The sequence below is a fragment of the Microtus oregoni genome, unplaced genomic scaffold (assembly GCF_018167655.1).
Source record: "Microtus oregoni isolate MIOR12 unplaced genomic scaffold, Mior012 000003F_ref0000135, whole genome shotgun sequence".
Taxonomy (NCBI): Eukaryota; Metazoa; Chordata; class Mammalia; order Rodentia; family Cricetidae; genus Microtus; species Microtus oregoni.
Window position 1 is genome coordinate 14,739,474 of NW_024543062.1, and position 72,089 is coordinate 14,811,562.

At 50.2% G+C, this 72,089-nt stretch overlaps 1 pseudogene; it reads right to left on the bottom strand.

Annotated features, from left to right (window-relative positions):
• Window positions 1–37,905: 37,905 nt before the first annotated feature.
• On the bottom strand, window positions 37,906–38,000 carry LOC121446648 (annotated as a pseudogene).
• Window positions 38,001–72,089: the final 34,089 nt, after the last annotated feature.

A 72,089-nucleotide genomic window follows, 5' to 3' on the forward strand; every position in this document is an offset into this window, starting at 1 on the left:
CTTCACAGTGGTTCTATCTTGCTCTTTCCCCTTCTGCACAGCTTGGGCAGACAGAACTGACTGGAGGTGCACATTCTGCCACGCAGTTGTTCCAGAAGTTTCCTTCTGTGGGTCTCAGGTGTGGCTCAGAACAAGCTCCCTATGAGTGTGAGGAGAGGAACTGGAGCATCCGTGGCTTCTCTTTTCAGGGGGTGGAGCCCCAGGTGGCTGGCAGTGGTGAGCTGTGGCCCCACCCTTTCTTTATTAGTCTGGTAGAGAAGATGGGCCTTAAATCCCGAGACTAGCAGAAAAGGTCGTGGGGAGTGACACCCAGTCATGGCCACACATTATATTGGCCCCTGAGGGGTCAAGTCCATTGAGGCTTGGGGAACTTGGGGGAAAGAGGAGCCAGGTAAGGCCAGTGAGGGGATTACGGAGACACCCCATCCCTGGGGAGGTGAAGGATGAGGTCTTTGGTGTCCCTGCAGGACTGACTGCTGCACAGGGAGACCCTCCGGGTTCCCTCTAGGCCTCACGATGCACCTAAATCCGCCTTCTTCATATGGCGACAGCTGTACAGGCGTGATGAAGCTGTCTTCAGCTCAGGCTTCGACGGGGAGCTGCCGCAGGACCCAGTTCTGAGAGGGAGAAATTGGGGCTGACTTGCTGGAGAGAGTGATAGAAAAAGAATGGGCCCAGGTTTGGGGTCCAGTCTGACTGGGGAGGGAGACTTTGGGTTCGATAACTCTTGTACAGCTTGTCTTCCTTGATTCTATCTGTGCTCCTGGCAGTTTAAACAAACCTGAGTCAATTCATCCATTATATTCAATCTTCATTATAATTTGAATTTATTCCTTAAAGTTATGGTCACATTCACTCTCCAAGCTCTAGCCCCAGCTCTTTGATTTGCAAGGTGTGTGTGTGTGTGTGTGTGTGTGTGTGTGTGACACCTAACGACAAGACTAAGCCACTGAACAGATACTAACGTGTGGATTCGGCAGAGAATGGCTCTTCTTGGCGCCTGTGTGTGCGGGTCCTGTGAAGTGATTGCGTGACCTAGCACGGAGGCCTCCCATTCACACCCAGCGCTCAGCTTCTTAGCGTTTCCACCCTCTGGTCTGGTTTCAGGACCAGATGCACTGCCCTCCTGGTGGCAGAAAGGCTGCAGCAGTTCAGCCTGCAAGAGGACCCCTCCTCTCTTCTGCCCCCACAGAGTGTAGGATGCCGGCAGGACTCTCATGGCCCTTCCTGGCCTGAGGTACTGGCAGCACCTTCAACCACAGGGCTGGAGGGTAGGAGTGGCTCCTTATAGGGAACCGAAGGGCTTTTATAAACATTTAGGGCAGGAGAAGTAAACTGATGCCATATATGGAATGGGCCCTTTACTTTGTAAAAAATGAAGGGCAAGCCCACCCAGATACCAGTGGACAGAGTTCACAGCGACTTTCTCTCCTGGGGTCAGGATGTGATCTCCCAGGCCACTCACTGGCCCTTCTGTGCTAGAATTTTGCTGTGGATGGTCACTTCTGTTTTACGGCATTTAAAAAATATTTGAAGTGCTAACTTTTAAATTTCCCAGGCGCTAACATAATTAAAGTTACTTTAGCTTCTCTATATCTTTTCTGATCTGAGAGCAGAAACCATAAACACGCCAACAGCAAATCAATGAGATAATTATTCTGTAATGAATCCAAACACTATAAATTAACCTGACAAGTGCTGCAGCTCCCCTGGACTTCTGGAGTCCCTGGAGCCTTCTTGGCTGTTCCTGGGTGAGGAAGAGAGTTCATGGGGTCTAGATTCATTTCCTTTCCTCTTCCATCAGATTGGGGACAGGGCCCAAGAAGCCCTGAGTCTGGTCTGTCCCCTGAGCCACCATAGCCCCACCAGAAAGGCCCTATATGAGGTCTCCCCACAAGCCTGAGGCTCCCTTGGTGCTTAGGGTGCTTAGCTCTTCTGCTCAACCCAGGCTTTTGTTCTTGCCCAGATCGCACTCGCAAGACCACGGCCTTCACTGTGCCCAGCACACCATGCACATGCTACCCCCATTCTTTTGTTCCCCTTCCCAGAGCCCACACACTCCTGTGGGCACCTTCCATCTCCTCCCTCTCTCTACGGAAGTGCTATGGAGGGCTGCCTCTGTCTGGATTCCACAAGACTGTTTGTTGTAGGCAACATATCCTGCAGAGCCAGGGTAGATAGCTGGTACTACCCACATTCTCTTTGAATCTGTACAGGACAGCTTGGTGGTGGGGGTGGGGACGGAATGGGGGTATGACCTTCCTCAGAGACCAGCCATGCTGGTAGCTCTCTGGAGTAAGTCCAGTGCATCCTTGCTGATTGAAGTGCCTCTTCTCCAAGTGCCGTTGTCTGCTGTGGGATGTCTCACCGCCTCCCAGCATCTGTGGCTCTCAGTCACCTCTCACTTGCCTCCCAGGGACGGTGAGGGAGCAGTGGGCGGGAGGAGCATTGGCAGCATCCTTGGGGATCTTGGCTCCTGCTAGTGCCTGTAGTGGGTGCAAGCTGTTGACTTCCTGTGCCAAGCTGATCTCTTCAGCAAGTCACAAGGAGTACCCCCAAAGGGGCTGGGTTTCATTCTGCAGACATCTTTGTTACTGACTGCCTTGCCAAATTCCTGAGAGAGAAGGAGGCAGCATCGGGCTGTGCAAGTGAGACCTCAGGGGTGGAAACGTGATGAGCCAATGGAGAGCCAACAATCTGGGCCAGATGGACGTGAAGCTGAGACTCATCAGGGCCTGAGACACCACCTTCCGCCATGTCAGGCTGGCTTTGGGGTCTTGCAAGTTTCTGGTAGCACCAGGGAGGGAAACCCTACTATCCCTGGCCTCTGCTCTCTTGGGTTTGACAAGGATGCTGGTGGCCCTGGCTGTGCAGTGTCCCCTGAGAGCTCACTTGCTTGCTCACAAGCCTGCTGTTGTCTGTTGTCACCACGAAATACCTGCTAAGACTACCTCTCTTGGCTGTCCCTGTAAACAGGGTTCCCGGGACGTGAAGGTGGCAGCTAGGGAGGGTGTGACGCTTACGTTTCCAGGGAGGGGATTCGTTCTCAGCATTTCAGCATTCTGTGTGCAGGGCTGTGGTTTCTCTGGGCTCTGACACCCTGGGGCAGCCCTTCTTTTTACAGGGACTCACAGGCTGGAACTGGAACTGGATGCAGCTCTGTCTGGCACAGAGGAGATCTTTAGGGAGTGAAGTCCTGAGGGAGTGTGTTCTGTTGATAAGGCACGGCCATGTTGAGGACCCCAGAGCCTCAGACGGAAGGAGTGATGGTGGTGCCTCATCCTTGGGGTGAGCCTTAGGGGGAGATGGCAAAGACTTCCCTTCTGGTCCGTGTGTGGATGTTGATAGTATGTGCAGACAATGTCTACCCCAGCTTTCTTCCCCCGCCCAAGATATTCATGGCCGGAAGATTGCTCCTCTACAGAGACTGTTCCTGCCAAGACAAGATTAGCTAAACCTGTCTCCTTGATCCAGCTGTATACCATATACCCTGCCTCCTTGTATGTAGTAACTCGGTCTCCTTCTTTGTCCGTATGCAATAACCCCCACCTCTCTGTTCAACTCTATATAATAAACTCGTAGAGTTTCCAGGATGCTGTGGTCGTCTCAGTCCCAACTTTCTGTCTGTGTGTATGTCTGTGTTCATCTTTTCTTCATTCCCTCACTACCCCGGTCAAGTTTGTCCCTGGGATCAGAATGGACAAGAATAGCACAGGTACCCTACAAGATCAGCATGTGTTGGTAACTGCTGAGCCATCTCTTCAGTCCCATTCTCTGTACCCAGAGGTGGGCCTGTCCTGCCACGGTACGGAGCTGCTTGTGTTGACATGCGGGAATTCTGTCACATCACCAGGCACCTGGAGTTTACCATCTCTAGCAGCTGAGGTCAGCACCGCCCCGTGGGACTGCACATGATCTTCTTGCTCTGAACAAAGGAGCCCAGCCCGGGTCTCATGACACAGTGGAAAGTCGCCCCTGTCTCTCTAGTCCACTGTTTCTCACCATGATGTCCCTGGAACTGTTAGGGTCACCTGGAGCATATGGACAGACAGACAGTCAGCCTTGGCCCTGGATCTCTCCAGAAACTGGGGTAGATCCCAGCAACCTGGGTCTAATCTGACCGCCAGGTGATCTTAAATGCGGGTAAACACTTGCAATCATCTACTGTAATCTAGACAGTTCCCTTTTAAAGAAAACAATTTAAATTACTTTTTGTGTATGAATATTTTACTTTCATGGATGTTCAGGCATCACGTGCATGCCTGGTACCCACAGATGCCAGAAGAAGGTGTCAGCTCCCTTGTAACTGGAGTTACAGATGGTTACAGATGTCATGTGGGTACTGGGAATTGATCCCAGGTCTTCTAGGAAGAACAGCCAGTGCTCTAACCACTGGACAGTCTCTCCAGTCCCAATCCAGAAGGTTCTTCACTCTCAACAGTTGCAAGATGGATCCTGACAAGATCGTGACCCTCCTGGAGGAAGAAAAGCTGGTTCTGTCTTGATATCTTCTGCCATCTTTGGAACTTTAATCCTTGTTCTGGGCCCTTGAACACTGCTGCGGAGAGACAGGGAGCAGAGACAGCAGCACTGAAGATGTATGTATGTGTCTCCTCCCAATCATTTGGATCACGGCTCTCAACGACGATCGATCGGCCATCAAGATGAGGAAATAAGCATGCTGGAGGAAAACGAGTGTCTCTCTGTGGCTGTGATACATGCCCGCCAGCTAAGACCATCCTCGGCCAGAGGCTGTGACCATCAATACTGCCTTTGGGCACATCTGTCCCCCATCAGCCACTTACTGACTAAGGCCAGGGAACGAATGGCAGATTGAGGTCCGCTTGGGGCGGAGAGCTCTGCATCATGATTCCTGAGCTGCAGGACGTCTCTCCCTGACACTGACACCTCACAGTGCTGCTTACATTAACCCAGCCACCTGCCCATAACAGTCAAGTGACTAGCTGCCCTTCAAGGAGGTCACGTGCCTCCACGAAGCACCACACATTTCACCCTTAGGTGCCAGTGTGCTGGGAGTTGATAATTTGTGTTCATTAAGTGACCACCCAGCTGATGCACTGCTCTTACCTGGCATACGCCCTCAAGGGGAGGGGTAGTTTGATGTGGACTGGGTCCCCAGGGGGAACCTTCACCTTACAGCTCCCAAGGTTTCTCCTCACAATAGACCTGGGCCCCGTGACAGGAGGCAGCCCTGATCTTCAGTTCTGAGGATCCATGCTCTTGAAGCCATCACTGTCGGTGACACCTCAGCCATATGGGACAGACCCAGGGGCCATCAGCCTTGCCTGTAGAATGGAGGGTAGTCGAGGGGGCTTGGGGAGGAGTCAGGGAGAGCACTCAGGTCAGGGGAAGTGAGAATGGCGAGAGCTGTCACTGGGCGGCCAGGTGCACACGGTGGAGGTGGCACCTGACTGGTCAGAGGGGCAGAGTCTGGGGGAGAAGTCAGAACTGGTACTGCAGAAACAAGGGTTGCCCATATGGAGAGTGAGATTGAATTCCAGAGGGAGGGTGGCCAGTTGTTAGGGAATGTCTGCATTTGGTCACAGGGAGCAGAAAAACAGACACGGAGATAGATGAAGAGCCGCCGAGGAAGAAGGACCCTGAGAAAACTTGGTAAGTCTCCAAAGTGGAGGAACTGGCCGGTCAATGAAACTGTCGCTCAGAGGGTAAAAGTGGCACCAGGCGCAAACTGGGGTGGGGCTGGTCATAGGCAAAAGGCTATATCCTCCCTGAGTGAAGGCAACTCAGAGCCCTAGGGTACGGCAAGAGTCCAGGGGCCGGCACCAGCAAGCCGTCTGCAGGCGACAGCCCATTCCCTCCCCTGGGAAGCCAGCATTTACAGCAGATTTAATCAGGAGAGAAGGATGGGCTTAATGGAGTCTGACCAGGGAGTCGGACTCTCAGCGCCCCCTGCCGGCAGCTCAGCAGCTCTATGGTAATTGGCTGGGCGGGCACCTCCTGTGTTAGGAGCGGTGCACTCAACCTTGCCGCCCAAGCCTCTCGCATTGCCTGCTTTTGTGGATCTTTCCGTGCTTCCCCATGGTAATCCTAATAGAACTGCCACTCTCTTCTCTCCCTGTGTGCTATAGACAGATACTGGCCAGGCCCCTTCCTCATGGGCTGGAGCCTGCGGCACACTGTGCCCTTCCTTTCCTCGTCCTGCGGGGAGAATGTCTTTGCCTTTCCTAGGGTACAGGCCTAGACTACTGTGGTTGGTACCCAAGCTGGGAGGAGGCTGGGGTAGGCCAGAATAGAGCCAGGTGCGATGATGGCCTTCCTGTCTCACACTGGTGGGATGTTGATGTGAAGGCTGGAGCTTCAGCAGCCACAGTGGAAACTTAGGAGAAGTTAAACATAGAGGGCACACTGGAGACAGGGCAAGCAGACCCTCCCCCCACAGTGGTGGCAAGACCAGCTCTGGACTTTACTCTCTATCTTGATTTTTGATGGAAGATTGTTGTGGAATATTAGTTTAAGATGTGTTCCATTCGTTTATGGTGTGGAATATTATTTAATGATGCAAAGACGTGTTGCATTTGTTTAACTCTGTGAATCTGTGTTACTTTGTCTAAAACACCTGATAGGTCTAATAAAGAGCTAAAATGCCAATAGCTAGGTAGGAGTGGGGTAGGCAGGGCTGACAGGCACAGAGAAAAAGTAGGAGAAGAAATCTAGGGAGAGAAGAGAGGAACGACGAAAAGAGAAGAGGGAGGATATCAGGATCCAGCCACAGAGTAGGGAGGAAAATTATAATAAAAAAGAAAGGTAAAAAACCCAGAGGTAAAACTTAGGTTCCAAGAGGAATGTTTCCTGGACAGCTATAGAGGGCAACCCCCACAGCTGGAACCTTCAGCATAGAGCATTCCCAAAGCCCCCGTGGCCCTGGTTCTGCCTAGATGGAAGATGTTGATTTGGGTATCTGCAGCTCTGAAGACTGTGGACAGGGATGTCATGGTACAGATCTCTTATCCTTGGACAGCAGGGTTCAGAGTTCTGGACCAACCTCTGACACAGCCAGATGTTCCTAGCGAGACATCCAGCCAGCCCCAGTCATCAAGGCTTTGACGTGGAAGGGACTTGGGCAGATGGCACCCTGGGGGCTGCTTCACCAGTCTTTAACCTCTATGACAATTGTCATTGCTTTCCTCTGGCTGCCCGAGAGCTTCTTCCCAGGACACATCCTCCTAAGAGACAGTCGGACAGCAGCAGGAGATAGCAGAGGTGGCAGCGGTGGGACCAGCCACATGCTGGCTTGAGATGTCACCAGTTTCTCTCAAAGCTCAGCTAACAATCTAAGACTGGAGGCTGCGGGAGGAGACTTGGTCATCTGTGTGGATGCTCAGCTCCATTCTAGGAGGCATCTTCTGGATCATCCCAGGTTCGCGCACACTGTAATTACGGTGGGGAAGGTGAAAGTTGTGGGTGGGGAGAGAGTGACCTCTGCTAGGGCCCACGCTCCTCAGCGGCCTCTCCTAGTCACTAGACTACCCTGCAGGGACCTGGCCTTCAGGTGCACATCTTATCCTCTCTCTGTGAACCCTTGCGGACTTCCTGGTTGGCCTCAGTTACACTGCTCACGTTACACGGCCCCACATAGGTTTGTATTTATGCTCTCTTTTTAGTGCTTGCGGCGAAACCCAGGGCCTCCTGAGTACAAAATGCTCTATCACTGACCTCGAGAGAAGAAGCAGAGGAGGAGGAGGAGGAGGAAAAGGAGAAGAAGAAGGAGGAGGAGAAGGAGGAGGAGGAGGAGGAGGAGGAGGAGGAGGAGGAGGAGGAGGAGAAGGAGAAGGAGAAGAAGAAGAAGAAGAAGAAGAAGAAGAAGAAAGCTTTAGCTTTGCACCAGCAGCACATTTTGTCTTATTGTTTTGTTTTTGACACAGATTCTCTCTATGTAGCTCTGGCTGTCCCAGAACTTGCTTTGTATCTAACTCACAGAGATCCGCTTGTCGCTCCCTCCTGAGTGCTCCCTCCTTTCTTTCTTTTTGATTTTTCAAGGCAGAGTTTCTCTGTGTAGCTCTGGCTGTCCTTGAACTCCTGAAGTAGACCAGGCTGGCCTTGAACTCAGAGATCTGCCTGCCTCTTCCTCTGGAGTGCCGGGATTAAAGGCGTGACCACCACCACCCAATTTACACCTGGCAGTTTTTAAAATTAGAAAAGCAGATGCTTAGACAATATTCCAAGCTGCCTATGAGATCTACGAACCTTTGAGATCTGTTTCTTTAAATTTGTTTCCAGTGTTCAAGAGCCATGGCTCTACTCTGGCCTAATTGCTTTGATTTCTGGTTCTGACTTTTTTCTTTTCTGCTCTGTCTCTGTATTTCCCCAGGATGCAGCTGTCAGTCATTGCAAGGGTATCTGCCCTGCTGTTTTCTTTCTTTTTCTTCTTCTTTTTTTGAAAATAACTTATTGCAAAGTATATTTACTGTAGAAGAAATTTAGTATTTAAGAAAAGTTGAATCTCTATAACACACAAGGGAGGAAAAATCATCACAGTCCTGTCAACCAGCAAGAGCCCCTAAATGCAGCTGGTGACGTTAGGTGACAGGTATGGGTGTGCCTGGTGCGGGTCTCTAAATGGAGCGAGCTGTCTCCCTGACAATTCGCTGTGACTGATGCTTTTGTTCAGCGAGGAGCTGATTGACTGGGTTTTATCTGCATACAGGTCTGTGTTCCACAGACTGGCTTGGTGCTGGCAGAAGGTGTCAGATCCCCTGGAACATGAGTCACAGGCTGTTTTGAGATGTCACATGGGTGCTGGAAACCAAACCCGGATCCTCTGAAAGGGCAGCCAACACTCTTTAGCTCTGAGCCCCGAAGCCCTGTCTTTAAGGGCACATTTTCCTTCTTGGGATCTTTCTTCTAGGCTGTGAACTTGAGGCCAGGAGGTGATTCTGCTTCACTGGCTTGAGTTTGCAATGCTGAGATTAGAGCCCAGCCCTTGGGGGAAGGCACTCAAGGTGAAGTTCAGCTGACTTCACCCAGGAGCTCCTTTACCAGGAAAAAACGATGCCATTGGCTGTGGCTGACAATTCAGGGGATCTTGAACATGATGTGCAGAATGGCTGGCCCAATTGAGCTGGCCACTACCAACTGTCCCCCTGAGGACTCAGGTAATCTGTATACTGAGAGCTGATTAGTGTGAGATCCTGGAAGTTGGGTCCACTCAACACCCGGGAATGGTGACGAATAATTCCACAAAGACTTTTCTGGGCATGTGAACCACTTTGTACACACACCATGAAGCAGGAAATAAGCTGTAATGAACACATTACTACTCTCTAAGGGAAACTGGGTCTCCTTTCCTCCTAACTGTGTGTGTGTGTGTGTGTGTGTGGGTTTGCGCGTGTGTGTGTTATAAGCTTGTGATTAAAACGGTGGTGAGTACCACTGCACAGACCACATGTAGGAAGTGAGCGATGGAGTTGGCGCTGGAGAGGGCCGCTCTTAATGGGAGCTGGAACACAGCTCCGAGACATGCATTTTGTTCTTGAAAACCAAAATTGACTTTGATGTGTTCTGTGAGCCTTAATGCAATTTTAATTCACACGGAGCCCTCTTCTCAGCTCTCCACGCCCCTCAGAGTACATCAAGGACAGGTGGCATGCTGGGAGGAGGGCTGAGGGATAGCTTGGGCTGGCTGAGTGGTGTGCTATAAGAAATCATTTAGCTCCCAAACTTGTCCCACAGAGCACACTCTGTGGAATCCATCTTGTTGCGGGAATTTTCCCCTGGTGTGTGTGTCGGGGGGATGGACTAAGTAATATTTGCTTCCTCCTCCTAAGGTCTCAGTGACAAACCAAGGTTCAGTTCACCTCAGTTCACTAAGGGAACCACCTAGTTTATTAGGGTTTCTATGGAGAAAGGGTGAGGGGTTACGGGCAGGAATGTTGGTGACCTGGAAGATGCCATGCCTCACCTGGCATGGATGTTGGCCTCCCCGTAGCTGCAAAAGTGGGGGACCCTTCTATTAACCTCCCCCAGTCTATACACTCCAGCCCCTCCCTGAGACCCACTGCCACGTGATTAGGGCAGAACTGCATACACATAGCTAGGGATAGTGTTTAGATACTCAAGTGGAGGTCCAATGGACTCCTGCTCCCATGACAGACCATCAACAAGGGGCGTGGTCCTCTGGGGATTCTGCTGGATGACATTACTTCTCCCACTGTCCCTACTCTGGCTGGTCATTGACAACTTCACGCATGCTGTCCCACAGCACGAAGTCAGGTAGTACATTTGCAAAGAGGCGACACATTCCAGAATGTGGCCCAGGTGCATCCTCCACCTTCCACCTTCTTAACAGACACCTCCCAAGATCTCTGGCCTCATCTCTTTTCTGAGCTCTGGGATGGGCGTGACAAACAGGTGTTGGGGAATATGATTTTAAAGTGTGTTACTTTTGTTTATACTGTGGGACATTTGTTTAACAATGTAAACATGTGTTGCTTTAGTTTATGCTGCGTTTGTTTAACTCTGTGAAACTGTGATTCTTTGCCTGTCTAAAACGCCTGATGATCTGATAAAGAGCTGAACGGCCAATAGCAAGGCAGGAGCAAGGATAGGTGGGCCTGGCACAGGCAGAGAGTATAAGTAGAAGGAGAAATGAGGAAGAGGAGGAGCAATGAGAGAACAAGGGGAGGAGGTTGTCAGGGGCCAACCAGCCACCCACCCACCCAACCACCCAACCACCCAGCCACCCAGTCACCCAGCCACCCAACCACCCAGTCACCCAACCACCCAACCACCCAGCCACCCAACCACCCAACCACCCAGTCACCCAACCACCCAACCACCCAGTCACCCAGCCACCCAACCACCCAGTCACCCAACCACCCAACCACCCAACCACCCAGTCACCCAGCCACCCAACCACCCAACCACCCAACCACCCAACCACCCAACCACCCAACCACCCAGCCACCCAACCACCCAACCACCCAGTCACCCAGCCACCCAACCACCCAACCACCCAGTCACCCAACCACCCAACCACCCAGCCAGGCACGGAGTAAGAGTGAAAGTAAGATAGACAGGAGTAAGAAAAAGAAAAAGCCCAGAGGCTAAAGGTAGTCAGGATAATTTAAGTTAAAGAAAGCTGGTTAGAAACAAGCCAAGCTAAGGCTGGGCATTTAGAAGTAATACTAAGCCTCTGTGTGTGATTTATTTGGTGGCGACCTCCCCCCAAAACCCAAAGAGCCAAAACAACATTAAAAACAGGACTGTTTCCTCACCTGATATCAGCTCCATTCAGGAAGATGCTCAAGCCTCCTAAATCCCTGGTACCCACAGCCAACCTGACGGTCACGCACACTGTCACATTCAAAGCTTACATAGGATGGGGGGGGGGCACCGGGGCAGACTGGGAAGATTTATGAAGCACGACTATATGGAATGTCCATGTAAGCTCTTTTTTTTATCTCAGAGATAAAGGCGTTACTGCTAGAGATTTATGGCTCCCGAGGAGCCGGGAAAGCAATTGATTCTCGAGGGTTATTTTATTTAAACTTCTTGATGTTCCCTAGAAGAGTGAAGGAATGGTTCATAATGTCCAGACACACAGGAGCCGTTTGCTTCTGAGGAGCAAGGACCAAACCAAGCCCACTGTCCTATCTGCTCACGCCTTGTTTTCCAAAATCGCAGTTTCTCAGGATTTCTGAGGCTCAGAACAAACATGCAGGGGTGTGGCTTCTTGAAATACTACAGCACAGGCCTGGCTTTAGCTGGGGTCTCGGGATTCCATGATGCCAACAGAACTGAGTTCAGATTTTCTATTTGCCATCTGTTATCACTGAGGCTTCTGGCATTGTTATGCCGCTGGCCAATCCTTACTTCCCTTTGGATTGGTCCTCTCAGCCCAGTGGCAGGTCTGAGGCTCACTCTGATTGCACAGGCAGAGGCCATGTGACTGGTCATAAGCCAATCCCTGAAGCACAGGGCCCTTTGGCAAATTCTGACATTCCCTGTGTTTTTTTTTTTTTTTTTTTTTTTTTTTTTTTTTTTTTTTTGGTTTTTTGAGACAGGGTTTCTCTGTGGCTTTGGAGCCTGTCCTGGCACTAGCTCTTGTAGACCAGGCTGGTCTCGAACTCACAGAGATCCGCCTGCCTCTGCCTCCCGAGTGCTGGGATTAAAGGCGTGCGCCACCACCGCCCGGCTTGACATTCCCTGTGTTTAAGCAGAGCCAGGACACAAGAAATTCCATGAACCAGGGCCTCACAGGTGGCCAGCTTGATACGATTGTTATGAAGTCTGCTGGAGTCTCTGCTCTCTCAGAGTGCTCCTTGGGGTCACCTCGTTCCTTTTTTTCCAGGGGATGCTAACTCAAAGAAGACCCTGAAGGACATGGGAGACATGGCCGATGTCTAAACTCAGTAGCCGGAACAGGAAGGCAGCCCCACTTGTCACCGCACCTTCAACGAAGGCTTTCCCAGAATTGGAGAAATGCCTGGAAAATCACGAGGAAATATTCTTGAACTCTTTACGGGGATCTCTGTGCTGGCTATGCATATTCTCCCAGCATCCGGGGCCTTTCCATGTTAGCCCCGGAGCATCAGAGAATCCCCTCATCATCCCCAGAGCCGATTCACTTCCTCTGCACGCCCCTTGCCCATGTGTATGAACCGATCAGACACTCAGAAAATAATTTCATTAGCCACCTCATTTTCAGCTGTACATGGCTTTATTAAAAGCTTCCTCTTAGGAATTAAATAGTTCATGCTTGATTTCCACCTGATGGTGAATTCATTGCAGAATTTAGTTAAATTTATTTCAATGCTCTGTGAGTTTAATAGAGTGTGCACCATAACCAGCAAATGGGCTTCTTCCGCCTCTCTGGTGTACACACCCAGGGACCGTCAAAGGTGCTCTGATCGGCAGGCATTTTGGACTCTTCCTTCCCAAAGGGGCACACCCAAGGAAGCAAAGGGCTGGTTTGGCAAAAGCTGGCTAGCTTCCGTTCCTGTCTAGTAAGTTCATTAAAGTCTATCAGGCTCTTTATGGCCCATCCTTGTTGCCATTCCAGCAGGGTAACCACTCCCAGCTGGGCCGGTAGGTAAAATGACTCCCCATGGTTCCTGAAGCCCAGGGTGCCATTTCAAGCTATTATTCCCTTTTTCACAAAAGCTCTGCGTTACTGAAGAACTCTGCAGAACCAAACTGGGCCCCTCCCACAGATGGAGGGAGGTCACACACACCCACACACCCCGGCTCTCCCCCAGGAACTCTGGGCTCTTGTATCTGCGCCGAAGACTGATGTACAACCTTCTATACATGAACATATTTATGGGGACTGTGTGGCAGTTTGATATATGTAAATGATGCCTAATGAGCAGACCAAGATAATTAGCATCCTCAACTCTTTACACGCTCATCATCGATCTATGCAGGGAACTTTCAAACTCTTCTATGGTTTTCAATGATGCTTCTATATTTAGCAGCATGGGTGAATGGTTACCAGGCTGGGGACTACATTTCCCATATTCCTTTGTAGCTAAGTTCGGACCAATGGAATGTAGACGATGAACTCTAGCTTTTGGTGACTTCCTTAAAAGGAAGCCACATGCCTTGCATTTCCCATTCCCTTTTCTTTTCTTGGATGCTGAGGTTGGCTCCCTGGTTCAGCCACACGGACAATGGCAGTACCTAGGGAAGGCACAGTATCAGGAGAGCAGCCCCTGAACCCCATATGAAACTCTCCTGTAATCTTGCCAGAGCAGTGTGTTGACCCAGCCACGAAAATGGCAATGCTGAAATCCATTCTCCAAAGAAATGTGTCAGAGTGGGGAGTATCTGAGTTGGAAGAAAAAGCTGGAAGGTTAAGAGTCTACAGTTGACCTGGAGACCTTCCGTCCCTGTCTCTTCTTCCTCTCCCTTTCCTTCTAGTCTCCCTGTTTCCCGAGCAGCCCGTCCATGCTGAGGGATCTCTATCTCCATCATTTGCTCTGTTGGGTTCCTTCCCGGAATTACTCTGTCTGTGAGCACACCTATGTCCATCAGGAAACCTTTTGGAAACTGACTTGTGTTCCAACACTTGTGATCTTGAGATGTTTGACTTCATGGCAGAGGAGGTGGACAGACAAGTGAGCAATATGTAATGAAGTTCTATATATATATAGAAATGGACTGGAAGTAGCTTTAACTCGGCCTGTGGTAGTGTGGTAGTGTGGTTGGCAGAATGATGGTTTGGGATGGTCATTTCTGGAGTATTGACTGCATCCCCTACCTAGAGAATAAGACTTTGTGATTAGGTATATGGACCTTGGAATGGCAGGGGACCTGGAGGCCAGGTGGACCACAGTCATTACATTGTTAAGAAGAAAAGAACAGCAGGGTTGGGAAAGGAGTTGACATGAAACTACTGTTCAGAAAGTGAGTTTTATTAGGAGAGAGGGAGTGCACAGTCCTCATAACCGTGGAGAGCGAATCTTTAGTTAGGGAAACATGAGAAGGGACAGTAGATCATACCAGAGGCAGTGTGACAGGGCCGTGGGGTGGGACAGCATCAGACACATTATGATAACACTAAGATAGTAGTAGCTTAAAGTCAAAAAGTAGGAGAGGGGCTGTATAGACAGCATGGTAGGGGATCTGAGAAGAAAGGAGAGAAAAAGAGTGTGCACACAGATATATAGAACCTTACTCTTGTAATTTTCCCAGTGGGCAGAAGGCTGGCATAGCTCAAAATCATTCCTAGGCAGCTACCAAAGTGGTTCATTGTAGTGGGTATCAGCGATAATGAAGGACACTTGTGTATAAATTCTTGTTACGTCCCTAAGAGATAGGGGCCAGAACAGCAGCGGAGGCTTGGCCTTATTTCTCCAGGCCACAAATCTGGTGTTAAAAGCAGTTGGCCCATGAGCTAACACACGAGTCCTTCTGGTGGGATGGCCAGATCCAGGAAGATGGTCTGGAGTTGGGGAGAACAGAGGAGACGTGAGCACAACCCTCTGGGCCTTAGCTGACATCCCTGAGGGAAGAGGGATCACAGTCCCGCCACCACAGGCATTGGGTTTTCCAACAAGTCAAGTGAGCAAGGATACATGGCTCTTCCTGGCATCTCCAGAGAGGTGCTTGTCCTGCTGATGCCTTGACTTAAGCTATGACATCTGTGTCTCATTTAACAGGGGAATAGTAAGAAAACCTGTCTGTTTCATCTAAGTCAGAGGGGACATTTGAGAGCAGCAGAGGAAATCCAATCCCTACGACCACTGTATCTGTTACTTTTCTTGACTTTGTGGTCAGATCAAATGCTGTTAGATCAATGGGCCTATTTTTTAAAAATTCTTTTTGAACTCCACTCTGCTTTGTTGACCTTAGAACACCCTTTGGATATAGGTTTATTTGTTCATTTTTTTAAAAAACACATATGCAATGGGATCTGAATCTAGACTGGTGCCTTGACACCATAAAAATCCAAAACGTATTTATACAGACTGTTAGAAGTGACTGGGGGATGAGGAACAGGGTGCTGAACTGGGTGGGGCAGCCAGTCGGTGGGGGAAGAGTCAGTGATGGCGCAACCAGGTCACACACCTCTTCACCTCTTCGCCGTTCAAGGGCTCAGCACACTGCTATGGCTGAGCGTCAGGAGCAGTTTCCCATCGTTTAGGTTCCAATTAAGTATTTCTCCTGCCCACTGCACTGTTGCCCTTGGACAAGGGCTCCTCCATCTAGTTTTATAAGCAACTTGACCTTCCTGTTATCTGCTGCTGAAAACCTATCTCCGTGTCCTTGGAGGACTCGGGTGTTCTTATGATGTGAATACCCCCATTCTTCTCGACGACTTTGGTAGGCGTGGCTGTGCAAACCACCTGACTGGAATCACAGCCCCTGCCGAGTGACTCCATGCAGCCATCCAAATTCTCGCTGACCGTGAGCTTTCAGTTGCCCATGGAGGTGTTTACCATGGCGAAGCCACTCTGGCAAACCGTGAGAGAGAAGGCATGTGGGGACTCAGAACCGGGCCTACCGCTTTTGAGGTGCGGGCCACACTAAGAGAGCAGGTTCTCACTTTGGAGAAATCAACCACGGCCACCTTGCAGTCTGTCCCTTGAGACAAAGAACTGACAGACCCTGCTGTGAAAACACAGATCTCAAAGTCGCATCTCCCAGCCCCCAAAGCTATAAAAGTCAGAATATCATCTTATGCCGAAAATATTCGCTCCCGACAGGGCCCAATCATGCTCCTTTTGTCTCAGTGTTCTCCCTCCTAATAAGGCTCGTCCTGAAGGAGGATTTGTCTCTCATTCCTTCTCCACCAACCTGGGGTGTCTTCTCCTTTGTATAGCACCTGACAAGAATCTACTTAAGGGAAGAAGAATTTATTGTGCTCAAGCTTCATGGGGTTATAGTGCATCATGGGAGGGGAATTGTGGGAGCTCCAGTGGCGGGAAATGGGAGGCTTCTTGCTTATATTTCCGAGGCTCAGGGGAGGCAGGTTGGACAGTCTTAGTGACCCGTGACCCACTTCCTCCTACCTGGCCCCACCTGCCAAAGGCTCTACAAGCTCCCCAAACAGTGCCATCAGCCGGGGACAAAGTGTTCAGACCCGTGATTCTGTGAGGATGTTTTACATTCGTGCCTTTAAAAAGCAGAGGACAGGACAGGCTCCAAAGCTACAGAGAAACCCTGTCTCGAAAAACTAAAAAAAAAAAAAAAAAAAAAAAAAAAGCAGAGGAAATGCAGAACCAGGCTGACTGCTCTGCCAGGGGCCAAGTGTGGTGTGTGTGTGTGCCATTGCCAGGGGTGGGGCTGACCTGCAGGGGTGAGATGCAGGAAAGAAAAATCAGGTGTGAGATGGGTGTGCCCAGGAGGGACCAGCACAGCATCCTGCAGAGTCCCAATAGGCAGAGCAGGTAGGTGACTGCATTCCCATCATTATGAGCCAGGACCTGTGAGTGAGTCCCCACCCTGCAGGGGCAACACTGCCATTTCTAAACAAACTTGGTGGAGGCCCAGCAGTCACCTCCCAGCTCAGAAACCTCTTGGACCTGCCGGAGGAGTGTTTTCATGTTCTGTTAAGATGACAGTGTTTTGTGCTTTTTTTTCCCCATCCCGGCTGTGAAAACCATACATCTAAAGATTGATTTTGTTAAGAAAACTGCTCTTTATGATCTGGGCTTTCACACATCCACAGGCTCTCTGGGGCTATTTATCCTCTCGCTGGCAGGTCTCAGCCACACACCATCACTTAACAGAGCAGTGGGAAATTCCTCCCTGATCTAACCAGCACACAGGCCAAGGCATGAGTCCCAGAAGGCTGTGCCCTGTGGGGAGGGGTGGAGTCATTTCTGGCACCAACATTGAATTCTGGGGTAACCGAGCTTGTATCCTGGACAGGACCTCTCATGGGTGGACCCTCGTCTTTGACCAATTGCCTGAGGTCCTTCCACTTCACCGGCCTCTGTCATACACCAGCGCCAGGCCTCTCTGGTGCTGCCTGTGAGGAGACTAGCAAGGTTAAATTCTGTGAATTAAATTCACCTGGAGGCAAATCGGGGAAGGCAGTGAGATGTGATGGGTGACATCTGCTCAGTTGGTCCCAGCTGGAGATTGAATTGACTTGAAGCCAACAATGTGAATTCCAGTGAGCCTTTCCTAACTTCATGTCCCCACATTCTACCTTCAACACTGAGGAGTCTGCGGGTGGCTGTTCTGTTTTCTTTGTCCTTTCTGGCCCTTTCAAAGGCGATGGAGTCATGGGTTGAGTCCTCGGGAGAGCATTGAGCTTGATGTGGTTCAAATATGAAATTTCCTCTCGGGCTCATGTGTGGAATACTTCAACCTTACCGTATAGTGGTACCCTTTTTGGAAGGTTCTGCAAACCATAGTAGATGTGGGCCAGATAGAGGAAGAAGATGACTGGGTGCAACTCTAAAGGTTGTACCAGATCCCTGTTTCTCCTTTACTCTGAACTCTCGGGTATTTTATTATTAATGTAGAAGTAACTAAGACGCCCTTCCAACAGGGAACACAGAGGTCTCCCTTGTTTCTTCTGTATGGTTAGATGCAGTGGGAATCGCCTGTCTGCTGTTTGGAAAGTGGCCTTTACCGGAATGCATCGTCTGGCACCTGAGCCTGGACTTCTTGTCTCCTGAACTGCAAGGACACGTCTGTTGCTTCAGTGCCCCCTCTGGGTGGTGGTGGTGGTTGATGGAGTATGACTGTCTTAATTTCTTCCACTGTTGCTGTGACAAAGTTTTTTAAAGGCGAAAGGGTTGATTTGGGTTCACAGTTCAAAGGTACAGTCCTCCTTGGCATGGAGTTCAAGGCAGCGGGAGCTTGAAGCAGCCGGCCACACCCACAATTGCTGCTGGCCACACCCACAATCACAGCTGGCCACACCCACAATCGCAGCTGGCCACACCCACAATCGCAGCTGGCCACACCCACAATCAAGAGGTGGAGAGCAACTGAACGCTGGTGCTCAGCTCCCTTTGTCTTTTATTTTATTTTTTTTTTGTTTTATTATTATTATTTTTTTGTATTTTTCGAGACAGGGTTTCTCCGTAGCTTTTGGTTCCTGTCCTGGAACTAGCTCTTGTAGACCAGGCTGGCCTCGAACTCACAGAGATCCGCCTGCCTCTGCCTACCGAGTGCTGGGATTAAAGGCGTGCGCCACCACCTCCTGGCTCTCCCTTTCTCTTTTAATAGAGCCCAGGGTTTCAGTCACAGTGAGTGGGTCTTTTTCCCTCAACAAACTTAAGCTCCACCTCCACCCCAACACACAGGTATGCCCCGAGGCACATCTCTCAGGTGTACCTGCAGGAACTGCAGGTCCTGTGCAGTTGACAGTTAACACTGGACATCAAGATGCCTGATAAAGAAGGCCTTCCGGAAGAATCCCGTTCACCTGTGTAACAAACGTCAGCTGTGGACTACAGTGTGGGCACCGGTCCCGGGCATCTCTGAGAGTCTGAGAGGCAGGATCAGGTGATGCCACAGCCCTCCTGGGTCTTTCTTTATCAGAGCGGGGCAGGTGGAAACAGAGATGGGAGGAAGTCAAGGGAGTGCTGGGTGCTCTGGAGATGGGGGCTATGGCTGAAAGGCTTGAGTACTCTTCAAATTCTGTGCAGTCTGGACCCCCAGAGCAATAATACTAAAAAGCACAAAGATGCAAAGATGTGAGCCTTTTAGGAGGTAATTCTGCTGTAAGAGTGGAGCCCTCGTGATGGTGGCTGGGGATCTTATTCAGGGCTAGAGGGAATGGCATTCAGGGAACGGAGAGCTGCTTTGATAGATGAACCTGCCAGTTTCTGAATGATGGGCTTCCAGTGTCTAGGACTATCAGAAATGAGTCTCTATTGTTTATAAATTACTCAGTCTGTTGGGTTTTTGCTGCTGCTGCTGCTGTTGTTACAACAATCCACCTGAACTAAGATGGAGGTTCAGACCCACCTGTAGAACCCCAGAGGCTTCCCTGAGTGAGGGGGGGCATATTCCCTTGTGTTGGAAGTCAGTCAAGTTTGTATGCTAGAACGTAAGGAAGTGAGGGAGAGAAAAATGATACTGGTTGGCATCAAGCCTGGGGGACCAGGAGGGAAGGCTGAGCAGTCCCTGCTGTCTCTCAGGTATAAATTAAAACTCATCTAGAGTGAGCTGACTGCATGTCCAGGGACGCCACTGGCAGGTGTGTGTGTGTGTGTGTGTGTGTGTGTGTGTGTGTGTTTGTGTGTGTGTGTGTGTGTAGAAACCAAATTGGTCCCGAGTAAATCTCTGTAATCCACAAGCACATGAGAGTGGCAAGATCGTGTGAAATCTGAAAATCAATTTTCATCTAACAGATGAGAATGCTGGAGTCTAGATTTAAGCATTAGGATGGAGGCGGTAATAAGTGTAGCTCGATGCGGCCCGGAGAGGGATAACAATGTACTTTTAAAAGGAAGAAATATCAGCATCTGGACTGCGAGGGATGAGAAAGGAGGGGGAGTGTTTGATAAAGTCTTTAAATCCAGTGCCGGTTCTGCTCCGCAAAAGCAACGCAATGCTGTGGCAAGCCCAGGAGTCCACTCGGTCTCAGTTTGGTAACTGTGATGATGGTTAGCTGTCCTAGTTAGCCTTCTACTGCTGGGATAAACACCATGGCCAAAAGCACCCTGGGGACTAACGGGCTTGTTGCACGCGGGTCTCACAGCCTGTCTCTGAGGGAAATCAGCACAGGAGCCTGGGGGCAGAAATGGAAGCACAGGCCGTGGAGGAATGCTGCTCACTGGATTGCTCTCCATAGCTTGCTCGCTCAGTTTTCTTGTATAACCCAAGACCATCTTGCAGGAGTGGCACCAGCCACCAAGAGGTGGGCATTCCTCCATCTGTCATTAATCAAGAAAACGTCCCACAGGTCAATCTGGTGGAAGCAATTCTTAAATTGAGGTTCCCTCATCCTAGGTGACCTGAGCTTGTGTCAAACTGACAAAAAAAAAAAAATTCTAGCCACGACAGTGACCAGGACATCGGTTCAGACGGACTAGGTCAGAATCTGAGAAGATTGTGTTTCATTAAGTTTACACCCCACAGGAGAATTTCAAACACTGTGCACTTCCTCCCTCCAAAGAAACAAAGGGTTTGGAGTCTTAGAGGTCACAGGGGCAGTGAGGGGTGGAGCTGGGACTCCCACCCTCAGCACCCAGCTTCTGCGTAGCGAGGTGGCAGCAAACCATATATGGAGGCTGTCAGAGAGTGACAACATTTCAGAGCCCTGCGTAGATTCAGCTCATTGGAAGTTACAGTTTGCCCAGTGCTGGGACACACCTAGTTCTTTGTTTTCGTCTTCTGTTCATTATCATATGGTATCTGTTACTTTTCTCGGTGTATTAGTTACTTGCTTGCTGCTATGACAAAAATACCTGATAAGCAGCGGTTTAAAGGAGGAAGGGTTTCTTTTGAATTACAACTTGAGGGTCCATCACAGCTAGGAAGGCATGATGGGGTGGGACGGTGAGGCAACCAGTTGCGTTACATCCACAGTCGGGAAGCAGAGATCAGACAGGAAATGGCCCCAGGCTCTAAACCTCAAAGCCCACCCCTAGTGACTCACTTTCTCCAGTGAAGCTCCGCCTCCTAAGTATTGTACAACAGCACCATCAGTAGAGACAAGGGTTTAACCATGAGAGATGTGGGGGTGGGGCATGCTTCACATTCAAATCACAGCACACGTGAAGGAAGTAGATTTGTTTTTTGCAAGGTCGTTTGAAACACAAAAGTTACTGGAAACCTTGGGATCAGATCTTTAATCCCCAACTCCCCTGCTTTTGGGTGTTCTGACCTCCCCACCCCCACTCTCCCCCCCCCCCCCCCCCCCCCGGTCTCGAGTATGGACATTCATATTGAATAACCACAGGATTATACCAGGATCCCACTGTGCACTTCGCTGAGCTCCACATGGTGAACCCCAAATTCAATTCTGGCAGGTTATGTTTTGAATATCGTCCTCGTTCCTTTTCCTCTTGCTGACAAGGGTGACAAGGGTGACTTTGCCGGGGAGCTCACAAGTCTGGGTTACAGTCCATCACAGCAGAGACGTCACGGCAGGAGCTTAAACCAGATAGTCACATTGCATCCCCAGTGAAGAGCCGAGAGCAGTGATGCCATGCTTGCTCACCGGCTTGCGGGCTTTGGCTCTGATTTCTTAGACAGTCAGTTCAGGACACCCTGTCTAGGAAATGGTGCCTCCCTCAGTGGGCCGGGTTGTCCCACATCAATTAACTTAATTAAGGCACTCTACCACAGACATGGCCAGAGGCCAATTAAGAAACTCCTTATTGGGATTCTCTTCCTAGGTGATTCTAAATTTCATCACATTGACAAATAAAGCCGGCCATCATAAACATGAAATGAAGTGTCCCACACATCCTTGTGTGTTAGAGGAGCTGAGCTTCAAATTTTGGGAGGTTCTGGAAACTTTAAGAGGTGAGGCTTATCAGGAGGAGCTGGTCCTGAGAGTGTGTTGTCCCTATTGTCCCTGGTCCCTATCTGTTGATTTCTTTGCTTCCTGCCTATCATGAGGTGAGTGTTTTCATTTACTTCGTGTTCCTGGCACAGTGATGCCCTGTCCAGTCACGTGGGGCCAAGCGACAATGGACTGAGGCCTCTGAAATTGTGAGCTAATGACAGTGGTTTCTCCTGTAAATCATTAATGCTTGTGTGTGTGTGTGTGTGTGTGTGTGTGTGTGTGTGTGTGTGAGAGAGAGAGAGAGAGAGAGAGAGAGAGAGAGAGAGAGAGAGAGAGAGAGAAAATGGAAAATCCTACTGTGTTGCTCTTTCTGCCCTTGCTGACCACAGTCCTGGGCAATCAGCCATATGGAGACACAACCTACTCCACCTAGCCAGGCTTCTACTCCTGCAGGGAGCACAGCTCACCTGCCTTTAGCATGTTGTTCTATTTCTACATGGTATTGAATCTAGGTGCCTCCCTAAAGCTCCGTAAGCCAGCTTGATGAGAAGACAGAAATGGGTTATTGCTGTGAAATCTGGACTGAAAGCTGCACTTTGGGAAAATCCTCTGAGTGCAGAGCAGTCAAAGCAACTGTGGAGACCTGGTAAAAATATTGGAAGAATTTAAAAGCAAAGAAAACTGAAATTGTAGGTTTAGTTGCTTTATTTAAAAGCACTAACAAAAGACCTTACAACTGTAACTCCTGGGTGCTATTTCCCTTCGGTGCTGATGTGAGAGTAGTCGTGACTTTCTAGAAGATAGAGCCAACATAGTGTGTGTGTGTGTGTGTGTGTGTGTGTGTGTGTGTGTGTGTAATATGAAAGGGGAATTATTGGGCTTGCTGACTCAGTTGGAGGCTGAATAATCCATGGGCGAGAGGGCAGAGAACATGGTAGTTACTCAGTTCAAAAACCTTAAGCAAGAGCTGGGCAGTGGTGGCGCACGCCTTTAATCCCAGCATTTGGGAGGCAGAGGCAGGCGGATCTCTGTGAGTTCGGGGCCAGCCTGGTCTACAAGAGCTAGTTCCAGGACAGGAACCAAAAGCTACGGAGAAACCCTGTCTCGAAAATCAAAAAAACAAAACAAAACAAAAAAAACCTTAAGCAAGTGTGTCCCATTTTGCTTTCTGTTGCTGTGATAAAATGCTGATCAAAAGCAAGTTGGGAAGGAGAGGATTTTTTTTCTTACAATCTCTGCTCTCAGTCTATTTATATTTTTGGTTGTGTGCCTACTCTCCAATGGCTGAGCCATCCCTCCAACCCTCTCAGTCCATTTATGCCCTTGCCAAGGCAGGAAGTCAAAGAAGAAACCTGGAGGCAGGAACTGGAGCAGAGCCCACAGAGGATCACTGCTCATTGCCTTGCTCTCCAGAGCTTTGTCAGTTTGTTTTCTTCTACTTCAGGACCTTCTCGTACTTCCTATACGTCAGGGGTGATAATGCCCACAGCGGGCCCGACTCTCCCAGTGAGTCATTAATTAAGAACATGCTCCACAGACATGCCTACAGGCCAGTCCGATGGAGACATTTCCTCAATTGAGGTTTCTTCTTCCCAGATGACTCTAGCCCGTGCCAAGTTGACAGGAGACTAACCAGCGCAAAGGAGGAATCGATGGCACTATCCTAGTCCAGTGCTGAAGGCCTGGAAACTCCCTGGAGAGTCTCTGGTGTATGCCCATTAAAGGGATGAAGACGCAAGGGTCTTGATGTCCCTGAGTGATGGATGCGGTGATAGTGGTTCATGGAGAACAGCTGGTGTGGGCTGCCTGGTTTTTTCCTTCCCACCTGGTTCTATGTGGGACTCCCGCTGACTAGATGGTATCACCAATATTTAAGACAGGTCTTCCCCACCTTAGCTAGTCTTCACTGGAGACAGCCTCACACAGGTCCACCCTACCTCAGATCTGGAATATTCTCCATAGCCCCATCCAGGCCTCACTCAAATGTCACCTCCTTGCATGGGTTTCTCTACCTACCTGGGGACAGTCACTCCACCCATCCCCGTGGTACACTCTCCCACAGCAAATGGGTAAGGGAGTTCAGGTGACCCAGTTCTGACAATTACTAGCAAGCTCCTCCCATCTTTCTGCTCAGCTTCCCAGACAGATTGCAGTCATGGACTCTCTTGGGGATCTTCAAGTCAGATGTGGCCCCAGATGGAATGTTCTGGAGATGAGGTGGAGCCACTGTCGTGCAGTTGTGCGTGTCCATGTCCATCAGCAGGCTGCATGAAAATCATGGCCAAGCATCCCCTCAGTCCATGTCCCACGCACCTGCTGCCAGGGAACAGCACTGACCTGGTATATGGAACATGGACAGAGCAGGGGAAGGCATGACTATCTGAGAGCCAGGCCTTAGGTCACATGCACTGTGGTTCTTGAGGATGCCATCCTATCAGAGATATTTTTTCCCTCACCCAGATTCTTGCTGTCTTGAGGAGGAATCCAGCACTCCTATTCCCAACTTTTTTTTGTAGTGACACACCCACCCTGATAACCTAAGTCCTATCACATGACCCATGCCTCGGCAATCAGAAAGGACCCATGAGCCTTTGTTCAGGAAGAGGTCCTGGGCAAAATTTAGCACTAGGCTACAGATTAATATGCATCTGTTTCTGGTGTCTTCTTGAGCTGGACTGCTGGTTGACCAGCTTGGGTTCCAGGCAGTGCATCCCAACAAAGGGTACCCATGTCCCACAAGGTCAGAGAAGGCAGGCTGCGCAGTGACCTCAGCTTGGAATGATATGGAATCTGCAATTTGAGCCTGGCAGAAGGACTGGGCACAGGGACAGTGGGGACATCGGCATCTATCCATGATCCAGCCACAAATGCCGATTTGTACCCGGGCCAAGTCAATCCCACTAATCCATTTAAAAAGAAGAGAATCACATTTGTGAGACAGTAATAGTGCAGTAATTGAAATTGTAATTCCATGAAATCCCATTACTGACGTCGAGGCTGGAGACGCGGGGTCTGGTTTCCTGGGCTCTTCTTCCTGCTCCCCAAGAAAAGCTCTGCTCTCCTGGGGCCATGGCCTCTTGACAGGCGCTTCACCTCAGAAGAGCAGGCTCAGGGATGGGGTCCCCGAGGGTCTCGGCTGCCCCAGAACACTGCAGTCTGCCCATGGCCTTGCCTGTTTGTACACAGGCCACCCTTTCCCCAATCTCTGCGCCAACACAGAGTGTCACTAAATAGCCTCTGATGGGGGTCATCTGAGGAGCTTGGGAATGTTCAACATGGAGGTTCAGGTGCAGGGCCACCTGAGGTGTAATTTTAAGTCACCTCCTCACGAGCTCACTGGAGTTGATATTCCACCATGAGCCTCCTTCACAGCCACTACTGGGTAACGGCGGTGCTTTATTGATGATCTAGACCAGTGCACAGCTCAGTCTATAAATAGAACTGCTCCCTTCTGGAGCAGAGAGTTCCCTTCACATGGATAGTGGGGCTATGTCCTTGGCTTTAAGACAGAGGTGCTGTCCTCGGAGGGTGGTCACTTCCCCAGAGCACAGGAACAAAAGCAGGATGCTCCCTCTGTTCCAGGAGAATGGCATATCTGAGAACCTCTTCTCCAGGGCAAAAGGAAGAGAGACTAGGTAACAAGTCCCAGGCAGAGCCTCTGCTCATGGACCTGTGTGGGCTCCATATTGATACGTTAGTGACGGAAGAGCCACAGAGGGAGAGGAGGGAAAGTTTAACAGGCTCCAGGAATATCCCGCTCATTGTGTGCCGGAGGCTGCCCAAGTGTGCTTTTTATCAGTGATGCGGTAGTTATGGTAACCCATGGCACAGGCATAAAGGTCATCCTCACTCTGCAGAGGTGGAGGCTAGTTTCAGCACTGATGAGAAGCAGAACCCACACCCATGTGCTTAAGCAAGACTGGGCCTGAGCCCCTCCTTGGTTTGGGCCAATGAAGTTAGCTTGTGTGCAGAAACAGGAAGTGCTTGCTGAGTGCAGCCCCCATACTGTGCTCTCAGATACCTGGGCGGTTATGCCAGTGAAGATGAGAATGGAATAAAAGAGGGAACAGAGGCCTATAAGGTAGTGACCAACCCCGTACTATATTGACGAGGAAACGGAGGCACAGGAAGCTGAAGAGAATCCTCCAGTGTGCCCGAGTCTTGGACCCAGCTGTCTGTTGCCACAGTCCACACATTCAATCACAGGCTCTGCCAACACCTGTGTGAGCTTGCTGGGCTGGCTCAGACCACTGTTATTGGAGATGTATCTTTGCCTGTCCCAGAAGGCCATCCCTCAGGCCAATGTCAAGTGTGTTTGCCATCCCCAAAATCAAGTCCTTCTCTGTGTGACACCCAGCTCAGCTCTCAACACTACTGTTTCCTTTTGCTGCCACTGACCGTGTATAGTGCCCCAGAATCCTCTCCTTCTCTCCCATGGATAACCCACCTCTTGTCCCAAATACCTTATTGCATTGCATGGTTGGAGCACAGCCTTGTTGTTGGTATAGCTGTGACTCTATTGGTGGACCACAGAGGTGGGTCAGAGAGTCTTTGTCACCTGAAATACCTGGTCACTCATATCCTTATATTACAACCCACAGTAACCTCAAGACTATGACGTCATCCCCTCCTTCCTATCTTCCTGCTGCTCCTCACTAGAGTCCCAGATCTGAAGGTGAGCATGGGCTGTGTGGGCAGCTGGGAGACACCAACTTGGAACGAAACAAATTGGAGCTGAGTGGGCCTGGCCTCCTTACAGCCCGGCTGGCACCTGCTACCAAAGGACTCACTCTTGATTTCATTTCTGTTAGTGACACTTTGTCTCTCTTTATAGAAGATCTGTCCTCTGGAGCGGTAGTTTTTCCGCTGACAGGAAGCAGGACGTGGAGTCGGAGCAGCTTGTTTAATAGTCAGTCCGGGCTTCGGTAGTGACAGCTGAAGAGAAAAGCCACTCTCCTGGGAGTCACGGCTCAGCCGTGGGCTTTCTGGCAGGAGTGACATGCCATCCGTGGAGGAGGACACTGGGTCTCCACTGACCATTGCGAAAAACCAACATTCCCAATGCTGGCCTTGAGCTGATGCACCCACGGAAGCGCTGATTATAGGACCCGCCCACTGGTCCCTACCCCAAGAGTCAGGTTGTCTTTGCTCAGTTTGGAGATGAAGAAACTGAGTCACGGAAGTGATGCACTCACTTGTCCAAGGACACAAGTCAGTAGGGAAAGGAATAACGTTATTCTGTATTAATATCTCACTCACAATTATCTCCATAATTGGCAGCAGGCCAGCATCATATTTGAATTATCCCCCATCACTATCTTCATATCACTACCCTCACCATCATGTCTATCGTCACTGCCATTGCCGACGCCACCGTCAATCGTCATCATCATTATCGTCACGATCACCATCTCCATCACCACCATTTCTTCATCACCCCCACCATTATCACCGCCGTATTCCACCATCATCCTCACCCTCCTTATCACCATAATGTCACCGCCATCACCAGCTTTGTTATCCCTGCTGTCGTAATCATCATCATCACCATTATCACCATTCGCCTCGCCCCACCCCCACCATTACTACCCTGTCAGCGTTGCCACCACCACAGCCCCACCCTCTTCCTCCTTCTCGTGTTTTTTGCCAAGTGTCCCTTTTGTATAAGTCATCGATTTCTTTGAGACATTGGAGTCATTTTTATAGAGGTTTCGCTTAAATTGTCTCTAATTTAAAACCCCCAAATATTCATACATTAATCAAATACAAAGACAATGTATTTAGTTACTGTGAAATTAAAGTGGAATCACTATGGGAACTCAGAAAATTAAAACCTCTGTGTGTGTGCGGGGGGGAGGTCGTGTTTTGAGATAGGATCTCATTATGTATCCCTGCATGACCTGGAACTTGCTATATAGATCAAGCTGACTTTGAACTCACAGAGATACACCTGCCTCTGCCTGGAATCAAAGGAGTGTGCCACAGTGCCCGGCTCTACTCACTAGTATTATGTTGATGGCTCCATTTCTAGCATTGCTTTTTATGCAAACCATGTCATCTTTCACTAAACATATGACAGATCAGCACAGAACAGTTCCTAACCGCTGTTTTGAAATCTGTGTGAGTTTTGCAATCATAGATACCATTTTAACCGATGTGTTCTCGCTTTGCTTGTCTGCTGCCATAACATGAAGCCCACGATAGCACCAGAGGCTCCCAACCCGTGCTCCCTAGTTGTCAGTGGACAAGCCCCGTCCTCGTGTTTCTCGCCACACTTGAACGCTCTGCTTTCCTGGTCACGAACCCCTGCCCTGCATCCTCCAGGGTCATGTTATCTGGGGCCCCCTAGCTCACAGTGTATAAATTGTCCCCTAGTCACTTTTCCTGAGGATTGAGTTGTGGGAGACTTTGACCTGGGTACTAGGGACCCAGAAGAACCTCGCCATCATTTCTTGACCCCTTACAGGGAGCCCTGGGAGTTGTCAGCCTCCCAGATTCTCGCATAGCCAAGGAGGCACTGTCTGTCCCAGTCCTGACGGAGATGAAGCCGAGGGGAGACAGCTGGTACCCAGGGGCACATGGAGGAGCCAGTCTTCATCTTGGCGAGCCCAAACAAACCCTTCCTTCTTTAAGTCGCTTCTGTCAGGTATTTTGTCAGCAACAGAAAAGTAACATTTGTAGCAACTGGCCACTGTCCCAAAGCAGGTCTGAAAGTGGCCAGAGTGAAGAGGAGATGACACTGTGTCCAAAGACTGTGGCCAGCTGGCCTCTCCAGGGAGAAGGACATGTCTCCATTGATACTGGCTGGTTGAACCTTTGTCCTGCAGGATGTTAGCGGAAATGCAGATGGCTGTCAGTACAGAAGCCTCAGGACTCAGGGTGTCACCTGTTACATTTTGTCTCTCTACCGCAGGAAGCATCATGAAGATGACAAGAAGTGACATTCTGGCCCTGTGACCATGGACAGAAAGCACCTGCCAGGAATCAGCCTTTGCTCCACAGAGCACTGAAACTGGGGCCAGCGTGTTACACGGCAAGAACCCCTGAGTCCTGACTGGCCGTCATCCACACCCACGGCGCCATCTGCATCAGTCGGATGTGGAATCTCAGTCTTTTCTATTCAAGTGTCTGAGCCACAGAGAGTCGCCTCTCAATGCCCACTGACCAACCGGGTCTACCCTGCTCACCTTGCCTTGTGTACCTCACCCCTTCCCAGTGGGTCTTGCACAACAAGCTGCCCCCTCACCCTGTACACCTCACCCTGAATACCAAGTCCCCGCACACATGGTCCTATGTCTCTGTCCCCTACTAACCCACCTGGGCTTATATTCCTGGACGTGCCCACCCGGCCCCCATGTGCCTTCACTTTCTCAGTCTCCCACCAATCCTTTTCCTACTTCTGCTTGGCATCCGAGGCGATGAGGCCCCAGTTGCTATTTGGGGCTGGCAATGGTGTGCACATGGCCTGACCCGTGTCAATCATTCCTCTCAACTGTTGTAGAGAGGCGAGACTTGGAGATGCATTTCCACCCTGGACAAAGGAGTCAGAGAACAGAGCTTGCCTGAGGCATCCCACAGGGAGAGAGAAAGAGGGAAAAAAATCTCTTTGATTGTTGTTCAAATTCTGTTTTCTTCCAAATTGAGGAAATGTTCACACTCTGGCTGCAGCAATGTTCCCTGGCCAGAAATGCCAAGGCTGCAACTCTGCCCTGGTCGGTTGCAGATGTGTAAGCCCAGCAACTCTAGGACGGAGACTCTGCTCAATCATATATCCCCTCCACCTTTGGTCTGAGGGCCCTAAGGCTGAGGGTGAAGGGCCCTAGCTCCTCCCCAGCCCCTATTCTTCTTTCTCTCTGGATCTCTCTGAGGAGGGATCTGGGGACTACAGGCTCACGGGTATGAAGTAGGATGGGGGACATGTGTCTCTCACAGACTTGTACCAAAGTCACCTGCATACCCCTTGCCACCCTCCCTGGTCCCCAGGGGGAGCCAGGGTAGCACACAAAGATCAGGAATGTCCAGGCAATACCATCTTCATCGCCCGTGGTCAGCCAGCCACAGACTGCCCCATCCCTCCCCTTCACTGTGCAGGGGACTCTTGTCCTGTCCGATATCTGCTGTTTAGGGTCCTATCATTGATGATTTGGGGGTGTTGTGATTTGGAGATGAGCCAGAAAGTTTATGCGTTGAGGGTCTGGTTCATGTGATAGATCTGGTCGTTGAGAGGTCATGGGTCACATAAACTCTGACCTGATCAGTGGACTGGCCCACAGGTGGGTTCTCATCTGTTATTCTTTGGGACCTGGTAGAGGTGGGGCCTGCTGGGGAACATGGTAACTGGGGTGTGCTCTGCAAGGGGACATCTTGCCCCTGGCCTATCCATCCTTGCTCCTCTGCTTTGCAGCTTCCATGAGCTGAGCAACCTCCCCATCACATACCCCTACCATGATGTTCTTCTTACCGCAGGCCCAACGCCATGAGCCAGCCCACTGTACACTGAAGCCCGCGGCTGTGAGCCCAAACCATCTGTCCTCTTATGAAGTGTCCTCACATATTTGTGATGTCATCCACAAACCGACTAACACAGGCCATGCTCATCTCCCATCATCCTATGCAGTTCCTCCCTGGATGCTCTGGGGCTGAGATTCTACCCATCTCCAGGCCCAGGCAGGGTTGGAGAACTGATGGTGGATGATCAGTCCAGGCCCATCTGTGGATTCTGAGACTCCAGGCCAGGAGGACCAGATGATGGTGGCTCATCAGCTAGGCCTGTGCAGGAGGTTCTGGACTATGACATACACCCCTACCACCCGTTTGGGTCCCATTTTCTTGGTTCCTGCCTCCAGCCCCCAGAGGTTTCCAGATCCTGGCAGCTCAGGCTGCAACAGTGTTCATTTCTCTTCTAAGCTAGCCCAGGCTAGCCCATGGTATCACTGCTGTTTCTTCAAATCGAGAGGACACAGTTCCCTTGAGCACAGCTGTAGTCTATCCTGTAGGGGGAGAAAGCTGGAAGATGGCTACTGCTGATGAGAGCCTCGGGTCTCTGATGGAAAGTGCTGGACTGATTTGAGGCTTGACTCTGCTGATTTAAATTAACTGAACCATAAATCATGCCTGTCACATTCCTGTCCCTTCGGTCCTATAGATGTCTGCTGGCTTCTCTGGTAGAATTGCTCTGGGCATCAGGAGATAGTCCCCACACAGTTAGCTGGTATGACAATACTATATCTACCTGTGTTTCTTATTCTGAGAGCCTAGGTACCTGCTAATGTCCCTGGGACAGTTTGGTCCCCCAGAAGTCATGAGAGGACAGTGAGATCAACAGCAGGATAAAGGGTCCTTTTAACATGTGCATTTAATTTATTACACTTTAAACGAGTTAATGTCTCTACCTCCCTTCTAGATTACAGCGATTAATTCAGGTCTTTGCCTTGGATGATGGGCTGCTTAGTACTCAGCCTATTTCTCCGTTTTTATTTTTTTAAATGTGGCTGCTAATATGACTGCTCACCAGCAGTTACACAGTACCACCTCAACACACCGTCTTCTCGGGGTAACTGGCTGTACCCCAATGTTACGTCTCTCGATTTTTCTTGTTTCTTTGTATCTATCCTGTGGGTGTCTGGTGGCAAGGGGCCCTAGGTTTATTTCCCACATTCTTTCTAGATCTTCACCCATCCTGAAGTCCTCTTTCAACACCCCGGACACCTCACTCCCTCTCATTTTCTGTTTCCATTGCACAACTGACACTGGGTCCTTCTCGGGTTTACCTCTAGCCACACTGGCCAGAACCCATGGCCTTTCCTTCTGGGAAGTCTGGACCCACCCTGTGTACTGTGACCCTGCCAGCTTCATAGAGCATCTCCTCTCTCTCTTTAACCCTGTAGCCCCTCTGCAGGCCTTGGGAAGTACAACGTGATCTACATGCACTGCGACCCTGTAAAGCAGATTCTGTGGTGGCTCTGGCTGCACCGTGGCTGGTGACACTGAGCACTATGGTGTCCTTGTGCGTGTCCCTAGCTCTTCCTGGCTCCCCAAGGAGGGTCCAGGTGGCGCTGTTTTCCTTGTGTCCCTGTGAGAGGAAAGCTTCTAGGGCACTCCCGGGTAATTCCCACTCAGCGAGGACATCCCTGTTTGGGTATCTCAGGACTGTAGAATGCAGATGTATTGTAGAAATACATCTTGGTTAAGAAGACCCCCATCGAACGCTGCTTCATGCTGGGTCAACATGGACCGTCCAATTGCAAACAGCTTTTATGCTCAAATCCAACAAGTGTGGGGACACAGTCCCAAGAGGAGTGGCCCGAGCAGCCTGGGAAAGCCCATATGTGTGAACTCTTTTTGGTTAGGACGCTCCTGACCTCTGAGCAGCCCGAGCGCAGAGGCTCTCAGTCTCTAGACCCCATGGTGGCAGACACCTCCCACCCTGGCAGCAGGCTGACCTCCCCCTGCAGTGCCAAAAGAGCAACTGGAGCCCTCAGGGGTCAGGACTCCCGCAGGAAAGGGAAGCTTTGTCCTCTCACAGAGCAGGAGTCATCAGACCTGTGGCTCCTCCCTCCTGTCCTGTGTCTTAGTTTTTTCCTCACGTTCTCGGAGCACATTTTTTTTCATGTTCTTGGAGCTGTTGGCTGGAGTGGAAGGCAATTGCTGTCAAGCTATGACCACTGCATCCCTGGCAAAGGTGTAGCCGTCAGTCTGGCTCAGCAGCAGACCTGAGAGGGTCCTGAGGACACTGGGACCAAACAAGTCCCCTCCCATGATCAGCAGATGAATGACCATTATGCTGAGGGTCCTCTGCTCTTGTCCTGGGTTGGTCTCTAGCCTGGGAGTGTAGGTTTGTGGGGATGAGGGCTGCATCTGGGTCTTCCCCAAGTGTCTCCCAGAGGGGAGAGTGTCTAAGCCGAAGAAGGACAAGGACCCAGGGCTGGTTCCTTTGTAGAGCTGCATCTGAGCATATTCAGTCTTCCTAAGCAGGGCTGGACCTGGTGAATGCGGAGATGAGAGGCTTCTGTGATGTTAAACTTCGACCATCCACAACCCAGGGCATGGGGGCTGCTTCTCTTCGTTTTGTGTAAGTGGATCCACTTTAGATGTTGAACCAATATTAGCATACATCATTTATTAATTCCGAAGGAATTCAGATGAAACCAAAGTAATGTGTGCAGATGCAGGTGTGTATGAGATCTTCATGGAGGGACTTTGCAGTTAGTTAAGGAGCAAGCTGTGGCTAGTGCTCTCTGCTAGAAGGAGGCACTGTTTCAACCTCAAAGTTCAAAGACAGGACTTAACAGGGTCCTACCAGGGTCAGAGAGGATCCAAGACAGTCTTGGGTAGATCTGGGGACAGCTGTCCCTTGTCTCTGCAGCCTGGAAATCCCACTGGGCTCCCATCCCATCTTCCACTCCCCCTGAATCTGCTCACTGGCAGGGAAGAGGTCAGAAGAACCTTCCAGAGCCTCTCTCAGTCCATGCTCTAGAGCGCTCCATGGCCAGGGACTGGGAGGTCTGGTTAGTGTGGTTCAGTGCCAGGAAACCTCAGGATAGAAGCCCGGTCAATGTCAGGGGTAGGCAGCACTGGGAGGCTGCGTAGATCTCCCTGAGTATCTGCATGTGGACCGTGACATGTCCCATCTTAGAGGAATAACATATGGCAAAGCTGAAGTCTGATTAGCAGTGATTTGGCACTTTTAGGGACCCGTGGGAGTTTGAGATAGTCTTATTACATAATCCAGGCTGGTTTCAAACTCACAGCACTCCTCCTGCCTCAGCCTCCCTGAGTGCTGGGATGGTAGGTGCGGACTCCGAGCCCAGTGTGATGTGATTTGCCTCTAAATAGTTGTTTATATGGTGTCTTTTCCAGCTGTCAGTGATACTAAGCCCCCTTCCAACCCTGTGTCTCTAAGTAATGAATATGCATAACTTACGCAATTAGGCGGATAGAAAGCTTTCAGACATTGGCTCAGCTTCCTGGCTACCACCGCCTCCCTAGGCAATCTCACGGTCTTGGGAAAAAGCACACACATTAGCTCTGGCAGACATAGCAGGGGTCTGAGGAGACACCGATTCCCCAAAGCGGGAGGAGGGAAGCTGGTCAGTGTGCTCTGGAACAACCTGGCATTGAGCTGCGAGCTCACACACACACACACACACGCACACACACACACACACACACACACACACACACACCTTGTTTACCTGGTGAAAAGACGCCAGTGGGAGGAAAAAGAAACTCAGGGCAAATAACTCTGGATGATTTATGATTTGTGTATGCCTTCGGCATAAATTAATTACCTTTTTAATAACCGTTTCCTCCCGGGAGAATTATGTTTCAAAATATCTGATGTGGCTGATATTAAAAGAGCCCAGTTCCTGATTACACGGAGGGAGGGAGCCGGGAAAGAAGCAGAAGGCTGAGGGGGAGAAAGGCTAGCCAGAGAGAGCGTCCCAAGGTCAGCCCCTCCAACACCCCACTCCCATAAGCAGAGCAGTCCAGAAGACCCCACAGCCGCAGAGGGTGTCTGGTGACAGGACAGGGTTCTCGAGACTAGCTGTTTCGCAGAATTAAGTTAAGAGCAGCCTAGCCGAGTCTGCAAGATCTAATTGAATGATCTGTTCTCACCATCTATATAGGGGGCCTCTACATCTAAGGCCTTGCTGGAGGGGTAATTCTTTTTCATGATTAATTAAATAAAACACTTGCTAGTCCCCATTATCACCAGGACTCTGCAGATCTGTCCTCTCCGTGTCTGCCTGCCTGTTAACAAGGGACCTGTCAGTGAACTGTCTGTGCTTACTGCTGCCCACCCCCCCCCCCATCCTTGTTACCTTCTCAGTCTGCATCGGGGGCTCTGAGCCTTCATGTTGCCATCTTGGGAACATGATACCCTTCACCCCTCAGTATCTGTGGTTACTTTTTGACTTGCTGCAGATGGGAACTCACACGCTGGCTTCTTCTGCCATGCACAGTAAAAATGACAGACAGGTGACCTGTTTACTGGAGCAAGAGGACAGTTGCTGAGGAGACTGAAAATTCCTCTGAAGGGTGCAGTCATATTTTCAGAGCGTTAAGACAGAATCTGACAATCACTTTGAATCCCTTAAAGATCACACTTCCTTTGAAGCTTTTGCAGTGTGGGCCTCGGGACACCTGAGCAGGAAGCAGTAAATGCCCCTGGGTGGGCAGAGGAGAATGTTGTCTGGCAGAGAGATGCTCCCATCTGTCCTCAGTCCATCCCCTCTGGCTTGGGGTTGTATGTGATTTGGATGAACACACCTGCCTAAGGATACAGTAGACAGATGCTGATGGAGGTTTACCACAGGGTCAAACTTGAGAAGATGGGCTTTGTCGAGTGCACAGGAAGGGAGTGGGGTATTGCTTTCTGTTACTGCGACAAACACCACGAAAGAAGCTTGTGTGGAAAGGGTTTATTTTGTCTTACAGGTTGTAGCCCATCCATCATCGAGGGGAGCCACAGCAGGAACACAGGCAGGAACCTGAAGCAGAGACCATTGAGGGATTTTGGTCACTGGCTCACTCTCTCATTCATGCTTAGCTTACAGCCCCGGTCCATGAGGGATGGCACCGCCCACAGTTGGCTCTTACAACAATTAGCAATCAAGAAAATGCCCAGTTTTGCCAACAGGTCAGTCTGATGGAGACACTCCCTCATTTGAAACTCCCATAGATATTTCTGGACTGCCCGGACAGCTGGAGCTAAATGGGAGTGGGGACATACAGACCTGGTCCCCTTGCTTGAGCTGGAGCTGGGAGCCTTCTAAACGGTGGCTCACATACCTCCTGAACTTGCATGCATGTGTGTGTGTGTGTAGTGGCATTTCATTTGTATTTTAATAAATGAAGCTTGCCTGAAGATCAGAAAAGTAAAGCCACTGGCTCTTACTTTGACCTCAATCTGAAAATGTCGATTCTGCCTCCAGTAATCCTCAGAATGAGACGGAGACGGAGAGCTGTCTCCTCGCGTCTTATTAGCCTTTCTAGTTCTGGGATTAAGAGCATGCACCACTATGGCCTGGTTTCTTATGGCAAACTAGTGTGGCTACTGGGATTAAAGATGTGTGTCACCACTGCTTGGTCTATAAAGCTGGCCAGTGTGGCTGTTTTATTTTTCTGATCTTCAGGCAAGGTTTATTTATTAAAATACAAATGAAATGCCACTACATGTATGTGTGTGTGTTATGTGTACATGGTATATGTGTGTTTGGTATGCTTTTGTGTGTGGTGTGTGTTTGTGTATGTGTACGTAGCATATGTTTGTGTGTGTGTGTGTTGGGGTGTGTTTGGGTGTGTGTATGGCATATGTGTTTGTGAGTGTGTGCATGTGTATATGCGTGTGCATGCCTACAGTGTCTGCCACCAGGAAACTCCAGCAAACCATGCCTCTTTCCAAGGCCATCAGGGCATCAGGCGCCATCACAGCGCAGTAAGAAGCAGATCATACAGATCTTAGCTGAGTATTTCAGAAAGATTTAGAGACGGGGCAAGCTTGTCATCCCAGCTATCCAGGAGAGCTACCTAGGAGGCTGCAACAGGAGTGAAGAGTCATGACCAGCCTGGGCTATAGACAGGGTTCAAGCTGATCACAGGCAACTTAATGAGATACAGTCTCAAATAAAAAGTATAAATAAGGCAGGGGATGCAGCTTAGAGAATATTTACTTGGCATGTTTAAGGTTCTTGGACTCTATTCCCTTCCCAGTACTGTAAAAAAAAAAAAAAACAGACAAGTAGGAGATTATTTGGTCTTCACACTTCTTTTCTTTTCTGTGACTATATGGGTGCATGTATGAATATTTTCACCACTTGCAGAATGCTCTTTGGGGGGTCCTAGGTAGACGCCTACCCTCATATCCTGCTGGACCCATCACTTTCACCCACAGTGACTTATACAGAGTGAGTGAGATATCATAATTTGAGGAAACAACCAGCAATGTTCCATCCTCAGTGAAAGCACACTAACTAGCTGAGAACCTGGTGTCTGGCGGGGAGACCATGCTCTGTAACTGAACTCTATCCCAGCCTAAAAGGCAGAGCGGGGAATTTCTGAGCGAATGGTGAGTGATGTCTCTGGAGACGGGGGAGCAACCATTCTTCGGTGGGTAAAAAGCAAGTTTGGAGTCCTGGCGAGACGTTCCCAGTCATAAAAGCCATGAAATTAAACAAATAGGAAGTTGCTTTGAAATACGCTCTGCAAACGGGCAATTTGTCTTTGAGTGTTTCGAAATTGCCCACTGTGAGAGATTACAAAGTACTCTGGCATTTTATCAAAGTTAGGGTGTCTCCCAGACGTCTGAGAGCCACACGGTATCGAGACAGCCAGCACAACATCTGTGTGTGGGCACTGTGGGTGTGTGTGGCGGCCCTTTGAGCTAGAGTCTGTGGTTGAGATGTGGGAACGGGGGCCTCAAGTCAGTAATAGGAAGTGAACCCCTCTTACATAGTGAACTCTGGAGGAAGGAGGCTCCCTGGGAACCCATCTATTCCCCTACCACCCCTCCCAGAATCTGCCTAGCATAACACCAGTGTTCTATACCTTTTTGGGCAGGGATTCTGTCCCCGTGTGCTACCACAACAGGGAAGCGTCCTTGAACACTTCTCCAGCCCCCTCCTCTTGTGAACACTTTCTCAAGCCCCCAGACATGGAGTCTAGCTTTGGTGCTTGGTGATGCAAGGGATGCAGGCTGCTCTGTGGTGAGCTACTCGAGCTTCCACATTCTTTTACTAACCCTATACAACCTCATGTCCTTGGTAGTGGGGATGCTCGCTTCTCACTTGGTTTCTGAAGGCTCACCCTTATTCCCTCAGCTACCTCTCAAGATTTCTTACACATAGGCAGCCAGGCAGACAGTCATCCAACATGGCTGACTTTCACAGCCTAGACTAGACATTGTGTAGGGTCAGTTTGCTATTGATTCTGCCCTTGATGCTGGATCTGGGCACAGTTGCTTTGTCTCTTAGAGCTGTGACCCAACCAACTGTAGGCAAGGTTCTTTGGAGGAACAGGACTTATATAACATATATTAAACTGACAAGAAAAGGCATCACACTTGATCTTAGCCAAAAGGCTGAGAAATGATAATACCATATATTATAAATGGGATTCATTAGACTGACTTATACGATAATGGCCTGACAGTCTAACAGTGGCTGTCTGTGCACTGGAGAGGCTGAGAACCCAGTAGCTGAAGGCTTGGGGAATTCCTGGAGAGTCACTGGTCTTCAGTCCTCCTTGGTTGACTGAAACAGCCAAAGTCTGACGTCAGTTAAGGACAACATTATCATTGTCATCGCCATCATCAATATCAGCCATAGGAGAAGTAAGCATACCCTCTCAGCAAAAGATAAGAAAGCATGGTTGCCTTGGTTGCCTTTTCCTTGGACCTCTTTACATCTCGACTGCCTGTTGGAAGATGCTGCCTCCTCCTCGGAGGAGGATTGTCTCCCTTTAGTATCGCTTTAACTGATTCCAGATGCCTTCAAGTTGATGAGATTAGCTGTCTCCTAACAGAAGGAGTTATCCATGGGGTCGGCTGGAAACTCTGGCCTTTTGCCATATGGGGAAGCAGAACTGGGGCTGACTTCATGGGATATAGATAGTGGAGATAAAGAACAGGGGCTGGGGCAGTACAGAGGACCACACAGGACGAAGATGCTGCAGCCCTCCTGGGATGAGGGCAAGGAGCAGGGATGCTGGCAGGATACATAAGGATCAGCTGTGATTCAGCCTCATAAACCTTTACTCAGGGGTGGGAATAGTTCTCAGGATATGTGCTGGTCCAGTCTCTGGGAATGTGTCTTTGAGAAATTGCCAGTGCTACTTACTGATGAAGGTGTGCACTTGAATTCCACCGTGCCAACTGCTGAGATGAACAAACAGTGCCCTCTGGATGGAGAGTCTGCCTTCTCTCTGGGTCTGGAACTTCTGCAATTGTGGCTGGGTTTCCAGCAGAGGAGTAATACGTGCTTAGCCTGAGATGGAATCCCTGGATTCTGTGCCTTCCACTCATTGCTGGAAGAAGTGTGGTTAGGGTGATCCCCCCCCCACCCCCCCGAGGGGAGCTTGGGAGCTCGCTTGGGTCTTGAGAACTCACTTAGTCATTTTGTCTTGTCAGCAGAGCCAGGAAGACTTGCTTAGCCATGAATCACAGGCATAAGTAAAATGTCTCTCAGTGCTGGTGCCTTTCTTTCTAACCACCCAGAGTGAAGGAGGACATGGGCCTTGAACCTGTGGCTATGGAGCAGGGACAAAGCAATCAGAAGCTTGAGGTGAAGTGGTATGCCTGGTTGGACTCCCTTTCTGTTCTTTCCAGCTGAGTGCTGCCTGAGTCGACTGGTCCACCGCGATTCCATAAGCCCAGCTCCAGGGCTCTTTCCCCAAAACCTTGGGGCAGAGCGAGCATCTGCAGGTGAAGAGTGAACAGCACTGTTGCGTCCTCCTGCCGCCATGATGAAGATGCTCTACCATGGCTCCCCATCCCCGTGTTGGATGGAGACCATTTAAAACCCTTCTTCCCTTTAATTATTCTGCCAGGAATTTTGTCACAGTGACCAGGAAGGAACACATCCAGCCACAGTGCCTATCATCATCTATATTAAAAGAATATCCTTGGTGAGACATGCCCCACTGGGGCAACATGGGTTCTCTGTTATGTTGATTGGCAAATTCCCTTTTCTGACAATTGGCAGGTTGTTGTGTTAACTGGCAAAGTGTCTGTTGTATTGATTGGCAGGTTATCAGTTATGTTGATCATTGTAACTCTAGGGCTGACTTGCTTCTCTGGAGCCCACACTATCCATGGCTCAGTCCTTGCTGCCAGCAGCCAGGCATTCATCCTTGCTGGGCTTGGAGACCAGGTGAGCCTCTCCAGCTCCTGTAAGCAACGCTCGGTGCTGTTAGGGGCCAATGACTCGACTCTGGGTCCATAGTCAACCTCCCTGGCTCCCAGATTGTCTGAGCAGAGGTGATCAAGTCGGGCACAGGGGCCCCTTACCCTTTGCTGGATTTGCCATATTTTTTGGAGGTTAAGGATGTGTGTTAACAGGGATTTGACCTAAGACCTCCAGCTTCCATGACCAAGTGTTTGTGAACATGAACTCTGACCTTGAAATTCTTGGTGTGGAAAGGTGGTACCTGCTGTCAGAGTTTATCAGTTTCTGTTGAATGGACATTTTGTATCCAGACCTGTGGTGCCAGCTTTGTGATGAGGTGAGGCAGAGACCCTGAGAGGCAGGGAGAGCTGTGGACTGCTCAGCCTGGGGGGGAAGAGGACACTCACCTCCTGGCTTGAAGAGCCCTGGGCTGCTGACCTCCGTGCTGTGCCTCCGGAGAACCTAGCCTGGTGTACAGGAACCAAACTGCCCTGGGCTCTGGTTGGGTAGGAAAAGAAGTTCCAATGTCAGGGCATGTGAGAGGAAAGCTGGAGACACCAGCCCTGGGGTGACATTATCCCCAAGATGGAGCCTGTTAGGTCAAGTGTATCCTGAATGAGGGGCTTCTGCCCACATGAAGCTGGACCTCAGCAATCTGAGCCTCCCTGGGTCTCAGTGGACTTTGGGTCCTTCTAAAGTTCTACTAATTCTTGCCTCTGGAACTGGATGATCCTCGGACCAGTGTGTTAGGCTTCCTAGCTGATAGATGCAGGCAGTCTGGAGACCCTAGCTTTCATAGGGTTAGCTCTCTGCTTCCTCAATCTGATGAAATGCGGGACATAGTGGGACAGGAGGATCAGGCCTTTGAGGGGCATACATAGACTTCAGATGGGTCTTTTCAGCTGGGGTTGAACAAAGGGAAGGCACCAGGACCTGGGGGGAGCATCCTTAATCCCTCCCTGTAGCAGACATAGCTCCCAGGGGCTGGTTGGAACTCTCCCTTTGCACCTTGCCATCCCATGTTCCCTGGTCTCTTTGCGATTGCCCATGAAGGGTGACAATCAGCACACCCCAAAGGAGTTTAGATCCAGATGTCATTTGACAGTAACCGTGAGCTCAAAGGTCTCATGCACCAGACAGTCCCAAGTCCAAACAACACAGGTTGGGGTTGATCCCTCACTGCTGGGCCACGTTGGAAAGATGCTTCAGATGTCTCCATTCCCTAGTCTATAAAACACACACAGCCACCACGCGATTCATTTGCCACTCCAGTCATGGTGAATGGTCAAGGCACCTACTTCAAGGAGAGCTCAAAGAGTGGAAGGCACCAACAATACCTGAGCTCCGGGTCTTCACTGAGGGTGATGGCTTGCACTGTAGTGGTCTATAAGGGGCAGTGGGACAGACAAGAAAAGGGCCTCATGTGTTTCTAAGCCGTGCTGATTGCCCCTGCATGAAGGACAGCTCTTGTTTCTCCTCACACCCTTGATAAGTCTCATGAATTAAAATGGCTTGCAGGGAGAAAAATGGAGAAGAGATCTGAGCTAAATAGAAAAATGACATTTGCATATGAGCTTCCTGCTCTGAGCAGTGTTATGTAGTAATTTAGGGTCTTTTGGATGTGTTGACGTTGGTCTCCATACATGCCGCAGAACCTTGGTGTCCCTGTGTCATCGGGGACTTGACATGTCTTTAAAGCAATTGTGACCAGCAGTTTTGGCCTCTGTGCCAAGGATGGGACAAAGTCCATGTTCGGTGTGTTGGATATCCACCCACGTGAGAACTCTACCCTCACTGTGTAACACACAGCTGTCAAGACAGCCAGATAACTGTCCATCTTCCATAGGACAGGATCTCCTCTAATTGTCTTGTCTAGATTGGATCTGCTTTTGTTCCTTCCTATGAACTCCCATGAGTCCTGGAAATTAGCCTTCAATGTGGACATGCCTTTGAAGCTGAATAACAGGAAAAGACAGCTCCTGACCCCGTGTACTGGGCTGCAGGTGTAGCTGGAGGCTTAGCCTTTGTTTCCCGGCCACCCAATCCTGCGTAATCACACAGAAATTTATATTAATTACAATTAGCTCAGGCTTATTATTAACTAGCTCTCACAACTTAAACCCATTTCTATTATTCTATATTTTTGCCATGTGGCTCGTGGCTTGTTACCTCACATCTTGCTTCTCTGGCGGCTTCTCATGTCTCCTTGACTTTGTCTTCCTTTTCTCTCTGTCTCTGCTTAGATTTCCTGCCTAGTTATATTCTATCCTGCCATAGGCCAAAGAATTTCTTTATTAATCAATGGTCATAAAACATATTCACAGCATACAGAGGAGTATCCCATATCATTGCAGGGACATGCCCAGAGTGGCCAGCAGAAGTGGACACTGTCCAGAAAGGTCAGAATCAGGACGTTGGACGAAACCTGATGAGCTGTGACCAAGAGAGACTGAAGCTCCGGGATACAATGTCTCAGTCCCAGGTAGCACTCTGAATCTAGGGCACCAAATAGTCTCTCCTTCCTTCCCAGTTTTGTTACAAGGTTGCCTCTGTGGATGAAGTCCACATTTCCCAACTCCAAAACCACTTAGGCTTGAGGTGAAATTGAAAATAAATAGGGAACACAGACAAAAAATGCTGACTCCATGGGCCTGGCTTCAGCTCCATCCATCATCTTAACTGTACCCACAGCAGGGCTGCGGACAGAGCGCGCATCTGTCCCAGGAGCTCCTGCAGAACCTGGGGCCTCAGAGAGGCAGGAATGCACACATGGGAGGAGATGGATGGGTTCCTAAACAGGTAAGGGAGGAAGCACAACCTCGGTCACCTCCATGGGTCCCAGAGTGTCCCTCAGTCACCTTCCTGCTCTGTTTTCTCCATCTTCTGTTAGTCCCTCTAGAGCGCAGGTTGAATTCACCCACTTTTTAGGCGTCACTCCACAGGTCCCTGCCCACATCCTGGTCTCAAGCTCGCTCTCTCTCTCTCTCTCTCTCTCTCTCTCTCTCTCTCTCTCTCTCTCTCCCTCTCCTCCGTGATCCCTCCCCATTTTGGGGGATTATAAAGTACTATGGTTGTCGGTAGCAGGTGGTGTTTTCTCTGTGTCCAGCAATGCATGTGGCTGCTCAAGCCCTTTCCTGAGATTCCCTTCCTACTGGGCTGGTCGTAGGCGGGGCTTGGTGCCATCTCTAGGCGGGACTTGGTGCCATCTTCCTGTGCATCAGCCTTGCTCAGTGCTCTCTCTCCCTGTCTTCCAGGCACGAACACCTGTGGTGTTGTTATTAAATCCCTTCTGTTTATAACACATTTATTTTCGTGAATTACTGTGTTGTAAACATCCTCTCTCTGCTGAGCAGACACCATCCCCTCGGGGCCTCACTGCTGAGTGTCTCTTGCCAGGCCACACACTTCCCCCCTCTGTCCTCCAGAGTGTCCCTGGCCCAGGTAAGGTCCCCCCTCCCAGCTACCACTCTCAGCCATCTGAGCACTTGTCCCTGTGGCCTGGGTTGGGCCTCCCTGTTGGTGAGAATATGTAGCAGCCCTCCTACCTTTAAGGTTTATGTGTCTCCTTGTCCCAATCTCTTGCTGTACCTGGCAGCAAGGAGTGACAGGACACACTGCAGTACTGTCATGGTTTGTTTGGCTCTGGGTGCCAGCAACATTGCTCATCTTGGTAGAACACCATGGTAGGAGAGTAGGGAGGAAGCCAGTTCTCCTCAGGACAGCCAGGGAAGAGGGAGGGAGTGGGGGGGGAGAGAGAGAGAGAGAGAGAGAGAGAGAGAGAGAACGCGCACCAACACACATTTCCATACCCCCACCCCCACTCCCTAAAGGCTCCATCTCTCCTTAGCACCACAGGCTGGAGGACCAAGCCTGTACTCTAAATCTAGGCTTTTGGGAACACTTAAGAGTCAATGGCTTGGGTCTGGAAAAGCCTGGGATAAAACCGGACTCTCTGAACATAGCGGACAATGAGGACTACTGAGAACTCAAGAACAATGGCAGTGGGTTTCTGATCCTACTGCACGCACTGGCTTTGTGGGAGCCTAGGCAGTTTGGATGCTCAACTTACTAGACCTGGATGGAGGTGGGGGTTCCTTGGACTTCCCACAGGACAGGGAACCCTGATTGCTTTTCGGGCTGAGGGGGGGGGACTTGATTGGGGGAGAGGGAGGGAAATGGGAGGCGGTGGCGGGGAAGAGACAGAAATCTTTAATAAATAAATAAATTAAAAAATTAAAAAAAAATAAACACCGCTTGGCCCATTTAAAAAAAAAAAAAGAGTCAATCTCAGCCGCTATAAACAGAGGCCCCCTGCTTGGAGAATTTGCATCCAGACAAAGGGGAGAGGCTGCCTGGCCTCCCACAGACACAAGGGTCCAAGAAGCAACCTGGTCCTTCTTTGTGTCACCGCTGCTCACCTGCAGTGACACACACAGTGGGGACAGACACCTCGGTTCTAGACTTAGCTCTCCCTCAGCCGGACTCCCTGGCCCAGGGGAATCTCTTTCCTCTCAGCGTCGGTTTCCCCTTCTGCAGGATGAAGAAATTGTCCCCTGTATCTATCACCGTCCACGCGCCCAGCACAAGCTCCCGCCGTATTCCTCTTTAAATTCCAATTCCATTCCAGCTAAAGTGTTCTAAAGGAGGAACTGCCATTTCATTAGTGTGGCAGAAAATCGTTCTGGCCTGGAAGCAGAGGAAACCACAGCCGGAAATGGAGCAGGTGATTTCGCTGAAGCGCCTGGGAGATGCGATGCGGGCGCTGGAGCCCTCTCAGGGTCAGACTCAGCACCAAGGGTTTCAGGAAGTGAGTGATGGGGGGAGGGCAGCGGTGTTGCATTGTGAGCCTTTGGTGAGCATTGTGAGCGATGGTTGTGGTGGTTATACTGCCTGCATGTTTGAGCTCCTTCTACCATACGGAAATCCAGGAGGCCAGTGCCGTGGACTTTCCTGCTTCACAGATGAGGAAACAGAGAGTCAAGGACACCCCCTCTCCCCACCAAGGAACATGTGTCCATCCGCTTTATTGTAACTCAGTGATAAAAGCATGATCAGAACCCAAGGCAATGTAACTCTGAGAATCTGAGTTTCCCATAAATTTGCAAAAATGCCCCTGCCTGAGGTGGTTGAATCCCTCAGTTATCTGGGTCTCTTTTCTGTTTCCTTTCTCTCTGTAACCATGGAAACTTCCCCTCTCCCCGTGGTCAGAGACTCTCTCTCCAGATGAGGCCCATCAAAGGGTGCTGGTGCTAGCATCTTAGGGTGAGGCGGGAACTGTGGCAGTATGAGGGTGCAGTGCCAACTGAGGGGATAATGTCACCGTTCCCTTTCTCACTGCAGCCAAGAGGCTACTGCTGGCTGACCATTTGGGGAGACCTACGTGAGATTCAGCCTGCCCGGGGACCCGGGGGAAGTGGTCTGCATGGGTAGGGCTCTATCTGATCTTGTATGTTCCCAGCGTCCAGAAGAGGGCCCAGGTCAGAGTTAGGGCTGGACAAATATCAGCAGGCAAATTCATGCATTCCCCTGGCTTTCCACAGCTCTGGTTCCCTGGGCTCAGCAGCCTGGGCTGGGCTAGCCAGGCTTCTGATTACAGCGGTGGAGGGCACTATGGTGGTGGGAGCTCTGAGCCTCTGCAGGCCTCTGGGATTGTTAGTTCTCTCGAAGGGATCATGGGTCACAGGTCCCTGTGGTGTTGTGGAACAGGCACATCACATCTTGATCTCTCTCAGTGACCACCTGCCATTCCACCAGATGCCAGTTTGATGCCAGAGTCATGTGACACTGCCACATGTGCATCCTGAAGCCCCACAGGACCGTTTCTTGGCTCCTTTTCTGGGAATTAGCAGATCCAAAGGTGTGTTTCTCACCCTCTTTCTGTGAGGCGGAGGAGAGGGAGGAAGGAGAGGCAGAGAGCAAGGTGGACCTAACCCTCAAGCTCAGGCTCAGAGGGACCCTCACCAAGGCTCTGGCTGCTCGGGCTTTGAGGACAAGCAGCCCCCAGCTTCAGATCAGACCAGTGGTTCTCAACGTGTAGGTCGTGACCCCTTTGGAGGTCGAATGGCCCTTTCTCGGGAGTCACGTTATCAGATACTCTGCAGATCAGATATTTACATTCTGATTCATAATAGTAGCAAAATGACAGATATGAAGTAGCCATGAAAATAATCTTATGGTTGGGGGCAGGTGTCATCATAAAATGGGGAACTGTATTAAAGGGTCACAGTATTCGGAAGGCTGAGAACCACTGGGTCAGACCCAGTGCTCCACTGTTACTTATATAAGAGACCTCAAACTCAAGTAGCCCATAACATTGGTAAAGAGACCTCAAACTCAAGTAGCCCATAACATTGGACTGGAAATCACTCAGCTGATGGAGAGCCACCCAGTGATGCTACTTTGTGACACAGATATGTTCCCCCAATAATCCTTGCTAATAAAAAGATCCCGACCTAACTTCTGGGGACCTTTGTGATTGTTTTCTATGGTCCTGAGAACAATGCCGGTGGGCGAACAAAAATCCTTCTAGAACTTTCTAACTTAACCCAACACCTAGCCAGGTAGGTACAAGTAAATAGTTAAACCCAACAGAGGCCACGGAATGTAAGGAATCTAGAATTAGGGGAGTTGCTTTGGGTCACAGAAGGGCTACAGTAGAGACCCAGCCTGGGTATAATGGAGATCAACTCTCTAGGAGGACCTGTTCTTGATGAAGTCTTTTGCTGCAGCTAAAGATGCAGGGACGTGTATTGCATGGGACCCCGAGTGTGTCCTCCTCTCCTCTGGCTCCCCGTCACCCCTGCTGTTCCCATTTTAACTCCTGTAGCTTTAATACATTCTGACTGCACGGGCTGAAATGAATGCTTCCAGCTGGCAGGGTAGAGGTCAGCTTTGATTCCTCCCTGTCCCCAGGAGCCTCCAGAGGATTGCCATCACAGTCACATCTCTTCTTTAATAAGGGAGCGACCCGTCATGGGCATTCCCATGTCAAAAATAACATAACCCTAGGCCAGGTGGGACCATGTTCATATTTGCTTCCCCGGGGTCACCTGTGTACCTTCACCGTGATCAGGTGGCCCCGTCATGCATATTGTGCCGTGTTTTGCCCATCTGGCATCTGCTTCCTCCGCATGCAGCAATGAAGCCCTGATATTGCTCTGGGCAGCTTCCTCGTCCCTGTGTAATCATTCCTCGGCTGCCTAGCCTTGTTCACAGGGCCGCATAGCCAGAGGCCACCCACCCCTTTCATAGGAAAGTGGGGCAGAGAGAGGGTTGGGGCCAGCCCGGTCAAACAAATGCGTTGGGCGGACTGGAAACAGATGGGGTAAGCTAGCCAAATTAAGTCTCCGTCATGTACACTTCCTCGGGAGGGGACAAATGAAAGTGTGCACTTCTTGGGGACAAGCCAAGGTAGCAGTGGCCTTGAAAAGTCCTTCTGCCCAGCCTGGGCAGCCTGTTAGAATCTTGTCTCCTGTTCTACTACACATGTGGTCTTTGTGAAGCCTCTCCATCTCCTGCCTTAGTTTCCTCCTCTGTGAACATGGAATCCCTGCAGGACAATCACAGAGCCATTGGGATGATTGTGGATGGGCAAGGTGTAGCCCAGGTCTACTAGTCTGTGGCAGGTGTGTAGGAAATGTCAGTCACAGCTCTTGGTTGTGTGGCTGCGGAATGTTCTTGCTATCCCTGTATGGTTCTTGTGCCCAGGTTGACATTGACTCATGGGAGGCTCTGCGGAGATCCTGGCTCTTTATAAATTGTGCCACACTGAAGTAGAGACAGAGATGGGCGGAGGTCTCTGCTGAAGCATCATGGTTACTTTCGCCCAGGCACCCGCTCTGCCAAGCTCTGCTGGGAGCACTGCGATCTGTCCCCTGATTCCTGCTGCATCTCAGCTAGAGCCAGATCTGATTTTCTCTGTTTTTCAGATCAAGGAACTGAGGCCCCTAGACATCAAATCACTTGCCCAGAGCCCAGCCAGTACCCGGTAGAGCTGGCATCCACGCTGTAGGCAGGCTGACACACAAGTCTTTATACCTCTGTGTATTTGACATCTCTTTCCTGCTAACTCCTAATCGTGTCTGACCTGGTCCTCCATCCTCTGGAGCTCACTGTACAACATAAGGAATCTTCTTGGCCACTTAAGAGTTGGCTAAACCCTTCCTTGGATCAAATAGATTTTGTCTGCTCCCATTTGGGATCTGCTGAACTTCTTGCTCTTCAGTAAACATTGATTCAAAGTTGTTGTTTTATTAAACTGAGGATTTTGATTACATATAAAGTTTTCAGACCTGAATCAGAGAGACCAGACATCCCTACATGATGGCAATAGTCCCTATTGCTCATCGGCCCACTATCTGCCTGCCACTGTACGGACAATTATGGTTTGTCAGCTCACTGTGACACATCACAGTGAGATAGCACTTCAGTGTCCTCCATTTCATTGACAAATGACTAGAGGCTCTGGGTGGTCACGTGCCCAAGGCCCACAGCACTCATCCCAGGATGGCTGGCTGACTCAGGTTGAGGGAAACATCCAGGCAGGTGCCACCCACCTGGCTAATGTTGCACTCTTGGTGAGCAGCCCGGGCTGACATGCTGGGGCCACTCCAGGAGGGTTGGGTTTCCTGGCTGAAGCCCCTGAGCAAAACAGAAAGTCTGAATCAGAGCTCGTGCTTAGCATGTGGAGCAGCAGGAGGCAGGGGTGAGTGCTCCTGGGGACCAGAAGACATGCCTTCCCGATGCTGTGGCTGGCATCTGGGGCACCCCAGGACTCCTGTGACAAAAGCTTGGTTCTAGAGTATAGTGTTTCTGGAAGATGGTGAAACCTTTAGGGAAAACCTGGAGGGAAGAAGTCAGGGTTTTTTTTGGGGGGGAGGGGCGGGAGAAATGTCTTTTAAAAGGGATATTAGGCTTCCTCCTCTCTTGGCTGCTATCACAACTACCATGATGTGAACAGCTTGCCTACCCTCCATTTCTTTCTTTCCTTTAATTTTTAAAAGATTTACTTTATTTTATGTATATGGATACTTTGCCTACATGTACATATATGAGTACTATGTGCAGGCCTGCTGCACTGGATCCCTTGGAACAGGAGTTGCAGACACTTGTGAGCTGCCATGTGGGTGTTGGGTACTGAACCGAGGTCCTCCAGAGGGGTACCCAGGGCTCCTAACCACTGAGCCATTTCTGCTCTCCATGTCTACAAGTCCAGAAATCAATGTGGGTAATCAACCACGGACTTAAGCTCTGACTGCCAGCGCCAAAGTAAACCCCCTTAAGCTATTACTGTAGGTATTTTGTACATGACTGGAGGCCGACTGGCATCATGAGGTAGCATGAACCTGGGCTTGCAGGGAACCTCAGGCTTCATTGGTGGCAGGCACTGGAAGGTGGAGTCGCTGCTCCCAGGTAAGTGTATCTTCAACATAACAGATATCACCTCTGTCATCAGCAATCAGGCACGAGTGACAGATTTGTATGACCCCCATGCCCATGTTGAAGCCCCAGGCTCTCTACTGCTTTATGACAGCAATACTGGCCAATCCTCTCTCTACTACAGGATCCAGCATACAGCTCCCTTCGGGAGAAGGAAGAGGAAGAGTTTGGCAGTGACTGGGAAGGGCTGCCTGCTATCCTCTCTCTCATCCATTGGACAGTCCATGGTTACATGATGGTGCCTTCTGTAAGGGATGCTGGGTTGTGTCTTTATTCTGGGATACAATGTATCCGGCTATATCCAGGAGGCTGTAAGCTCCTGCAGAGGGATGGACTCCGGGAGATGCAGCCCTGCCCCAGAGCTCCATAGTGTGTCCGCAGCACTGACAGCCTTCCATCTGTGACTGCAGGTTGCACCAGGCAGGTGAGGGAACTCAAGAGATGGACAACAGCCTGCACAGATGGTCCCCGACAAGCTGGAGAAGGGAAGTCAAGTTCAGATAAGCTGGGATTTTCAGTCGTGAGACTCGTTTTCCTAGAAGTGATTGGAGGTCACAAATTCAAAGGTGAAAACGGAACCGACGACAGCTGGCGGCATGGGGAAGAAGCTGGAAACTGTTGCTTTGGTGTTTATGCCCCAGAGTGAGGGCACACTGCAGATGTGGCATTATTAGGTTTGTTTCTCCTGTTGGGCATCGTGAGCAGCTGTGACAGGCCTTGGCACACACCTCCTGTGACTCATGTGTTCCCCCCCTTTCCACATAAAGCCCCATGCCCAGTCCCCCGCCCCCAGCAGCTTTTCTTCCCTTGGTCTCTGACACCGTGTGGAGAGCTCCGTGGATGAGCTATTCTATCCGTTTACTCACGGATATGTGACCAGAGGCTGGCAACCACTTCCTAGTATCTACCCGAGGCCAGACACCACAGCAGAGAGTAGACAGCTAAAGAGAGCGGGGAGAGTCAGCTAGTCTGCCTTTTATCCAGCAGAGGCATTAAAAATGCGCATGGCTGTATCTGCTGGGTGAAGCCAATGCCTTAGTTGTGAGCTGCCATCCTGTCCCTGATACTATAGGCCATCAGCTCCCCCAAGCTAGATCAGGGTCTCGGTGGACACATGGAGAAGAGAGGTCAAGGCCATGAGGGGAAGGGCATCTTAAATGGAATCAGAGTAAGGCAAACGAAGATAGTGACCTGGTTGTGGCTGCCATTATCTCCAGTGCCAGGGCAGCCCCAAGGGGGTCTCCTCCTTTTATAGTCCCCTCCCCCAGGCTGTCACACGACTCTCCCCAGGGCCTGCTATGTGCAGCCCTTCCTCAGTCCCCAGCAGCTTCCAGCGGATTTGTAAGTAGAACTCCGTGAATGTCGGCTTCACACAGGTCCCCGACAAGTCCAGACTCAACCCTGCCACTGACCATTGCTGACCACAAGCGTCTGGCTGATTGCAGTCCTATTTGTGCTTACAGAGGTCAGAAACAAAGGTGGGGTACCGATTTCCATCTGGATGCGCTGTCTTCCCTTGACATGGTCTCGCTTCCGAGAGCAATCGTCCCCCGGCTTGTCAGAGAACAGACAATGGTTCATCTCAAACACAGCCTGAGATGCAATCACAGAGACTTTGCCTCTGGCTTCCTCCTCCTGATCAGTATTCCTCAGACACTGGCATCCCCATGAACACACCTAGATCCAAAGTGCTAACCCAGACAGAGCAGGCAGTCATTTAATGGTGCAAAGAGCTGACATTCCAGGGGTGTCTGTCACCCGTTTCAGGAACACGGATGACCCAGCAAGTCACCTCGCTCCGTTGGCTTCCTCTGTGACAGCCGGGAGATAGAGGGCATCGTCTCCATTGATGATGCCAGTGAGTGACTCGAATCCCTTGTGAGGAGCAGCAGAGCCTGTGGCTTGAGGACACAGACTTCAGAGTCAGCGTGACTGCCAGTGTGGTTCCTGGAATACATGGGACTCCGGTGGTTCTCATGGCCACTGAGTTTGGAGAACAGATCTGAGGCCGGGTTTTCTTCTCATCTGGTGGCGGTGCCGTGTCTACTTGTGGTATAGGGGCTGACAGCTACCAAATCTGCCTCCTTGGCCTCTCTCTCTCTCTCTCTCTCTCTCTCTCTCTCTCTCTCACACACACACACACACACACACACACACAAATCTTTCTGTATCATGGCTGTGACTGCCACAGTCACAGGGCCAAGGAGTTCAAATTGGCTATGATGCTTAGGTTTCTATACTCACTGTTCAGGCTGGTGACTGTGTTACCTACTTGCCTTATTGCCGCATCAAGACACCCGACAGAAACAAAGAAGGAAGGAAGGGCTTATTTTGACTTACAGTTCACGGTGCTGTGGTCCAGCATGGCATAGCCATGCGAACAGGAAGTACTGGTCACATTGCATCCATATGCAGGAAGCAGGAAGTGATGAAGGTTGATGCTCAGCTCACTTCCTCCTTTTTATTCAGCCCAGGACATCTATACGTGGATTGGTACCACCCACAGTTGAGGAGGATCTTCCCTACCCAAATGAACCGAATCTAGACAATTCTTCACAGGCATTCCCTAGATAATCCCCCACAGGTGTGCTAGAAGGTTTGTCCCTAGGCAATCCTAGATCCCATTGACAATCAATATTGGCCCCTCATAATTACTGAATGGCCATGGGTCATGAATTCACACCAGGACTTAGCACTCATCAGCCCAGCATCCTCCACCTTTGGTGACAAGTAACCCTTGCTCTCTTAGAATACATTCTTAGTTCCTCCCAACCATGTGGTTCTGGAGAGGTATTACGCTTCTGCGGGACCCCACCCCACAGGTCTGTAAACGCAGACCTTTATGAAATCATTGACCTAGAACAGTGTGGGCAGTGTCTGGGAAGAGGGGAGTCAGAATAACTTAGAGAGGAACTTACATAGGCCATAGAAATCCCCACTGGTCCCAGTAGCAATTTTCTTGTTTCTTTTCCTCATAAGTGCTAGTTCTTTGTGTGGTTCCTCACAGGACAAGGCATTTCTCAAACCAATAAGTAAGTGAGTCCGGGGGCTGTCAAAGCTCAATAATGCTGTTGGTTGACTAGATGAAAAGACATGGAAGAGCTCACAGAAGCCTTATCTGTCACCTATCCATCAGTCATCCTCCCACCTGTCTGTTCATCCATTTATCCAGCCACCCACCTACCTACTTACACTCCTACCCATCTCTCCATCCATCTATCCAACCATCCAGCCACCCAGTCACCTATTTATCCATCCATCCATCCATCCATCCATCCATCATCCATCTATGCATCCATCCGCCAACCCACACATCCATTCACCCACCCAACCATCCGTCCATTCATCTGTCCATCTGTCCACCTACCAACCCATCCATCCATCCATCTATCCATCCATCCATCCATCCATCCATCCTCCCATCCATCCATCCATCCATCCATCCATCCATCCATCCATCCTCCCATCCATCCATCCATCCATCCTCCAACCCACACATCCATCCACCCACCCAACCATCTGTCCATCTGTCCACCCACCAACCCATCTACCCATCCATCCATCCAGCCAGCCAGCCAGCCACCCATCCACCCATCCATCATGCATCCATCCGCCCACTCACCCACCGATCCATCCATCCATTCATCCCTCCCATCCATTGTACTACAGCAAAAACCACTACTCTTTCATCCTCTTTCACTCACTCGTTGTAGTCTCTTTCTCAAAACATCTTAAGCTGATCTTTGTTGTGATAAAACATGGAGGGTCTCAGAAAGCAGAGCCTCTATTTTCATGGACCTTTACAAAGCCAGCAGCTGCCTATCTGTGTCTAAGACATACAATGAAAGCTTTTAAAATGAGAGAATGAATGAATAGGTGAGTGTCTAAGTGGGTAAACAGGTTGGTGTAGGGGTGGGTGGATGAGCGCATGGCTAGAATAAAGATGGATGGAGGGATGATGGATGAGTAGATATGTATAAAGGTAGACTGGATGGGTGGATGAGAGCTGGGATGTTGATGGGTGGTGGACTGATGGATGGATGGGTGGATTGGAGGAGGGACAGACAGATGATGGATGAGTGATAGGTAGATACATGAAGGTATATTGGATAGATGAGTAAGTGATGGATAGGTGTATATATGGATCAGTGGATGTGTAAATGGACAGATGGTTGAGTGGGTGGGTGGATGATGTATGGATGGATGGATGGGTAGGTGATGGATGGATAAACAGGTGAATGGGAGGACAGATAGATGGAGGATGGGTACACGACAGGTGGATATATAGATAAATATGTTTGTTAAGTATGGGTGTGGGATAATTGAATAGAGGGGCAGATGGATGAGTGATAAATGTATCCATAGATGAATGGATGGATAAGTAGATGGATGGTAGATATATGGAGAGATGTTGGTGACTTCATTTGCATTGTCTGGAAGTCAGGTACTTCTCCAAAAGAAATCAGACTGGGGTAGAGACATCATAAAGGCCATGTCTAACCTTATCAGTGGCCTTTATTTGTAGTTGGACCTCCACACACAATCAACTTGACATCGGTGGATCCTCCTTTGATCAAGCTAGATCAAGCATCTAGCATTCCACTGGACATCCCATTGGGCAATCACACAGGTGCTTCTGAGCACTCCCTGGAGCCAAGATTCTTGGGGTTTGTTCCTCAAGCCCACCTCACCTTCCCTTCTGTAAGTGTGATGAGTCTAACATCTCAAATGTAACCCAAAAGAAATGAGGTGTCATGTGCGCTGTGTAGGGAACAAATGTGGTCAGGAGTGGACACATGAAGTGACCCTGGTGACGGATCTAAGTGCAGGTTCTATTTATCTCAATGCTGATCTCATTATGGGGGACATTTGGTGTAGGCCTTTACCATGGTCTGTTGCCTTTCTAGGACAGACAATTTTGTTCCCTTTCCTCTGAGTCCCTCAGCTGATCAGGCTGAGTCGCCAGCATTAGGGTTCATTTCTCTATGTCATCCACACTGAGTCTCCATCCCTGACCCAGCTGAGACATTCTCAATCTCATCAGGAATTAACCAGCCCAGGGATTCAGACATCAGCAACTCCATACCTGGTTAGGTCCATCACTTCCCTGGGTAGGCTTCTGGACATTTGGTCAGTTGGATAGAGAGTGGGTAGTCCTGGTCCTGAGGGAGCACAACTGGTAAGTGCTAAAGCCACAGAACTGGAATTCCAGCTGCCTAGCAATGCACCCCTGAGGGGTTGAAGGTAAAACCCAAGGGGGTGAAGTCTTCATGTGAGAGTTGAGAGAAACACCAGGGACCAGGGAGTCTGCAACACAGTCAAGCTCGGGAGAAATGACTGTTGCCACAGTGCGTTTCTCCCCTCAGGGTGTGTAGAACTGGTCTGCCAACAGAGAAGAGGTGCATTCTGCCTGCAGAAGTGTCCCAGGCCTCAGGGGCAAGGCTTGTTGCACAGTGACTATCAGGCCAGAAAGCCTGCTGGTTCTGGCCCCTCTAGCCAGGACTCTGTATTAGGAAGGACCCTCTCTTACATGAGAGAGCTGACCGAGATCAGTGTGGCCAGGCTCACAAGAGGCTTTCCCTCCCCTCAGGGCAGCACACAGGATGGTGCAGAACCTCTGAGGTCTACGGCTGTGACAGCTAATCTTGGTTGTCAACTTGACACACCTGATAAGAGGGGGCCTCGACTGAAGAATTGCCTCCATCAGACTGTGGGTATGTGTAGGGATGTTCTCTTGATTACGAATCAATGTAGATGGGCACTGTCCACCATGAGTGGTACCATTCCCAGGCAGGTGGACCTGGGATGTATACGAACTTGAGCCTGGGAGCAAGCCAGTGAGTAACATTCCTCCATAGGTTTTACTTCAAGTTCCAGCTCTGCTAGAGTTCCCACCCTGGTTTCCCTCGAGGACAGACTGTAACCTGGAAGATGAAATGAACCCTTTTCTCCCCGAGTTGCTTTGGGTCATGGTGTTTATTACAGCAACACAGAGCCAACTAAGACAAGATCAGGCGTGACTGACACTGGGCTCGCTAGAGTAAGGATGGTGTGGCCCCCATGCCTTTAGGGATCTCAGGCTGTTTTTGGACTCCTCCTAGGTGGTTCTCACTGGAGGGTAGGTTCACTGTGTGCTGGCTGCTACCCCAACTGAGGATCCCTCCTACTCACAGGAGCCGTCAAAAGCTATCACTGGTCTGACCACTGGAGCCAGAGGCTGGACCACTCTGGTCCACTGCACTGTGCGCTGGAGTTTCCATCACAGGCATGAACCTGGTGAGGGAGAACCCTTTCTCACAGCAACCTTTACCCCTTGTAGACAGGCAGCAGTGGACAACAGAAATCTGGGGTCCATGGAGAGCCAGTCACCAGAGCTCAGGATTGTTGTCTGAGGCGATGGGTTCTTGTCTCTGGAGCATAGTGTTGCACTACCACAGAGGGACTCCGGCCAGCGGCCAGCAGCCTACCCTGGGCTTCACATTCTGGTGCCACATGATGACTAGGCTCAAGCACCGAGGGATGCTGTCACCAGGAGCCCAGGGCAGAAGTCAGCCAAGAATCTAGCATTCCACTGGACATCCCATCGGGCAATCACACAGGTGCTTCTGAGCACTCCCTGAGCAGAAGTCAGCTGCTCCAGACAGGTGGGGAGTGGAGGAAGCCCTGAGTGAGTGCATAAAAAGTGATGGAGGCCTGAGGGAGTGTGTTTTGTTAACATGGACACAGCAATGTCAAAGAATCAATGCCTCCGTCAATCCCATGGGAATGGCAAAGCCTCCCCTCCTCTGGGCTGAGGCTCAGAGGAACATCAAAGCCTTCCTCTGGTCTGAGTGTGAATGGTGGCAGTGTGCACAAGTGTGAGTGTTTACAAAGGAGTGTTGCGGAGGATCTGGGCTTGGTCCCACCATCTCATAGCCACTTGTAACCCCCTTCCCAGGGGATCTGATACCCTCTTCTGGCCTCCTTGGACCTGTACTATGTGGAGTACATACAGACAAGCAGGCATACACACACACACACACAAACAAAAGTTTAAAAAGCCACAGGAACACAGGGTGGTGATGGGTCAGTCAAGTATACTTTGTGTGATGGCTAACCTTGGTGCCAACTTGACCGGGCTGGGATCAACTAAAAAGGAAGCTACTGGACACAGCTGTGAAGTTTTTTCTTCAATAGATTATTTGAAGTAGAGAGACCCACTTTAACCGTGGGTGGCATCTTTTAATGGCAGCCCAGAGGAAAGGACAGGGAAGAGGGAAACTTTTTTGTTTTTTTGCCTGCTTTCATTCACTCTCGCTGGCAGCCTCATCTATCCTGTTGCTGCTGCTTTCCTTCACTGATGTTAGAACCAACTCATTGGGCTTCTGATATAGGCCTAGAGGACAATAACTTTCCAGGAATCCCCCGGGCCTACAGAACTAGATGGAGACTGCAGAGGCATCCAACCTCGCGGACTAAATAATTACTGGATTCTCAGCCTCTCTAGTGAGAGACAGCCATTTTTGGAGTACCCAGACTGTATCCTGGACACTATGCTAATAAATGTCTCTTTAATATACATTCATTTTATCTGTTCTCTTCCCCTAGAGAACCCTAAAACACTTGGGGTCCAGCCTACACTGTCCAGGCTCTGGTGGCAGGCCCCACCTGCTGGCCTTTGGTGAGAAATGCAGCCACTTTCGGTTCATTGGCCACGTGCTGCCCATCTGGGCTCTAAACAGACCACCCACCTCGGCGTGACCGTCCTTTTTGTCTGAGTTCTCTGGTTTCCTCTCAGCCGGTGATTCACCAATTCTGCTGCATGTTGGGATCACCTGGGAGCCTAACGAGTCCCCACCACAAGCCAATTAGCTGAGAATTTCTGGCAGAGGGAAGCAGGCATCCATTCCAGGTCCCTGGGAGGCTCTGGTGTGCAGCAGGTGTGAGAGCCAAATGCTCGCAGCAGCATGCCTTGGGCGTAATGAGCATAGCTTCTGGGGAAGGGAGGGCTTGTTAAAATGCAGGCTGAGATTGGGAGGCAGGTGACACGGATGTGCAGGTTTCCGATTTGGGAGATGCAGAAGCCTGAGAGAGGGAGGGATGTGACGTTCATTTGGGGGATGATTTCAAAGGGTGGGGAGACTCGGGGTTAATACGCAAGAATTCCACAGGAGAGCATTTGCCCAGCATGCTCAAGGGCCTGGCTCCAATCCCCAGGATCATAAAAACGTTTAAAAAAAAAGGAAGAAGAAGAAGAAGAAGAAGAAGAAGAAGAAGAAGAAGAAGAAGAAGAAAAAGGAAGGAAGGAAAGAAAAGAAAAGAAAAAGTTAAGAGCAAAGAACAGCAACAAACCCACTACTGAAACCCAGCACTTGCTCACTGCAAGTCTGCTCTGCAAGGAGAGGTGGAAGGGATGGATGCTGGCAGTTGCCAAGGTAGGGCAGAGGGCACATGGGTAGCTATCACCAACCTACACAGGAGGCACCTAGCACTGTGACCCAGGGCAGAGACAGAGGAACCGCCATGCCCACAGCGTCCTACTCTCTCCAGGCCAAAAGGACAGGGACACCTTAGGACTCTCCAGTGTCTTAGGATGCCAGCAGGTTAGGGGAGACAGCTGTGGGGAGCAGATGCGGCTGTCCACCAGACCCAGGCTTTTTTTAGACACCGGATGGGCTGAGAACCATGGAGGCCGACTCCTACTCAGAAGATCTCAGTCTGGAGACAGACTCCCCCCCCCCCCCCCCCCCCAGCAGCAATCGGAGCAATATGAATGCAGAAATCCAGGAGCTATCGACTCACCACGCGATGGAGATGTGACTGGCTTCTGTTGACCTTGGAATCACCAGACCCACTTCTGTTAAAAAGACAGGCAGGTAACTTAGAAAGAGGAACTCCGCATGCCACCCAGGAGCACAGCGTTCATCTCTCAGTTGGACCACTCTGTCCATAGATGGGACCTGTCAATCTCTGGTCCTTAGTTTCCCCAGCAGCCATCCTGGGAAAGCTCTAACTTTCTGCTCTTGGTGATTAGGATTAAGAAAATGGGATGGGAATTCATATTAGGAGTGTTTGTGGGAGGGCCTCCTGGGGAGGTGATATTCGAGCAGAGACCTGGCTGGACCAGGAGTGAATTGATGAATAGATGAATGGATGTATAAATGATGGGTTGGTAGAGAGGTGGCTGGATGGATAGCCAATTGATGGGTGATGAGTGGTAACCAAAGGGTTAGATGGGTAGGGAACTGGATGGATGTGGTAATCAATGGGTTAGATGGGTAAGTGGCTGGATGGATAGCAGATTGATGGTAATGAGTGTTAAGTGAGGGGTAGATGGATAGAAGGATGGATGGATGGTGAGTGGCAGATAGGTAAGTGGCTCGATAGATGACCCAGAAGACAAGCGACTCTGGATGGAAGAGGTCTGGAAATCTAGCCTCTCGTTTTTTGTTTTCTTGTAGACATTTCTTGCCTTCTATATTCCTGCACAGGGCCTGGACAGCTCCTGAACTCAGAGATCTCTAGGCTGTCCCCGTTATTGCTATCTGTCCTGAGAGGAGATCTTGGACAAGGTCCAACTTCCAGGTTCTTATTGGACACTACTCACACAGCTTCCCTGGGCAGACAGAAAAACAGACACATGGAGGCAAGAACTTACCCAAGGCTCAGAGGGCTGTTGTGGCGGGGACCAGGAGAGCAGACCCTTGTACCTGCTCAACATTTTCTTTATCAAAGACCCAACCATGTGTAGGCTGGGCTTTATGCCCAAAACTGCATAGGGAACATCTCCCAGGTCACACTGTGTCATCTGAGTCTTCAGGGAAGCCTAGTCCCTCATGGTGGGCAGGGGAATCTTGAGGAGGCAGAGGCTGTTCTCATGGCTGTGTTGGGCTTAGGGGGCAGGCAAGGGGAAGGCTTTGAAGGACCTGGACCTGGCTCTGACCCTGAGACTCGGGATCTCAGGTTCTGCACTCAGGAAAGGGGAAGATGATGAGGGCACAGTGCAGGAAACCCAGGCATGGCAACTTCCATGAAGCACATCTGTGTCACAGATGCCACAGACTTCTCTAATGCTATCTTCATTCCTCTGGGACAGACTTCCCTCAGAGAGCCAACGTCTCTGAGCATCATGCTCCCTCATGTCCCCCTTACACTACCTGACATGCGAGGACAGAGACTGGCTCTGTCGTTCTTCATAGCCACCCTTTCTCTGGGACACAACTTTCAAGAAATACTATTTGATGGAAGGATGAATGGATGAAGAGATAGATGAATGAATGAATGAGTGAATGAGTGACGGATGGATGAATGAATGACCAAGCCGGGCTTTGATAATGGAGTCATTCTTCTCGGCAGGACAAGCATGATTCTACGTTAACCCCTCCGCCGGCCAGCAGCACCTGTGGGCTGTGCTTCTGAGTGGATCTATTCTCATCTCTGTCCTGGTCCTTGACACGGCCTCACCCACTGGGGACCAGAGTCACATCGATGGGGCGTTTTGAAGACTGAAAGGACACAGCTGGCATTCCCAACAGAAACCTGACATTTCCGGGACTTGTGTGTGTGCTTTCAAGGGGAGCCAATCAATGCACACTGCCTAGCCATGGTCCTATTCCCTCCCCCATCACTGTAGAAACCACTCCACTGTCAGGAATCCTCAGGCGCTGACTGAAGCATCAACTTGTCTCCCTTATAGACACCCATGGCTGTGCACTCATCCACCTTCTCTCTGTAGCCCCAGTCCCCTGATACAGGTTCTCATGTCCCAGCAACTCACAGGAAAGAGGGTGCCCAGGCACCCTGCCCCCCCAGCACCCGACTTGATAAACCTCTCAGGGCCCCTCACCTGGTAGAAGACATACCCACTGCATCGCTGCTTCACATGTGACAGATCAGGGAAGCATTGTTCCCGAGTCAGCCAGACCTATGTAACTTCTACATTCTGGACCGGGGACTCGGATAGTGCAGGAGTGGCAGCTTACACCAATTCTGCCCTCTACTCCAGGTGAGAGAACGGTGGCTGCCTCCATGGCTCAGGCCACAGCTGGGGAATTATCATGGTCACCGTCACCACCATCGTCACCACCACTATCACCATCACCACCATCACTACCACTATTGTCACCAAAATTATCTTCATCACCATTACCATAGTCATCATCAGGACAATTACCACTGTCACCCCTTCCCCACTATCACTCATTCCATCACAGGACCATAAGCTCAATATGAACAAAATTTGTGTGTCGTCCCCCTTAGCTGGCTTTTAGAGCCATGCCTGGCACATTGCATGCGTATTTATTGGATGCATGCAGGAGCTAATGAATGAATGCAAAGGGAACACTCAGTGGGCTTCTGCGATGATGCCAGGATCCCAGGGGATACACAGCTCACTGCTGGAGCCCAGATGCCACAGGGCCACAGGGAAAAGCTACCTTCTGACCACTCTCAATGTTCTTCTTGCCTGGCCTCCTCTCCTGGCACCCTTCCCATCTCATGGGGCTCCATGCAGACTAATTGATTAAATGCCCAGGTCCACTAAGTGATGGATTTAGCATCAATACACGCTGCCCTGGGGGCAGACCTGGGCAGGAAACTCTCTAAATAAAGACATCTAATGATGAGTGTGAGACTTGGGTACAGGGAGTCAGGGGAGAGAGCCACCGACCACTCCATTAGCCAGGACCAGAGTGGCTGAGCAGGAAGCCGGAGGCCTCAACTGCACTGGAGTCCGGGGGCGTCAGGGTGGCAGGAGGTAAGCCTGGCTGGAGGGCTAGCTGAGCTGCTGGGCAGAGGCCATAAGCTCCCATGAGTGGCCCTGGCTCCCCAGCCTTCCTGCTGGCCTGCCAGCATCTCATGAGAGATCGGAGGGATCTTGGGGTAGCCACTGAGCAGGGCCTGATACAGATAGGAGGATTTGTATTTCATCATCTCCTGGGTCAATGTGGCTGGATAGGGACTTGCGGTCTGTACCGCATTCCCATGTCAAAGAAGTGGAAAGGCTCCCTGCTGCGGCTTGCTGTTGCTTTCGATGATTTGCCACTTGGAAATGTCACTCAGAATGTTTCTTCTAGATAATTTAGTTCTTAATTAACTTCTTGTATTTCCCATACTCCACCTGGAATGAAGCTGGATTCCAGGTATTTCTGTATCAACTAACCCAGTTCTCCCCTTCCTCCCCATCCCTGCTGAGATGCCCAAGGCTTGGGGAGGTATTGGATGGAGAGAAAATGGCCATCTGAAAATCTGGCCACTCTGCTCCTCAGCAGGGACTACACTGACCCCTCCCCAGCAGCTCACTGTTTTAGTACCACTCATGGTTTTAGCCCCTTTGTCCTTCTATGACAGGTGCAAGGGGGCAGAGAGGACAGAAACTAGCCTTAGGCCACCCACAGTGTCTCTATAGTCTCATTATTCCTGGCCTGCCTCTCCCTTACAGCAGCCCCTCCCCCAGGGGCCTCTCGCCCTCACCTTGCTGCTGGTCAGTTTGTCAGAAGACTCAGCCGTGACCTTGTTCGAAAAGACTTGCACTAACCCTTTGGTTGTTGATTCCCACAGCCTCTTGGCTCTTTCCTTGGGGTTGACATGGATGTTCAGACCCATTGCCCCAGGGAATGTCTCATTCCACGGAGAGTGGAGCCAGAGGCTTTGTTTTTCCCTTGTGGCAGCGAGTTGGAGGACACATGAGAAGTCTTGGTGGATTTGACTGCATCACCCAAATGAAATAAGGCTGCCCAGTTTGACAGTGGACAGAGCAGTCTAGGGAGGTCACAGTTGAGTGACCTGGGGGAAGTAAAAGAGGAGAGCCCCAGAATCAGAGGACCTTGACGCACCTAAACGGGGAACCCCAGATCAGATCCTCCACAGATCCTACATCACCCTCCCTCCCTCTGACCACGCTCTGCCTCAGACCTGAATTGAGGACGGAGGAGAATGGGCTCTGACATCTGCTGGCGTGGGTCATTTCCGTGTGTCATCCTTTCCTGATTTGCTGTGGGAAAAGTGACGAGCTCTCTGCAGAGAACAAAGGAGATGTGTGCCTACACAAGTGACAAGTGGCTGTATGCCGGCAGTGTCCATGTGTGCTCATTCTCCTTTCCACAGTTACTCTCCACACACTCCCTCTGCTCTCTAACCTGGAGATGACTGACACCACAGATGCCAGTCTCAGCCTCCAGTGTGCTTGCTCAACAGATGTCCTAGCAACCTGGTGGTACAGGGAACAAAGCTGGTGGCTTCCCCAGCCCCACCTAGAAAGACTTTCTCATGTCAGTGTGGAATACTGCCCTCTCTGGATTCCACGATGCTGTCCCCTGTCCTGATGCTCAGGCTTAGGGACTGTCCTTTGGTTCCCAAATCTCTGATGGGTTCCTTGTGCCTCCCTACAGCCCTGTGAGCAATGTCGTCTTTATTTTTACTTCTTCTGATCTCACCATATAATGCTTGCTGGTTTGGAATTGGCTATGGAAACCAGGCTTCAGGCTGGGGGCACACGCTATTGTGCCGGGTCAAATAATGTTCTTAAAACCTTTCCTGTAAGATTCTGGGCTTGATTCTGCACCTCACAGGGCCATGGACTGTGCCCTAAAATAACAAGGGGCTGATAGAGACCCTAAGTCCACTTGGTGTCCTCCAAGTGCTGGGGAATGGGTCTGAGTAGGAATCAATTGAGGGGACCCACCCCCCACCCCCGAGTGCAGGCATGGAGACAGGGCAGGAATCCTTTGGGTGGTTTCCAGCAGATGAGAACTGTACAGGCAGCAGTACAGGGAACTCAGAGCTTAGATGAACAGCTGCAGGCCACAGCTGCCCTACTCCACAGCCTCCTCTCTGCTCCAGGTACCCATCCTTCCCCTTCCTGGATGTGAATTCGTAGTCTGCTGGTGTGCAGACACAGGTTCTTCCAGATGAAGCTGAGAATGGCAGGCTCTGGCAGGGATGAGCTGCAGAGACAGGGCCACCTACATCTTTCCTGGCACCTGACCTGGCTTTTCCTGAGTCCCCAGATCAGCCGGACATGGATTCCTATGGCAGGTGATGCATTTGGGGCATTCCTCAAGTCAGGGGAACAAACCTAAACTCTTAGCCTTTCCCTCCTCTGCACCAAGCAGGGAGTGACAAGACTCCTAGAGAAGACAAGTACCTGGTCACTTAGGGCTACTGTGCTAGGTGACGCCTGTTTGTTTTGTCCTAGGTGGAAGAAGCTGTATAGGGTGTCTCAGAAGAGACACTACGTTCCTCTGGTCACATTTATATGATGACCCCTGGGGAATTTATTAGGGACAGAGACAGTTACCATTCCAGGTAATTTCATATTAGCTCCAAGTGTTCAATGGCCTTGTAAAAAGTCACAGCTGCCATTAGCAGGATAGCGTCCTCATCTGCTGTGTGCTTTGGAATTCAGAGCCGAGCCAAACCTCCAGGCTGCCTGCAGCCCGTGTCCCCTCAGGCCTCTAAATTACCTGTCTGGACAGCATTCCAGGATGGAGCTATTAAATGCAGACACTCTGACCGTCTTAAATGGGCTTCCTGTAAATTTGCTGCGGGAAAAGTGATGAGGGAAAGGAAGTTGTGTACTTGGATACAAGCAACCAAATGCTGAGGGAGCAGGCGGAGACAGAATCATCCCTGGCGTTGGGAACTTATAAGGTGTGTCTAAACTCACTAGGTGTGTCTGCTTCCAGGTAAGGCATTGTTCTTTCTGTGGGGTGTGGAGACCCTAGACTCGCCTGTCTGGAGCAGAAACAGAAGCAGTGTTCGTTCGGAGCTGACTTGTGGATGCCCCGCTCCATTTCGATGTGAGTTCTCAGAACTTTAGTATATGTGCTGCAGAAGCGGGCACGAGTTCTCAGACCCTTAGCAGTCAGCTCTGTGTCTCCCCATGGAGTGGAAAGGCTCCAGCCTCAGCTGCGGTTCCCAAACTCCGGTTCTCTCTCCCCCGTGTCATTAACTTGCCCCACTACAGTGAGGCTGGGTGCAGCTGACCAGGGAAGGAGAAGTGTCTCCATTTTGAGCCCCTAATGGAGGGAACAGAGCTGGGAAGAACAGTGCCCAGTTCAAATCCCAACCCCTGAAATAGCGTATAAGTGTGTGTTGGGATGTGGGCATGGGATGAGGTGTCATGGAATGGCACTCTATCTCTAACCAGGGTCCTGACTTTGATTCCCAGTACCAAATAGACCAGGCATGGTGATGCCTATCATCCCAGCAGAATCAGAAATTCAAGGTCATCTTGGCATCTTACAGAATTTGAGGTCATCCTATATTCATGAGATCCTGTCTAAAGAAAAAAAAAAGAAAGTGTTGGGGCAGAGAGAGGCTGGTGAAGTATAAGGCTGCCAAAAACCTTCAGATAGTATGATTCTGTGACGGAGAAGATGGCTTCTTCTAGAAGCCAGAGGTTGACTCTGTCTCTCCACAGTGAAGGCCACACAGGTTGAAAGGGCTCCACACCTGAGCCTGCATTCAGGAGTACTGACACAGGGTCAAAGTCCCACCTCTCCTCATCCCAGGCCACAGTCGGGAGGGGTTGGTCTCTAAAGGGTCCAGGGAAGGATGTGCCTAAGCCTAGGGCCCCACAGGTGCACCCCATCATCCTGCTCCGTGAACATGTGCACCTGAGAAGGAAGGTCAGTGCCCTGTCTCCCCTCTTCTCCCCTTTGCTGTTTCCTCTGCTTGGGAAGAACACCTGACCCAGGTCTGCAGAGAATGAAGCTTAGCCCTGCCTGTGTACCTGGTCATAGTTGCCTGTGGTCCACAGTATTGTTCACTATGTCTAATGGGCTCTGGCTACCTGCGGGATGGGAAACTGGCATCCTCCTAGTTTGTGACCAGCCCTGTAATATCCCCATCTCTTAGCCGCTACTGAGCAAAGCTACCGCTAGCTCAGCCCAAGGACCCAGGAGCTGCTCCTGCACCCTGCCTTGCAGTTGCATAGGAAGGCTTTTGGGCAATGGGAGGGTATCTTGAGAGTCCAAGGTCTGCAGCCTGGACAGAAGCTTCAAAGGCTCAGCTCACCTTTACTGGGGGTACGACAATGCCTATGCATGTTTGCTCTTGGCCCAGCCCCAGGGCCTCAGATTCCAGAATCCAGGGCTTGGGACCTCAGCCCTCTCCCATGTGGCTAGAGTGGACACAATCATTGGTGGCAATCTGCACAGGAGGCAGCAGAGGGATGGCAGGAAGTCACTTTCACCTCTGCTGGTCCCTATGAGCTGTGGGAATGATGGACACCTAAGGCTGGGCTACAAGAAACTCTGTCCCTGCTCTGGGTACAGTGAGGGAATTGGGTGGGCATTAGGTTCTTAAGACTTTTATTCTGAAGGGGGGGCAAGAGGGTATGTGGGTAAGCGTGGGAGGGGCCAACAAGATCCACAGGGCAGAGAGGCAATGGGATTCTGACTTTCACCAGTGGAAGGGGATTTGTCTATTCTATGTTTCTAGAGAGCTCTGTCACATGGACCGGGTGATTCTCTTCCTCTGAGGCCTCAGGCTAGTTCTAGGCACACTCCATGAAGACAAGTCCAATTCCCTCTACTGTCAAGAGGCCCTGTGCTTAGATAAGTTCTGTCTTGGGGCAAATTTTCATAAGGTATTTGTGGAAATGTAGGAAAAGAGAAGGTAGGCCAGCATTAGTCAGAGGAAGGACTCTGGGCTTTACTGGCCGGCCAGTGCCAGCCTAAAGTTTGAGTTTTGGAACTCTTGAAAGCTGATGAGCCAGGCAGGGACCTGGGACCCTTAGGTGCACCGGAGCTTTGAACCTAGGGACCTGCTTTCTGGAGTAAAAGCTACTTCTGTCTGCCTGCTACCCTCTTCTCAGTCCAAGTGGGAGGAGGGGCCGTTGCATCTGCAGGCTGCAACCTCTTTGGTGATGCTCTGATTGTTCCACTCCTAGCACTGCAGTGAATCTCCATGCCCCATAACTCTGTGCCCAGTTTGTGGGTGTAATCCCATGGGGCCTCAGCTCTGCCACCACCCTTCTCAAGGAAGAAATGCTGGCTGACTGTCTGTCCTGCAAAAGACGTGACCGTATTACATACCGCATCGCTGAATCATCAGACATCGGTTAGAAGCGCGATTTGCCGTGAGTGTCCTGGATTTTTCGCAGAATATTAAGTGCATGAATCTGATGCAAAAATTCTTCGTGTCGAATAAAAGGAATGCCGGAATTGTTAGCATTAAGGGTATTCCCTAATAAGTGAGTCAGGCTAATTGAATAATTCAGGAGGCAGCCCTGAATCCAAGCTGATGATGTTTGTGCCTCAGGACAACACTCAAAGACATACAGGTTATTTATTCCTTTAATTCCCCTGAAATGTGGCTATAAATTCGTATTACAAGATTTTAATGAATATTCATTCCTAAAATGAAATATGGAGTTGCTCTGGTTTTTTAATGGAAGGTGGAGGGGGTTGAAGACGGTGGATACCAATACTGCAGACCTGGATTCTGGGGCAGCCCAAGGACCCATGGGTACCAGGGCAGAAGACCTGGCAACAGGAGTCTGCAGGGGGTTGGTTCTAGAGAAACATTGGATGGGCACAGCGCTTTACAGTATGCAATGTCCTCCCACCAATTCATGTTCATGTGTGTAGTGGGATTGTCACACCACATAGACATTTACTCGGTCCCGGGGTCCCCTGGGCCACTGGTGCCCAGGGATCAGCTGATTTAGTCTGATGGCTCTATCTCACCTGGGTAGTCTGGGAACAGTTTCCACCCTCCCATGATCTCATCCTTCCCACAAACATGCCCTTACAAGAAAGATGTGAATCCTTCGGGAAGAATTGTGGCATCTTATACTGTGTGTAAACTGTCCTCTTTGGACAGAGGCACTGGTCTGGATTTTTAGATCACTGCAGGTGAGTGGGGAGGTGTGTGAATAAGGAGGAGGAAGACATCCCCGTCCCATCCCCCACTGCCAGCCTCCCCCCCCCCCCCCCCCGGGACTGAGGAAGCATGAGCGCACAGGCTGGGGAAAGAGTTCTTGTTCCTTGTGAACTCCTATGCCCTCTGTTCTGCTGTATTTGGACGTGGAAGGGGCAAGGGCCAGGCTAGCCTCTCATGGTCATCACCATGGATCCTGGACAGCAGCAGAGGAGGGGCTCTGGGCCTTGGGCAGTGAGTGCTGAGTAGCTGACTGTTTATTCCTTTATTAAGTAAAAACTGAGTTGATTTAAGGAAAAAAAAATCTAAAAAGTACTGCCAGAGATAGTGGCATGTGTCCAGCCCACAAAGTATAGAGGTCAACCGGACATTGAAGATGGTGGGAACAGGTGAGCCTCCTTGCTTGCCAGCCAATATATCCCTAATTATCCCAGGCTGCCTCACTAACCCATTTCCTCCTTCAGTCCAGTTCTTTCTCCAGCCTTCTACTTGGGATGACTTCTTATCCCCCCAATCGAGGTTCCTCCTCCCTGGGACATCCTGGAAGTATATACTACTGTTCATTTGTTTTGGTTTGTTTGAGACAGCATTTCATAACAGCCTTAGCTGTCTCAGAACTCACTTTGTAGACCAGGCTGGCCTCAAACTCACAAAGATCTACCTACCTCTGCCTCCCAAATGTTGGGATTACAGGTGTGCGCCACCATGCCCTGCTGATCCATGTAGCTCTTTTTTTGTTTGTTTGTTTTTTGAGACAGGGTTTCTCTGTAGCTTTGGAGCCTATCCTGGAACTTGCTCTGTAGATCAAGCTGTCCTCGAATTCACAGAGAACCGCCTGTCTCTGCCTCCCGAATGCTGGTATTAAAGGCCAACGCCACCACTTCCCGACTGACCAAGGAATTTCCTAACCAGTGTTTTGTTAGTGTCTCTTCTCTCTTCATCTACTTCCCCAACAGGATGTGTCCTGTCTTGCAACAGAACAGACACCAACTTCTTCCATCCAGGAGGGAAATGCGAGATGCATCTGATGCTAGATGCTCCTCACTGTAACAGGACTCACGTTTCCCTTCCCAAGCAAGAGTCATATGACATCTCAGGAAACTAACTTTTATCGGTTAGTTAATATCTGATACACCAACATCACTTGGGCCCTTCCATTCATGGCTACTCCATCCCAGAGACCCAGTGGCTGTAGGACTGACCTCACGTGGCCAGTCCAGCCAGCAGAGAGGGTACTGTGGTAGAGCCTGGAGCTTGCCGATACCTAAGAGGGGCGATCTTAGGTTCAGAAACCCACTCTCCTTCGTCTGCCCTTGAGTTGTTTTGTGTTTCCGGCTCTGTTTGTATTGCTCGCTTTTCTCCCCTTTGTTCACAAAGAATCAGTCCACTGGAAAAGCCAATTAAAACAAGGAGAGATTAAAAGAGAGGCTTCAGAAAGTGACAGTCACTACACACGCCTTTAAACAGCCCTGGGAATAAACAGCTTAGAATCCACTCACATTAAAATTAAGCAAATATTTTATATTCTGCACTTGGCCAGATTTGGTGTTGTTTCTATGGAAATGTGCATCACTTGTAGTACAGAAAGTCTATCCCAGGTCCCCTGGTCTTTGTATCCACCTATGGCCCTTTCCCTCGTGCCAAGGACTGACCATTCAGTGAAGTCTGGAGTGGGAATGCCTTCCTCAAGTACGGCATCCTTGTACGCCTTGTTCTGTGGGTTAATGAAACTTTCTCTCGGGACTGTGAGCACACGTTTTGTGGGAACAGAGGACAGTAAGCGTCCTCAGATCCAGGTTGTGCAGAACTCGACTGTGATCAGTTTCCAGGAGGAAGCAGGGCCCTGCCCCAGTTCTCACTCAACCACAAGCAATGCCCTGGGGTCCACAGGACAGCAACAGGAATGCTAATTGGGAACCAAGACCGGAAAGAAACATCCAAATAAACTCCATCTCTGGACAGACAGCAAGCCTCATTAATCCCTCTGAAACCACAGGGATGGGCAGCCAACGAAAGACCATGATAGTGGGGCACTTGCGGCAACCAACCCCAGCTGGTAAGTTTGTATGTGATGTGTCCCCCACCAAAGCTCATGCTGAAGGCTTGGTGCCCAGTTAAGGGTCCAATCATTGATAGGTAAGGATAGGAGATCTCTGACCTAATCCATGGATTAGCAGTGGTGGATTTATAATAGAATGAATTAGGAGGTGTTATGCATAATAGAAAGTGGGCGTAGTTGGAGGAAGTAGGAGCATGCTCTTGGGGGCTCTACCTTGTCTCCGGACCCTCCTCTACCACTTCCTGGATGCTCCACCACACCCTTCCACCATGATGTTCTGCCCCAACAGGCCTACTGTGATGGGGCCAAACAACCTGGACCATTTGAAACCTCTGAAATGTCATCTGGGTCATAGCAATGAAAAGCCGAGAAACCCAACTCAGCACCACAGTGCAGTTTACTTGTGGGGCAGCGGGATCATCCTGGCTGTGCTCAGGAGGAACTCAACGGGATCTCCATGGGCAGCTGCTATATTGAGGTGAAGTCTTCATGCTGGGCAAGACTCAAACAAATTGCGGAGGAGTCAGGGTCCCAGGGGAGGTGACTGGCCTGAAGGGGGTACCATCTGTGACAATGCCTGTAGCTTGCTGCCTGAGATTTCTGAGGCCAGGGATGGCATGCCCTTTGCATCATCAATACTGGACACATTCTCCACTGTTTCAGAGTCCTTGGAATCAAGGGTGAGCTCTACAGAACTTGGAGCTAGCCCCTGGGAAGAGTATAGGAAAGTGTAGGCTGCAGTCGCTGGGGCAGGACCAGACCTTGGCCTGTTCCCTTAGCATTTGGCCTTGAGCCCAGAGATGCCAAGACCCTTAGGCTGAGCCTTCTCTTGACTAGGGGAGGCGGTAGACCTTGGGGCTGCGATTCTGCCTCTCAGAGGAGCTGTCTGTAGCACATACATAGAAGCAGGGATCTGTTACTGTGCCCTCCTGTTGAGACTTTGTTTATTCTTTAAGACTTAAACCTTTTTAAAATAATATGTCTGGGTGGGTACCTGAGGAAGGCAGTAATGTCCAGTGCCCTGGAGAGGGAGTTGGAAGTGGTTTTAACCTTACCTGACAAGCACTGGGAACTGAGTTCAGGTCCTCTGCAAGAGCTGCAAGTGCTCTTACCCCCGGTTATCTCTCCAACTCCACCTCGCAGCCCTACACTTTGGCCGGATCCTGGTTTCTTCAGCGACACGTCAGAACACCACAATGCATTTGTGGAGCTCTAACTGTGTTGCATCGACACCTAGACTTTCTCAGTCTTCCAATGGAACCTGCTGCTACCCATCTCTGTTCTTGTTCCCGTTCGGCTATTGGGCCTGGACCTTCATTTCTGTTTATTTTGGCTTGCACTTCGGAGAGTCTCAGCTTCTCGCAGTGGAGAAGGCATGGAGGCAGTGGACTGTGGGTGTGTGTGGTGGAGCCTTCTTCACATCAGGGTACAGTACAGCAGGAACCAGACAGAACAGGCAGGAACCAGACAGAACAGGCAGGAACCAGAGGCCACCACTAGTGATCCACTGCTCACATCCAGGCCCCACCTCCCTGAGATTTCACACCACCCTCCCTGAACAGCACCACCAGGTGGGAAACAAGCAAGCAGCACAGGAGCCTGTGGGGACATCTCAGACACAAACTCCAGAACCAGTATTCCGGCCTCTGACGGCTTCCCCCCACGCAGAGAAGCCACTAGCTCCTCTCATTTAGACAACTACGGGGAAGGCCCGCTATTTTCCCTCCAAACGGCAGTTGGTAAAGTGACTGACAAGTGGGTTTCACGGTGTCAGCCGTCTGCGAGGTGCGAAGGGGCCCGGCATCACACAGTGATGAATTGTCGGTTTGCTTTTGGTTTGTTGATAAACATTTCCAAGCATACTTGGGTTATTTCTTTTTCAGTGGCCATGCTTCCGGCTACTTACTGGAAACCGACTCAAAAGTAATAAAAACCGCATTTAACACTTGACAGTCACTTAGTCGGAAATGGCCCTGTCCCAAAATACTTGACGAGTACTTGACTCCCATTAGCTTACTCTCCTCGAAGACTGGAATAATGGATGCTGTCTTCCTATTACTCGTTCATCTGCAACTTGCTTCAGTTTTCTTTTTCTGGAGACAGGTTCTTGCTATATAGCCCAAGCTGACCTCAGGATCAACTCAGGATCCTCCTGCCTCAGCTTCCCTGATGCTGCGATTATCGGCATGTTCCTGGCTTTGGCAACTTTTATACAACTGGTTTCTTTTGGAAGGAGAAAAACCCAAAAGTAGGAGAGAAAGAAAAAGGGGACCATGGCTCATGCCTCCCCCAGAAAGGGGGCTCACACCCACAAACTCACTAGGATGCCTTTAAAATGAGAGAAGATGAGGTTGAGAGTATGACCCAAGAGGGACATCTGTTATTGGGATAATGAAGTATATCTGCCCCTGCTAGGCCCTCTGAGGTCCCCTGGTGTGGGGAGGTCAACAAGGACATGGTAAATACATGGAATTTAGATTATTTCTCATCTGGTCAAAACAGGGAAAAATGATCATCCGTACATCTGTCCATCTGCATGTGTGTGAGTAGCTACATCACCAGGATAAACCACTTAAAGTAAAGCTCCTGTCTAGCTGAGTTATACGCACGCTGTATTTTTAAGACATCACTAACTCTCTAGCAAAGGTTCTTTGTAAATAGTATTTGTTATGGATTCAACCAAGCATGAGCTGAGATTTCTTTTTCCAGAAAGGAAAATGTGTCTTCCCTAAAATGCATGCAGGCATTTCCTTGTCATTATCACCTAAACAGCACAGCACAGTGAGTATTTATGTATTTTACAGTCTTTGTTATTTTCGACAGCTAGAGATATGTTAGAGTCTGCGGGAGGCATGGATAGGCTGTGTTGCAAGTACAATGCCAGTCCATGCAAGGAAGTTGGGAATCAAAGCATTTATTATTGTAGGGGGTCTGG